We start from the raw sequence: 72,089 nt of genomic DNA on the forward strand, positions 1-72,089 counted from the left end.
GATGGGCTTTTTACTTGGGATCGGGGCGGGGGGTGGGGGGAATAGACTTTTAAAGCACACAGATTTTTATCAAGCCGGACATCGTAACAGAATTCACTGAGATGAGCTAATAGGCACATGCTCCCTTCAGGAAAGGAGTTCACCACAGAACTACCCTGACTCTGCTGCTGCTGCTAAGTCGCTTCAGCCGTGTCCGACTCTGTGACCCCATAGATGGCAGCCCACCAGGCTCCGCTGTCCCTGGGATTCTCCAGGCAAGAACACTGGAGTGGGTTGCCATTTCCTTCTCCAATGCATGAAAGTGAAAAGTGAAAGTGAAGTCGCTCAGTCGTGTCTGACTCTTAGTGACCCCATGGACTGCAGCCTACCAGGCTCCTCTGTCCATGGGATTTTCAGATCTAGACGGAAGAGTGGAAATTTGCTTTCAAATACCTGTTGCTTCTTTTTTTGCAAATCTACATCTTAATACTAACAGTTCTTATCCTTGTCTATTTTGTTTCCTCAGAACCACCCAGGGCTCAGATGTGCTAGTAAAGTTTGAAAAAATTCTAGTCTAAATTTTCTGTTGACCTCTGACCAAAATACTGAAATAAAGTGAATTTGCTTTAGTCATGTTATATATAGAATAAAACAGTTGCTAAGCTCTGTGTCACTGCACAAATAGGATACCTCCTTAAAGAGATGGGAATTTGTTCAAGCCATGCAACTAGTTTAAAAAATTAGAGAACTCAGCCCTGGTGTCCTGCTTGTTGATCTTGTGATCTTCTGACACCACGATGCAAATGTGCCTGCAAGTGTGTGGGAGTAAACACGCCATGCGTTTGTTGTTGGAAGTGGGATGAGGAGGCTGGAGTACTAGTAAAAGGGCCAAGCAAGCACCCAGGAGTCAGAAACAATTATAAAAGCTCTGCAACAGTAAAAAGGCTGGACATGCACAAGAGAGATTATTTAAAACTTTACTTTGAACTCTTAACATAAGTGGTAAGTGAAAATCTTCCCAGGAAGCCCTTCTTGAGTGCTCCACATAAACTGATTTTTGGCACATTTTTTGGCAATATTGACACATATTTTAATATAATAACAGAATTACCATATACAGACAGCTCTGCTGTTGCTCACTTAAGTCCCCAGAATGAAAAGCAGCAGGTAACAGGTCACCAAGGCCACCTTACTCCTGCCTTTCCTTTGTAAGATAACCAAATGCAAGCCATTTCTTTTTAATACTTGGCACCAAAAGGAAAAAGATGTAAGGAGAAGGCTGCCTACCCTTCTGAGTTGAGACTAAGTGGGGCCACAGAATTTCAATGCATGGAGCCTGTGCTGCCTTTCTTTAGATGTTCATTTTTCTAAATAAAGCAAAACATGTTAATAACTTCTAGAATATCAGCATAATGCAGCCTGTATTGTAAAACCATATCCTTAAACCATATCCAGATGTTTTTTCCCAGTCTATTAGAAAATGGGCTATACATCCACATTACAAGTGGTACAACTTGCTCCTCTGGTAGCTAGAGAACACACACCATCAGATGTAGACAAAATCATAGTATCACACTATCTCAATCAATTCCAGTGTTTCCAACTCTGAGACCACTAAAATATCTCCACCATCTCTATAGCATGCTTTAGCCCTCAAGATCACTGCATTTATTATTAAAAAATAGCTCATTGGTTTATGGGCTTCCCAGGGGGCTCAGTGGTAAAGAATCTGCCTGCCAAGCAGGAGATGCAGGTTCGATCCCTGGGTCAGGAAGATCCCTGGAGAAGGAAATGGCTACCCACTCCAATATCTTGCCTGGGAAAGCCCACGGGCAGAGGAGTCTGAGGAGCCTGGCGAGCTGCAGTCCATGGGGTTGCAAAAGAGTTAGACACAACTTAGCAACAAGCAGCACACACATGATTTATGAAATTTAGAATACAGCAGAATCAAAACAAATGACTTCAATTAACTTTTAAACCAGTACCCTCCTAGTGAGATATATTCCAAGAATAGGAGTAACCACAAATTTGGCACTTAAGTTTATTGTTGGTAGTGATTTTGGTGTTGTAATTCTGAAATTATTTTACATGTCATGTAGAATCAAGCAAATAAGTAAATATTAGTGTTGTTCAGAACCAAAGTTCTCACCGTGGGAGAAGGAAAATACAAATATGAAACAGGGAAGGGTGAGGAAGGCTAGTATTAAATATGAAATCAAAGTATCAGAATGAATTCATGATTTATTTTTTAATTAATTTTTTAATTGGAGAATAATTACTTTACAATAATGTGATGGTTTTTGCCATACATCAACATGAATTTATAAAAAATGCAGTTCCTGGCTCTGTTCCCTGAAAGGGCCAAGGAGCAATTAACACCCCAGCAGTACCCAGATCTTGATTTCCAAATACCATTCCTCATGAAGAGAAACCAGGGCTCCTTGGAGAAGTAGCCAGTTCCCAATCTGGGGCGGGAAAAGTATATGACAAACTGAGAACATATAGCGAAAATCAAGAACATGCCCCAAGACTGACAGGCATAGAGCAAAATGACCCATAAATAAGCTTAAAGGTGCTTCCACTGGCCAAGCATGGAACATTTAGAGTGGCCAACACTTCTAGAAACAATCAATAAGCTAATGCTGATACGCAAAAAGAAGTGGGCAGAGTGAGGGGGAGCCTACTTTTTCAAGTCTGTTTCCTAAGAGATCAAAAAATGGTGGAAAAGGGTTGTTCTACAGTTTAAAAAAAAAACCTACAGATGACAACTGAATGCCATGGGTTTGGACTCTGCATTTAAAAAAAGAACACTCTGGAGAAAGCTGACTCAGGTGTGAATGTGTACTATACATTAGACAACTCTGAATATTCAGGTCCTTGGGTGTGACGACTGTACAACGCTCGTGCAGGAAATGGCCTTACGTTTTAAAAGAGATGCTGCAACAGTAGCAGATAAAGTACGATGCCGTTCCTCTCAGAAGGAAACGCTTCTTACATCGAGAGATGAGGCACAGCAACAACTGCTGAACACAGGAAAGGGGATGTGGGTGTTTCACTGCACTATCAACCTTCTGTAAATTCGAAAAATCTTCAAAATTAAAAGCTGGAAGTTAAAAAAAACCGGGGTGGGGGAAGGGAGCAGAAATAGCTTACAGACACAATTCGGGGGCTTCCGCAAAGTGGAACATCCGTCTCTCGAATTTAATCAGACTCAGTGAAAAGCCAGAGCGATGACAGGACAAACTGAGAAGTCAAGCTAAGATGGCAAATTCCTACACATCTTCTTCCGATCAATTTAGACACGAGGGTGACAAGTAACATAAAAGTGTTGGTGAATGTGTTCTAATTCGCCTTTACACATTTTGTCACCAAAAACCATAAACTGAAGATAAAATGCAAACATGTTTCCCTTCTAAATTATCATTAAAAGGGGGCTGAACAACTGGCAGGGGGAAAAAAATATTTTAAAAGTTAATACAAAAAATAAAAAGTTAACACACTGACATTTTTGAGAAATTGGCAGAATGATAAAACTACCCTAGATGTTTTCTCATCTAAATCTAATAAACATTGGTAATTAGACATATACAATTAGACTAGAGTCCCATGCTGTTTTTACATCTCCCAAATCGAGAAAAGCATCATCACCAGTGTGGTGTTTTAACAACAACAAAAAACCATCCCACCAAGACTTTTTTTCCTTGAGCTTGTTTTCTAAAAGTAGAGACTGAATAAGCCCACACTGCTAATTCCATGATCAGTATATAAAATGCTGCACTACCTGTGTGGCAATCTTTGTCTTAAACAACTCTCAGAAACATGGTTACATCTCAACTACTACTGATAGACTGCTGAACTAAACACAGGACTGGATTTTTATACAGTCATTCAACATTAAAAAGTATTTTTACTCAAATCGTCATGAGTTTATTTTAGATGGTGAAATCAGCCACTCCATTCCCATCACTTCTTTCTAAAATCTCAAACAAAATGCAGCAAAGTTAACGACCACATGGCAGAATAATCATTCAAACTTTTTAATCTCCCTTTACACATTATATTAACATTTATATTGCAAGGCATTCCATTCACAAATATTACAGTTTGATAAAAAACTTCACACACATACCCCCAAGGGTCTATACCAGATTCAGCCACATTACTAAATCATCAAAATAATAAAAAGTAATGAAAACATTATCGTGATTCCTTTAAAGCAATAAAGGTCTGAGGCACTCTGGGAAAGATGTTCTCTTACAAGTGTGACATGTCAGTGGAATCCAATTATCTTCACATACAGTTTCCAGATACCCGGTAATCAAGTATTCTCCAATGACAATGACTTTGATCTGTCTTCACTGGATACTCTCCCATTTGGGACTGAACTACTGAAAGGAGCACAGATGCTGGCAGCGGAGGTCATTTCTAATGAGGTTCCCAACTGTGTAAAGGAGAAGTGTGATTTCAGCACACCCAGGACAGTGCATCCCTACTCCTAGGGAACTGTCCAACCTCCAGAGACATCCTTCCGCCCCACCACCAGCTTTACCAGACGTTAGCACTTCCAGACTCTGCTCCCTGCTGGAGAGGCTTCAGAACTGTCTCTTCCCCAACTTCCACAGCCTCCAGCCTTCTCTGGGTATCTCTCCAAGGTAAGCCCTTGAAGTAGGACAGAGAGGGGAAGGGAGCATTTTTCCTCCCATCATGACCAAACAGAGGTCTGAAATAGCAATGTATTACAAAAATGTCATTCTCTGCAACAGCCAGCTTCCGCTTGGAGCACTGCTGTTTCTGCCATAAACTCGACTTTTAAAAACCTGATAATCTTTGTCCAAAGTGGATTTTGCCACATACATTCACTCACACAGAGCCCACACTGGAGGGTCTCACTGACCGAGTGCTTCTTATGCACAATTATAAGCGTAAATAATTAGCAGGGGAAGGAGGGAAGCCAATTTCGAGCTGGGAATTAAATCACTGCAAACGATGGGTCCGTTTATGACAGCACAGAACCCCATCAGGGCAGAATCAGTACAAACCCCAGGTCACATAGTATTCAGTAATTACATACATGGAATTTAAAATGTATACGTATATACTTCCACACATACATAATAATAAAAAAAATTGGGAGCAACGTATGTCGCAAAAGTCTCAAGGATTCTCTTCTCCAGCACTCACCTGGAAAGCAGCTGGCGGTGCTGGCCCAGCGGCGGCAGTGACAGAAGCAACTAGAAGCAGGTTTAAGTAAAAGTGCTCAAAGGGCAAGGAAGAAAAACAGGGGCGCAGAGATTTGTGGGGGGCATGGGGGTGGGCAGAAGGGAGTTGAGAAATGCTTCCTTTCTTCTTGACCTTTTCAGACCCAAGACAAGTTCTTGAGGACACATATCAGATGTTATAGTCCTTCCTTATTGATAGTCAAAACAAAACAAGTAATAAAAAAATTTCCTCTTCCATTCTGTACTCTCAATAAAATGCGGAGTACAGCCAGAAAGTATAACTGAGATGTGCCGTCTTGGGGGAAATTAAAATTGGGACATGAAGTGAGGCTGCGCGCTATCAAGCCGCCGGGTCAGGATCTCACAGCCAGTGTCCGTGACCAGCAGAGTGTGCTCGAACTGGGCAGACCGCTTCCCGTCTCTCGTCACCGCCGTCCAGCCATCCGGCCAGGTTTCATCCTGCCATCCGCCTTAAACGAACAAACAGCATCTCTCAATTCTACCACTCAGTCCATTTTCTAAGTACACTCTAGGGAAGTGTACTTGCCCGTGTCCCTCTATCCTTGGGTAGCCCAGAAAACTAATTTTATGATTCATTATTAAGATTCCTGTGTACATGTCATCTGTTTAAGCTAAAGCCTTTCCAACTTCATTTTGGTCTTTAGTTCAATGAAGTAATAATAATGTTTAAATTTTACAACTTCACGTTTTGTATGCTTCTCAACTACTGAATGAAGATGCCGTTTCCAAAAATAAAGGCACTCAGCTTCCTTTTTGTAAATGTACTGATTACCACTCATCCCAGGACTACATTAAAGAATTTAGCTCTCTCCTGATATAACTTTGGCATCTGACTAAACCATAGCCAGTGTATATTGTGAAGGAAATAAGGTAACTTTTTATACTTTTATTATAACATTTAATTCCTGTGTAACTTTTAAATGGCAGGCACATAGATGGTGAGAACAGATTATACTGTGAAATTTTTGTAGGCCACACCCCTGTAACCAGAAGAGGGCAAAGGGAAAGAAACAGAAGTTTGGCAAGAGAATTTAAAAATTATGAGGAGGCAGACTGGGTTAGAAAGGAAATGACAGTGAAAGAAGCTGGGAGACAATGAAGGAAAATGAGAGAGAAAATGGGCGTGAGATGTAGGGCAGGGAAGACAGCAGCAAATTACAAGGTTCTACAACTCCAGACACTACCAAAACAGCGTACAGAGATGTTCCTGTCTCCAAATTAGATGTTCAAAGATAATAGTAATATTCTTTATTTTGAATACTCTTTACCAAACATTAGATCTTACTGCCTCAGACAAATCCCAGAGTATAAAGTAGTGAGGTAACCTACTTCTGCAACATTAAATCCCAGTCTAAGAAGAAAATATGAGGCGGCTTAAAGAAAGTTAACTCATGCTCTGTCAACCATCTAACGATGAGTGGATAGTTTCCAATGTAATGAATGATCTTTTCACAAATGGATTTAAGACATTAATACTTCTTTAATTTTACTGTTATCTACTGAAACAGATTCTTTACTAAATGTCAAGTCAAATATATTTGACCACTGAGGAAATTCCTCTTCGAATTAGACATTTTCCACTATGGAGCTGGTATTTTAGCCTAGCTTAGTTACACTGAAGTATGTCTGGTATAATTTGATGATTATCTGAACCAGCTCAACATAATGTTATTTGCTTACTCCAGGAAACACCACTTGGAAGTGAAGAAGTGAAGTCACTCAGTCGTGTCCGACTCTTTGTGACCCCATGGACTGTAGCCCACCAGCCTCCTCCATCCATGGGATTTTCCAGGCAAGAGTACTGGAGTGGGTTGCCATTTCCTTCTCCAGGAGACCTTCCTGACCCAGGAACTGAACCTGGGTCTCCCAAATTGTAGGCAGACGATTTACCATCTGAGCCACCAGGCAAGTCAAGTGCCTGTTAATGAAAAAAGGTACATAACCAAAATACACTTTCCTCTTGTCCTTGCCTTTCTCTGCCATCATACTTACTTATCTTGCAACTGCTTATACAGGGTCATTGTTCTTCTGGGGAGTGACAAAAACAGTATCTTACATTTGTAGAGCCCTTTAAAGGTACTTTGTGTTAATACAAATCATCTCACTTGATTCTTACCACAGCCCTGGGCATTCAGATAAAAGATAAAGATTGTAACTTCCATCTTACAGAAAAGGGAACAAAGGATCAGGTTAAGAAGGCAGCCTCTAAAACAACCTCCAAAGCTTTCCTTCAGTGTGGACTGGGTTTAGTGACTCACTTCTAAGAGAGAAAATCTGGTAAAAATGATGGGGTATCACTCTCAAGATCAGGTTATAAAAAAGACTGGAGGGATCCTGAGGGGACCCCATTAACACAGGGGACGGGGCGCAAGAGCCCTACGACCACTGCATCACTCTGCATCCCCTAATCCCAACAGAGAACTGGCGAAGGAGGCCCCGTTATCACTCCGACAGCCTCAGTGAGGGCTCGAGTCGTGACACCGATCACGGCTGTCATGCGCCTGTCACAGCGACCGACAACGGCAGGGACATAAAACTGCCAGTGCGAGGCACGTCTGGGCTGGGCCTTCTCCATGGCAGTTGTCTGTTGACAGTGCCTGACGATCAAAGTGCAGGCCCTGAAGAGGCAGGACAGCTCATGACTTTAGCGTCCCACAAATTCTGCTACATAACTAGCTAAGTGACTCTGGGCAAGTTATTGAACACTTAACCTCTTCAAAAATCAGTTTGTTCTCATGGATAACGGGGACAGCACCTCTACCTCACAGGCTGTGGAGAATTAAACAACTGTGTCTGCCTCAAAAAAAAAAGGCCCTAATTTCCTTTTCACCCCTCTTTCTCACACACACCAAGACACGCAACAACTTCCACACCACCTTGATTGATGGAGGCAACTAATTATTACAATACACCCTTTGACAGAAGCTTTATGAAAAGGGACCAGGATTCAAGTACTTCAGCATCTACTCACAGCAGACGAATTACCATGGAGAAAGTACCGCTTTCTTGCCAACCATTACAATTTTCGGTTCTCTACATGATACTGAACCGAGTTCAAGAGGGCACAGGGAGTGGAAATGAAGCAAAATCAAGCAGACTACTAATCTGATCATGAGTAACCAAACGTAAATAAAAATTCAATTACAGAAGGTTACAGCATCCCTTTTTCCTCACCTTCACAGATCATTGGCTCAATCGTAAATACATGACCAGCCTTCATCACTCCAACTGCTTTATTTTCTGAAATTAAAGAAAAAAGAAATCTCAGAACACAGCAAAAATCCTACAGCATATTGTTAAACACTTCCCTGGAAAAAGTACAAAACTTACATTCCCATGAGTGATTCTTATATTAATGAATTTCTCCTCTCCTGACTCCCCTTTCTTAAAGTAGATCATTCAGCAAACAGGGGTGCTCTGAAAACCACCTACTCTGGGACAGATATTGTCCTAGGCATACTTCATTTTGCTTGTTTTCTCTAGGAAAATACAGAGATGCCCTAGACTGGATTTCAGATGTAGTTAGCACTTCTATGAAAGCAAAAATACCTCCATTTATGTTACAGCAGGGTTAAATAGCAATTATGTAACCAACAAAGTTCCATACTTATCCAAGTATAACAGTATAAAGGAGAACAAGATATTTCAGACTATGCCAGAAGTTGTGAATCTCCTGGCTGGGACAGGAGTGGGTGTGGATGCTGGGGTGGAGGTAGAGGCACAGCCCACAGAAACAACTGTACCATTTTTAGAAAGTTTTGTAAGCTGTCTTATCTTGGGAAGGGAAAAAAAGCCCCTGCACACTAACCTACTTTTTTTTTAATGCTGGCAGGATTATTCCTTTTTTACTGGGAACAAAATTTCCATTTCTCCCTATTTTGTCCAAATTTGCCAATACATATTTTTCAGGATCATCATGAGAAACTCAACTGTTGGTGTCCAGATTTGCCATCTCCCCAAAAAGGCCAAAAATTTGAAAGAGGTATAGGTCTTTTTAGACAATCTCAAAAATGGAGAACAGATTAACTTTCAGAATAAGAATCAAGAGCTGGAAAGAGCATCAGTAAACGGGTGCCTGCACTTTCTCGGCCTGACCACCAGGTGGCGAGAGCATCAGCTTTCAGGCTTTCTTGATTAAGATTGCTGTGCTTCCAGATAGTGACCCATGTGTCCACTGGGTCTATTCAACAGGCTGATTCTATTTAACAGCTCTGCCTAGGTTTGTTCTAACTTCACCCTCACGTTCACATTCCTGCACATCTTTCCTCGTGAACAGCAATCATGCTGCTTTCCACTATCTTAGGTACTGCCAAAATAACCTACAGATTCCAAATCAGGAGTTTCCAAATTATTATAAAAATCTGAGGGGCAAAAATAATTTCGACTTTTTATCTCTAATTTCACGAACTTTCCCTCCAAATGATATGCAATTTACTACATATATAGACTTGGTCATATGCCCTTGGGGATATCAAAACAGTCAGTGCAGTATCACAGAAATAAAAATGGATAAAATAAAGGAATCGAGAACTGTACAGGCGGATACAGCAGCACCTGGGTGCATGAGGCTAAACACTTGGAAAGTGGCAAGTCAGAATGTACATGTAAAACATATGCCGATTTAAAGACAAAAAAAGCATGTACTATATCTCAATGATAGTTTTACACTGATTAAATGTTGAAATGCTAATATTTTAATGTAATAGATTAAATAAAATATAAGATTAACTATCTGTTTCTTACTTTTGAATATGACAACTAGAAGTTTTAGTATTACATGAAAGTGAAAAAGAAAATGAAGTCGCTCAGTTGTGTCCGACTCTTTGTGACCCCATGGACTGTAGGCTACCAGGCTCCTCCATCCACACGGTAGGCAGACGCTTTCCCGTCTGAGCTACCAGAGAAGTCCTTAGTATTATATATGTGCCTCATATATGACTTCACTGGACAGTGCTGATGAAGAGAATCCAAGTTCCAGTCCTGTTTCTGCCACTGATTCACCGTTCAAGAAGTTACAATTCCCAGCTCACTTTGGCTCATGGTTTCAGTTTCTCAATACAGCTCACTCAACAAAAACACACCCTCTGAGTGTCTACACCAGAGCAGATAATACTGCTGAGCCGTGCAACTGCTCTGCTGTCTGCCTCACAGCATGACTGTGATCTATATTCTCAAGGTAGGGCAGTATCACCTTTACTTCCAAACCATAATGGTAAGGAAGCACAGAAGCGCTCATCTTAACAAAGACCTCTTTTATACAGGACGAGGAGGAAGTTAACACAACTTCCTGGCTTCATACTCAGTTGCTTAGGAATACAGAGTTACAAGGTAAAGAAGGGATCATTTACATTCAAAAGCCTCTGCTGTACAAAGACTCCAGTAGCCTCTTTAATGCTTCCCTAAAGAGACCACAACATATTTTATTTTAACCCGATTAACACTTGACTTTTCATAAATACAGCAAAGTGGATGAACTGAAGTATACATGGGTCCTTGTTTCTTTTTTCAGAATTATTTCTAATTAAGCAGCTTAACATGAAACTCAAGAGGCATATCTTGTACATCAGTGGGGCCATACAGTGCTGACACTATCATCACTGACCTGTATCTCCTTCTCCCATAAATTTTACTTCCTTCAAAAAATCTCTCTTCATGACATATACCCACTACTACACATAAAACAGACAACTAGTAAGAATCTACTGCACAGCACAGGGAACTCTACTCAACGCTCTGTAATGACCTACATGGGAAAAGAATCTTAAAAATGAGTGGATATATGTATATGTATAACTGATTCACTTTACTGTTTCCTTGGGGGCTCAATGGTAAAGAATCCGCCTGCCAAGCAGGAGATGCCAGTTTGATCCCTGGGTCAGGAAGATCCTCTGGAGAAGGAGATGGCAACCCACTCCAGTATTCTTGCCTAGGAAATCTCATGGACAGAGGAGCCTGGCAGACTACAGTCCATGGGCTTGCAAGAGAGTCAGACACGACTTAGTGACTAAACAACATTAACTGAGTCCCTTTGCTGTACACCGGCAACTAGCACAATATAACCCTACTATATTCCAATAAAAATTAACATTAGCAAGTAAAGCCTCTCTTCATACAATCCATCCCTAAATCTGAGTGATATCTCTGCAAGTAAGGGTGCTTTTCTCATTCTCTCCCTTGCCCACACTTTTTCCACACGCAAAACACATGCATGCACACGTGTGGCACACAGCACTGTCATCAGAATAGCCACTGCCACTCTGTTAAAGGGAATGCACAACAGGTGACCAGGGGCTGAGCAGGAAGGAACAAAGTCGGCTGCTTATTATCTATTGCTAGCTTTTACTTTGCACACAATTCCAGCTGAAATAAAAAGGACCCTGTGGTCTGCTAATAAATGCTTATTGATTTATGTCAAATGCTGTGCTTAAGTGACTTCTCTAGCTTCTCCTGTTGAGAGGTTTTTCACTCATTTCCCCTTCTCGTCGCAACTACCGATATCTTGGATTTTACCACCTCACACCTGGATTTACGGAAACAACTGCGCATTAGGCTGACAAGCCCGGCTGGCTCACACCTGCAATACATCCCAGACACCACTGGTAAATTTATCTTCTCAAAATAACAATTTCACCTTGCCATTCTCCTGCCAAAAAATCTTCTGCAATTCCTTAAAAATGAAGTCAGATATCTTCCATCTGGCACTGCCCATTTCTAGCTCATATGTAACTATTAGCCTAAGCTTATCTTGTCTCTGTTCAGTCTGTCAACCTGAAGCACCTGTTCATGTTTCCCCACCCTTGTCTGGAAAATCCCATGGACGGAAGAGCCTGGTGGGCTGCAGTCCATGGGGTCACTAGAGTCGGGCACGACTGAGCGACTTCACTTTCACTTTTTACTTTCATGCATTGGAGAAGGAAATGGCAACCCACTCCAGTGTTCTTGCCTGGAGAATCCCAGGGACGGGGGAGCCTGGTGGGCTGCCGTCTATGAGGTCGCACAGAGTTGGACACGACTGAAACGACTTAGAAGCAGCAGCAGCAGCAGCAGCACCATATGGAATGCTCTTTCTCATCTTCTCCAGCAAACCAAAATCTCATTCTTTATTTCTCCCACAAGACTCAGCGCCAAACTGCTTACATCCTTACTAGGCACCAAGGGAAAGACTGACTCTAAAAAGGCAGACAGAACCCAGGTACCAATCCTACCCCTGACATTTATTCACTAGTTTGTGCGGACTTAAGTAAATCAGTTCCCTAAGCACAGACTCTGCTTTTTAAAAATAGAGCTAAGAAATTATTCATCGAGTCGTGATGCACAAATGAGATAACATGAATCATCACCATCATCTTCATTCTAAAAGTTAACTTTAAGTGCTTTCCAAGCAAGATTTCCCTTAATTCCAGGAACAGTTCTAGAGTAGGTACCACTCCCTGATATTGTATGTATGAGCAAACCTAAACCCAAGAAGGAACATGAAAGTCTCTACATAGCAGTGACTCCTCTATTATTTATTAAATTCCTTATGTTACCTAATGTGGATAGCTTTCATTTCCAGCACTAAATAACAAACTTACTCCAGTGTGTCTTATCTCTTCAAGAGAAAAGGTTCTGTAAGACTAACCATCCAACAATTCCTTGTTAATCTATCAGACAGCACTCAATTTGAGGAAAGGATACTTTGTCTATTCTCCTCTATTTATAACAACAAAGAACACAGTATCTGACATGTATTAAGAACTCAAATCAAACTCAGTGGAATCAATTTCATCTAAGGAGTCAGAATATATGTGGCAGGGAGTGTTGGCTGTTCACCCAAATTACTATTTCCCTTTTCTTCCAGAGTACTCAGCTAGATCACATTTCCCTACCTGCCTCGCAGTTAGTGTAGCCATATGACTGAATTCCTGCCAATGAAAAGTAAATGTGAGTGATCTGGGCCAAGTCCATGTTGGCCCACTAAAACCTCCCAAGCATACCCCTCCATACTTTTCTCCTCCTCCCCAATGTCTTTAAGATCAGAAAAGGAACCCCCAAAGTGACCCGGAAAGCTATGTGTTGAAAGTGACAAGTGCCTGCATCAAAGAATAACTGTTCCACCTACCCCCAACTGTGACCAAACACACAGGCTCTGGACTATTGTGAGCAAGATATGTGCAGAGTATACACATTTTGGGGAGCTATTTAAAACAGCTAATAGATTATTTTAGTAGATACAAAACAGTGGGTCCTGTTAAATGTTTGGGGAAAAAATATCTGCTAAATAAACAGTCAGCCAATACAAACTCTTTGGACAGTACTTACTGGCATAGTGGGGTACATTGGGGGCTGTATGGAAAAGCTTGTGGATTCCATGCCCACAGTAACTTCGAACAACTGAAAATCCATTTGCTTGTGCGTGCTTCTGGATAATGTTTCCCAATTCTCTGTATCGAACACCAGGCTTTACTGAAAGGAAAAGAGAAGACTCATGGCAAAGAGAAAGAATAACTGATAATTACTAAGCAATCACTATTTATGCCAGGAACCATTCTGAAGGTTTTACACGCCTACACATAAGACTTTCAAGATGAGGAAACCAAAGCTCAGAGAGGTTAGACTGCCGGGAAACAATGAAGCTGAGAGTCAAGCCAGCAGCACCTGGTTCCTCCTTTGCTGCAGAAGAGGAGGGTCTGGGCAGCAGTCAAGGGCTGGGAGCGGCACCACTTGCTCTCTGAACAAACAAAGAGATTGGAAAACGCACTTCTCTTCCTCACCTTCTCTAAGGTCAGTGGGCTTTCCATTAAAGCGAGCAGGAGAGATAAGAAAATAAAGAGCATCAGGAGAAAAAGGAACACTCATAAAGGAAACTGACTTGTCTTTAGTTTCAGTCTGGTCAACTTTTCAAAGAATTGCTTCCCCTGGGCATCTTTATCCCCATATAAGTGGTTCTGAAATTGTTCATTTGTCTCTCAAGAAAATCTTGGGAGTAGGATGTAGAAAGGTACTTCTCACTATATACTTCCTGCCCTGTTTACTTTTTATGACTTTTACCATTGTTTAAATAAAAAACAGAAGTAGTGGTTCTTATTGCTGCTATGGCTCTCCTAGCACTGAGACCCCAGGATTTGGGTTCTGCCGAATTCGTGGGGGGTCCAGCCACGGTACTGGGAGTCCCCCCTCCCTACAGTCTCTTTCTCTGCTGGCTGAGAAAGAGGTTTCAACCTGGGTTCAGACACACCATATCCTCTCCAGCCAATCACATTTCTGAGCAAATGGCTTAAGGAATCATTTTTGTAACATTTACTTGCTCTTAACCATATGGACCAGCTTGGTTGTTTTTTTACTGGGAGGTGGGAGGGGGAGATTAATGATTTCTGAGGAACATGCTGACTTGCATAATGATTTTCTTGCATTCCCACCCAAGCCTTCTTACCAGCCCCAGTCAGCACTGAGGAAAGCAAAATTTTAACCCATGCTGAACATACAATAAAGGAATTACCTGTTCAACGAGAATGATGCAGTGTGAGAATGGAGACTTCTCCCTAATTCTCAAGCCAGAAGCAATTCTGGTCCCAGGGGTACACTTCATAGAATCTGGAGACATTTTTTTGGCTGTCACAACCTGGAGAGGTGGTGCAACCGGCCTCCAATGAATAGCAACCAGGCATGCTACTAAGCATCCCACGGCACATAGGACAGGCCCCCACGACAGAGTATCATCAGACTCAAAATGCCACAAATGTGCAGGCTGAGGAGCCCTATTCTGGAAAGCTAATTTCACAGTTGGTCCAACTCTCCACAGCTCTGAACCAGGGTGGGCAAATTATCAGAAAACAATAGGCAGGAATGATCCATACATTGGAGTTAATAGCACTTTCCAGAGATTAGGCAACTTCTACTCTTGGTTGTCTACTGTTCTAAAGATTTTAGTTCCTTAGCAAGTTTCATTCCTGTGACTTTGTAAAACAACATTCCAGCTATCTGGTTATTTTGACCAACTCATAGAGAAGCAAAAGGGATATAAATATTGAACACAGAAACTCTAAAAATTATTTAAACCTAAAGCTTCCAAAATAAGATACTAAGTATTAAAGTTCTCATCTCACAATACCACCGTGAATATCAAAGTTTTCAAGTATAATCAACAGTGAAATAAAAGGAAAGGAAAATCTCACATACTGATACATAAAAATAATCACATGCTTTCATTTTTCATTCCTCTGATTTTATTAAATTAGTAACAATTACACCATCTCCTCTATTTGCCTAAGAACGCTGTCCTGTATACAGTGATGTATATACAGTGTAGATGATACATCAGATCTATTTAATGGTGGGGCAGGGCTGGATAATACACTGACCAGTGCTGCTGAAATGCTGTGGGTTCCACCTGAAGAGTTGTTGGCCCTCAAACTGTCCTTCTAATAGTCTGTTTACATTTGCAACAAGCCTTTCTTTCTCTTTCCTCACAAGGTATTGCATAAATTTTTAAATACCATGGATGAACTATTTGTATGAACAAAGACAGACACAGTCTGAGAAAAATCCCACAGAAATACACCTCACCAAAGACATTATTCACGATAATAGCAAGACATCTGGAAAACACCAAAATCCAGTAGGGGAATAGTTGTAGGCATTTTTATACTGTGGAATAAAATATAAAGCAATGAAAAGGATGGGTAGATCTATGCATGCAGGTATGTACATACTCTAATATGGAAACATCTCGAAGATATTATTAGTTGAAAAAGTACTAAATTACAGAATACTACAAATATTATGATTCCATTTAACCTAACTAAACACATACATACAGTTATGTGTAATAATGTACTATGGAGAAAAAAAAAACCTAAATGTTAAAAATGGACACCTCTAGAAAAGAGAGATTTAAAAAAAAAAGGAAAGGCAAGTATAAAGGAAAATCACTCATGTTTTCCTCTCATAATCTGATGCAGTCCTATAGTTTTTTTTATAATAAGAGAACAGAACACTTATGAAAGAATTAAAAAGTAGAAGAAAAATTACAGTCCAGAACTATCCACACATTCTTCCCCATTTATCAGCGAATGAAAAGGAAGATAAATCATAGAAGAGACAAAGGAATAAGCCATAATCCAGTCCATCTTCATCAAGGGATTCTCAAGTCATCTTTAAACCTACTGCTGCCAAACCCAAAGCTAACTCGGGAAGGGCAGCAGCACAGCTGGGAGGGACAAGGCATGCACGGAGCAATGGCAGGTCCCTCGAGGCCCACACCACTCAGCGGCTTCAGCGGGCGCCCAGCCCTGAGCCTCACCTGCATCAATGGCTTGCATCAGGCACTCATACGTGGTCTGAACCAGTTTCCGAGCTCCCTCATCCACATCGCCAACAAAAAATGTTTCATTCAGGTCCCCATGATAACCATTCCGATAAAGAGTGATGTCCACTGCAAAAGAATATGCAAGTAGAAAGACCACATTCGTTTTTATCTCAAAATTCAAATTTTGCCGACACGACAGAATCAAGCAGGTTCATGTTAGATAACTTCTAAGCAACACCAATGAACAAGTAACACCCAACAGATATTTCTTGTCTATAACTCACGTAAACTCACTGTAGAGGACAGGTCCATGGTCACGTAGCACAAGCCAGACGGTGGGCTTCAATGCTCTTAGAGCAGCGATTAGGTCGTTTATGGCAAAAGAATAATGCATCCCCCAGGATACATTCCAGCAAGATCAATAACCCAAGTTAATAACATTAAACAAAGGACTCTGCCACACTGTGACATCAAACAGAAAGTACTGCTTTCTCTCATTATCTTTAACAAGTTTTTCCTCATCCTAGTCAATCAATAAACAGAAACATTTACACTGTTTTACAATTATTTTTCAAAAACTCATTTGCCTTTCACTTATTTGCAACTATTCATACTTGTCTTTGTCTTCATGTTTAAAAATACAGATTACTACTACACCACTAAGCTACACTAAGCTAAATGTATCCTCGAGAGCACATTGAATTAGTATTTTTAAACCATAAATCTTCAATCAAGTTATAATATCACAGCATAGGTGTACTGGCTCTAGCACAACACACACATTCCTGTAAAACCTCATATAATATGCATGCAAAAAAAAAATAGAGCTTATATGTAAATTAGCATTGGGCAGACCCCTCAAAATCTAGGGAGTTTTATAAACTGATACTCCAACTGCAGCAAAAACAATTCATATAAAAACAGTCAGTCAAGTCTCCACTACCATTCACAGCCAGCATCACAGTTGGTCCACTCTCTAAAGCCTTTAACACTTGAGCTCATGCTTCCTTGTTTAATATGTAGATTCTTAAAAGTTTCTGATTATTAAAGAAACCAAGTTCATCAATATTAAAAATATCATCGAGGGGAGCCTAACTCATCAATTTATTTTTTAATTACAGAGGGAACCCACTTGGCAGCTTCTTTCTCTGCACTCAGTTTCCCAAAACAGCTGAACACAGTGGTCCCTAAAGCCACTTTCGAAACTTCTTAACATCAAGGACAGTACTTCTGCAGAATTTTGAGGCTTTTTTCTTAAGGTCTTCACATATTACTATTCTCTTCACATATTACATATTCTCTTTATCTGTAATAGTGGACTAACAGGAGTAAGAAAACAATCCCACTTGAATCAGTTATTAGTTCCACATTTCATTGACATCTTCCACTTACCAGTCACATATTAAAGTTCTGCATTAAAGAACCTGTAACAAACACATTATACTAGAAGTATCTTGAAAGCAGTTAATGGAAAACCACAAAATAGGTTTCCAGAGATTTTAAATTTAAGTTTTAAATATGAAAAAAAATAAGGTAAAGACAAGTGAAGAAGATGCAAGTCACTATCAGACTCCCAAAACCTTGTTTCTTAGCTCACAGCAACAAAAGCCACACATTTCTTACCATTAACAATATCACCTTCTTGCAAGGGCCGTCTGTCTGGAATTCCATGGCAAATCACTTCATTCACTGAAGTACAACAAGACTTCGGGAAATTATAATAATTCAGGGGTGAAGGATAGCAATTTCTTGCAATGCATGCCTATAATAAATTAAAAATAGAGTAATTTGGAATGTGCCAAAGAAAAAGCTAGTATGCATGCAATTAATCAGATTTTTAAATCTGAAAAATGTGGAAAAATTTGTACAGATGTTCCTAATGAAAAACCCATTTAATATTTTATTTTAGAAATAATAATAGATACTACATTTAATATCAAACAGTAGGGTTTCTAACAGTCCACAAACCAGTTTACTGATAATTGCAAAAGAAAAGCAAATTCATGCATTAAAATATTTACAAACATACAAATGTCACTATATGAAGATATTAGAATTACCAACTCCTTATGAAAAATATATTAAAATAAATATTAATGTGCACAGTTAATTTTAATTGCTTATATAAATGCCTCTATCCCTATGACCAAAAAAATGAATACTAGTAAGAACCTGCCAATCTGCCTGCAACATGAGAGACCAGTGTTCAATTCCTGATTCAGGAAGATCCCATGGAGAGGGGATTGGCTACCCACTCCAGGATTCTTGCCTGGAAAATTCCATGGATAGGGAATTCCATGTGTACTGGAATTCCTGGTGTACTACAGTCCATGGGGTCTCAAAGAGTCAGACATGACAGAGCAACTAATGCTTTCACTTTCAAAGTATTTCCAGAGACATTCATATAGAACATTCATACGGGAACAACAAAGCAATCACTAAGAAAATGATCTAGTTCTCCATAGATGAGTCTTACGTTACTTGGATGTTTTTATACAGTGGTAGTCACAGCATACATGATTTCTCTTTCCATACTGCCGCAGTCCTCAGACTAGTAATTTTTAAACGGCTACCTAAAATACAGTTTGTGAAATGTACTATAATTTTATTGGTAATTCTACTATTACTGAAAATTTAGTTTTCTCAGCTACAAATATGATAACCAGTAACTACATGCCTATTCTCTTTCCTTTAGCAATCTGCTTCTATAGTTCTCACAGCAGTGCACATAGTAGTTAAGAACACACAGAAGCAGACTGCATTGACTGAAAATGCCAGCTCCATTACTTTTAAGTTGAATAGCCCTGGGCAACTTAACCTCTCACTGCCTCAGTTTCCTAATCTATAAAACAGAGATGAGAGTAGTGCCTACCTCAGAGCTGTTAGGAGATGAGATGAGTTGGTAAAAGAACCACGTAAGAGTGCCTGGCCTATAGGAAGCATTCAAACTGCTACTGGTGCGTAACCATACACAGCCCTGGGCCATGGTGGGGGCGGGGGCGGGGGCAGCGAGTGGGTACAATGACCCCCTCCCTGCCTAGTCCAAACTCCACATAAAACTTGACTGCCCCCCAAAGTTTACTAATGCACTACGGCTGATCTTACCAAAAACAGAGATTAACACGTACTTTGTATGTTATACGTATTATATACTGCATTCTCACAATAAAGTAAGCTAGAGAAAATATTATTTTAAAAATCATAAGAGAAAATATATTTATAGTACATATATATATATTTAGTGAAAAAAAATTCACATATAAGACCCATGCAGCTCAAATCCATGTTGTTCATGGAATTTATAATATACTGAATACCCCCAAATTGGGATTTATAATTTCAAATAAAAAAAATGTTACATACATTTTTATAGCTCAAGACACATTGTCAAATATCTTTCCAAAAGGATAGTCCCGATTTAAATATCATCACCATGAAAAACAGTACCAGTTTCACCATCTTCACAGAGGTAATGGACATAAATATCTTTAAAATACTTCCTTATTTAGAAGGTTTTATGACTTGCATTTATTTGGTTATGAGAGCAACTTTAATTAGCCTTCCATGTGATTTAGTAACTAGTTACTGCTCTTCTGTGCACTCATCTACTAACTACAGGGTTTTTAAGGTCTCTCCTTGGTGGATAAGCAATCTTTCTTTCAAAGTATACCTGGACTTCCCTGGTGGTTTAGCGGTTAGGAATCTACCTGCCAATGCAGGGGACATGAGTTTGATCACTGGTCCGGGAGGATCCCACATGCCATGAGACAACTGAACCCACGTGCCACAACTACTGAGCCTGCATGCCTAGAGTCTGAGCTCCACAACAAGAGAAGCCACCGCAGCAGGAAGCCCGTGCGCTGCACAGAGTAGCCTCCTGCTCGCCAGAACTCAAGAAGGCCTGTGCTCAGCACCAAAGACACAGCACAGTCAAAAGAACTATATTAAAAAAAAATTTTTAATATCCCTATACTATATTTCCAGTGGTCATGTATGCATGTGAGAGTTGGACTGTGAAGAAAACTGAGGGCTGAAGAATTGATGCTTTTGAACTGTGGTGTTGAAGAAGACTCTTGAGAGTCCCTTGGATTGCAAGGAGGCCCAACCAGTCCATCCTAAAGGAGATCAGTCCTGGGTGTTCACTGGAAGGACTGATGCTAAAGCTGAAAAACTCCACTACTTTGGCCACCTCATGCAGAGTTGGAAAAGACCCTGATGCTGGGAGGGATTGGGGTCAGGAGGAGAAGGGGACAACAGAGGATGAGATGGCTGGATGGCATCGCTGACTCGATAGGCATGAGCCTGAGTGAACTCCAGGAGTTGGTGATGGACAGGGAGGCCTGGCGTGCTGCGATTCATGGGGTCGCAAAGAGTCAGACACCACTGAGCGACTAAACTGAACTGATACTATATTTACTACAAACATGTATCTGGTCTCTTTGTAGCCTTGTTATTATAAGTAGATTAAAAAAGGGAACACTTTTTACCACTAGTTTCAGAAGTTATATTCTTTTTGACTTCAGAATATTTGACACACGCGGTAGCATGATTTACCTAAAGCAGTAATAAAATTAATCATCTTGTAAAAGCTAAACCAAAATGTTATGAAATGTGAGGTTTCAGAAACAAGGTACTTCGGGCTTACCTCAGACCCTAATATCGGATACTTACAGATGGGATTATGTCTGTTGAATACTTTTTATGAAAAAGTGAAAAGTGAAAAATTTGCTTTCAATTAGCTTTTAGCCAAGTGTAGATATTCAGAACTTAGGTTTACTTTATTTATAAGTCTAAGACATCTAACAGTATAAAAAAATTTCTCAAAGCATAAAAGTAAAATTCTTACTAAGTGTACAGCATGATCTATTTCTTCAGTAGTTACACCTGGTTTAATCATCCCAGCGGCAATGTCCAATACTTCTCTAGCAAGCTGTAAAAGAGAAACACTTCATACATTAGAGAAGAAATGAAGTAGCATTAGAAACCTGTACCTTCTGTACTAACTTAGATTTTCGAGATACTGATAAAATGAATCTCACCTTGAATATTATAATCCTGAATTTTTATAACTATTTACATGTATTTCTAACATATTTTTAATACTCATTAATAAATGTGTATGTATGTCTGTGTAAACATAAAATAAATTGGGCTAGCTAGCAAATAGTTTAATTCGTACACTTGACTGATTTCTATGTGAAAATGTACATCTTAAGTAATCTAAACAATAATCAAGTGATGAAGTTTGAGGCTTCTCACAGTTCTACAATGGAGAAGGAAAGGGAGGGAAATAAAAGAATAGATAAATGATTTTCATCAAAGAACCATAGCAAGTAACTATTACATAAAGAATGGATGGAGAACAGGGTCCTACTGCATAGTACAGGAAACTATATTCAATATCCTGGAACAAACATAATGGAAAAGAATATAAAAAAGAACGTATACATAACTGAATCACTTAGATGTACAGCAGAAATTAATACAACATTGTAAATCAACTATACCTTAATAAAAACTTTCTTTCCAAAAAAAATAAAATAAAATGGCCAGTCAGTCTTAACATTTGCCACCTTTGTACAAGCGCAAATCATTGACTTCATGTGTTGTAACTACTTAAACAAGTCCTATCCTAGGAGGAGGGGAAACTCTTACCCTACATACGAGCCGCATCCCTTCTATATCTTCAGATGAGAGTAACTTAATTTGAGAAGTACCTTTAAGAGCTTGCTCAGATTCGGACATTCCTGGAAAAGAAAATCACTAAGTAAAACCAGAATGAACAAAAAGATGTCGTATATAAAAGCATAATTACTCCTCAATGATAAAATAATAGCCAAGTCTATTTCACACAATGGTATCTCATAATATGGGAGGGTCCAGGTCAGGGTTTCTGAAAAAATACTTTCAACATGAAATTTGCTAAGCAAACTGAAGGAAGAATTCTAAAGAACAAATTTTCAGATTTATTAGAAATCAGTCAAGATGGCCTATTTATTATCTGACAGGCAGTGTGTTAATAAGGTCAATAAATGATTTACATTTGAATAGCACCATATAATTAATTTATATCTGTTTTCATGATCATCTCCTATGTAGCAAGCATATACAACAACTGATGAATTAATTATACTCATTTATTTTTTAAAACTGGAACCTAAGTCAGTGTTTTTCAAACTGCAACTTGTGATCATTTAGTGGCTATTAGAGGGCTATGACTTAACATTTTTTTAAAAGTAAATAAACTGAATAGAAAATAGACTATATACAGGCTGTTGTGAAATGTTTGGCTATTAATTTATATACACACATATATACAGATTATGTTATAAAATACAGTTCTCACTCTGGTTCACAATCAAAAAAAGTTTGAAAAGTACTGCCCTAAGAATTTTCACTAATAAAATCAGTGTATTCATATACTGAAAAGCATTAAAGCTAGTATAATAATAATTTCAAAATCTGACAAAAAGACTATAACCATAAACTACTTTTTATAAATGCTGATATAAAAATCCCAAATAAAATATTATTTAGCAAAATCCAAAAAACACATAGTACACCATGAATTGAGTGAAATTCATACTGGAAAGACAGGTATGATTCAATATTAACTATCAATATAACTTGTCAGAGTCATAGATTAAAGAATGGGAAATAAATGATCATCTACAAAGACAGCTCTGATAACACAGCCAGCTACCACCTTTACATGATAAATACAAATCTCAAGCCAAGAACCAACATCACGGAAGGCCCACTATCAGCACTGTTCTGACAATACTGCAGATGTACTAAACTAGAGAAAGAAATAAGACATATAAACTTAGAAAGAAAACGACAAAATCTTTATGAACTTCAGATATGATTATATATTCCTAGAACAAGGGAATACCTGGAAAATAACCAGAAATAAGAATTCAGCAAGTTGGCAGATTATAATATATAAAAATCAATAACTCTGCCATACACAAAGTGAAAGTGACAGTTGCTCAGTCGTGTCTAACTCTTTGCGATCCCATGCACTATACAGCCCATGGAATTCTCCAGGCCAGAATACTGGACTGGGTAGCCGTTCCCTTCTCCAGATCTTCCCAACTCAGGGATCAAACCCAGGTATCCCCCACCGCAGGCAGATTCTTTACCAGCTGAGCCACAAGGGAAGCCCAAGAATACTGGACTGGGTAGCCTATCCCTTCTGCAGGGGATCTTCCCAACCCAGGAATCGAACCAGGGTCTCCTGCATTGCAGGCAGATTCTTTACCAACTGGGCTATGTAAACAACAAATCAAAAAATACAGAAGATACTATAGTCACAAGAATAACTTAAAAAGATAAAATATCCAGGAATAACTTAATGTTAAAAGACCTAATGAAGAAAATTTTAAAATACCATTGAAAGACATAAAGGAGACAAATAAAATAGAAAAACATCCCCTGTTCTTGGATAGGAAGATTCAATATTGTAAAAGTGTCAATTCTTCCAAAGTTAGTCTATAAATTTAATACTACCCCCATAAAAAATGGTAAATAGGACATTTTTAGAAACCAGACAAGCTGATCCTAAATTTCACATGGAAAAACAAACATGCAAGAAGAGTCAGGAAAATTCTGAAGAAGAGGAAAGATGGGCGCAACAAGGCCTGCTGCTGCTAAGTCACTTCAGTCGTGCCCGACTCTTAGCGACCCCATGGACTGCAGCCTACGAGGCTCCTCCATCCATGGGATTTGCCAGGCAAGAGTACTGGAATGGGGTGCCATTGCCTTCTCCACAACAAGGCCTACCAAATATTAAAACACTCTATGCTGCTGCTGCTGCTACTGCTAAGTCGCTTCAGTCGTGCCCAACTCTGTGCGACCCCAGAGATGGCAGCCCACCAGGCTCCCCCGTCCGTGGGATTCTCCAGGTAAGAACACTGGAGTGGGCTGCCATTTCCTTCTCCAATGGATGAAAGTGAAAAGTGAAAGTGAAGTCACTCAGTCATGTCTGACTCTTAGCAACCCCATGGACTGCAGCCTACCAGGCTCCTCCATCCATGGGATTTGCCAGGCAAGAGTACTGGAGTGGGGTGCCATTGCCTTCTCCGCAACAAGGCCTACCAAATAGTAAAACACTCTATGCTGCTGCTGCTGCTGCTGCTACTGCTAAGTCACTTCAGTCGTGCCCAATTCTGTGCGACCCCATAGACGGCAGCCCATAGGCTCCCCCATCCCTGGGATTCTCCAGGCAAGAACACTGGAACGAGTAAAACACTCTATAGCTATAATAATTAAGAGTTTGGTGATGGCATATGATTAGACAAATGAGTTAGTGAAACAGAACAGAATCCAGAAATAGACCCAAAGATATATGAAAATATAATACAGTGATATAGGTTACATCTTAAATCAGTAAGAAAAAGACTGATTTTTAAAAACAATCAGTGATGTGACAAACAGATATTCTTCTGGGAAAAAATTAAGTTGCAGCCCTACTTCACTCCTAATAATAAATAAGCTTCACATGGGCCCAAAATTTTATCACACACACAAAAAGAGTAAAATCACAGAAACAGTAGAAGAAATCATAGGAAAATATTTTTATTATATCTGAACCAAAAAGGTGTTTCTAGGTTATAAAGCCATAAATACCTTAAAAGAAAACAGACAAATTTTACTACAAAATAATGTTGAAAGTTTGTCATAAATGTAATGTTATAAACAAAGACAAAAATGTAACTATCTGCTTGGGAGAAAACATTTTATAGTACATCAAGAGATTATTTTCCTCAATATAGAAAGAACGTTTATAAGTCAGTATGGAAAAAACTAAGTAATCTGAGAGGGGGGGGGAAAGGCTAAGGATATGAATAGACAGTTCAAAAGGAAAAACACAAATGATTTTTAAAAGTAAAGAGATGGACACTTCCCTGCTGGTCCAGTGGTTAAGACTTTGAGTTCCCAATACAGGGGGCCAAGGTTCAATTCCTGGTCGGGGAACTAGATCCTACATGCTGCAACTAAGACCTGGCACAGCCCAATAAATAAATTAAATAAATAAATAATAATAAAAGTAAAGAGATGCTCAAATTTACTCATAACTTAAAAATGCAAATTAAAATAAATGCAAAGTATCATTTTTCATCTTTCAGATCAGCACAGATCATAAAACTTGATAACATACTAAGCTGAGGAAGACAGAAGAAAATAGAGTCTCACATGTTTTTAACTGAAGAATCACTGAGATTTGTAATTATCTCTCAAAATTTTTTAAATGCATGAATCCTGTGATGTAGCTGTTTTACTTTAGACAATTCGCTTATAGAAATACTCTCGACACGTGCACAAAGATGCACATGAACAGGGTGCACAAGAACAGTTCCTGTGGTCAAACTGGCAGAAATAAAACCTAGAAATAATCTAGAAATAAATTGGAAAAAAAACCTTGAAATAAATTAGTAGGAGTCTGGTTTAATAAATTATAACACGTAGACACAGTGGAATATTTCACTCATTAAAAACAAATGGTTTTATGTGAACTTATATGGAATATTTACAACATAAAATACAGTAACACAAGGTGAAAAGCTGTATGTGCGTGTTCGTTTTTTGTATAATTGGATGGAGAGGGTGCCAACATGTGTATGTGCAACAAAGACTGCTGAAAAGTTCTGCAAGAAATCATTAACAGTGATTACTTCTGGGGAAACGTACTCACTTTTCCCCTCATAACATTTTATCCCACCAGAATTTACCTTATCTATGTCCTTTTTTGTTGCTGTATTGTGGGGGGTCGGGGAGGGGAACGCAGGCTCTTTAGTTGCAGCATGTGGGATCTAGTTCCCTGACCAGGGATTGAACCCTGTCACTCTACACTGGGGGCATAGAGTCTTAGCCACTGGACCACCAGAGAAGTCCTTATCTGCATACTTTTTAAAGATATGATTTAAAACTATACTCTAGAATATGAAATACACTGTAATAAAATTATACATCCTCAACAGTATTCTATCATTCAGACTCTTTCCCTTCAATTATCTAAAACAATGGAGTTTAACTACATTTTCAAATTAGATTCATAAGAATTTAATACAGTTCCTTTTTGTCTTAGAGAAGAAAAGCAACAGTAGCTTAGTTTGGTAGATTAAACCACATGAAAATGATGACATTCAATCATTTTTGACATGCAAACTCAGTAATTTCACAGAACCTATGCTGCAAATTGGGCACCCCTGGTGGCTCAGTGTTAAGAATCTGCCTACAATGCAGGAGACTGAGGTTCAGTCCCTGGGGAGGGAAGCTCCCCTGGAGCAGGAAATGGCAACCCATTCCAGTATTCTCACCTGGGGAAGTTCCATGGACAGAGGAGCCTGGTAGGCTACAGTCCATGGGGTTGCAAGAGATGGACACGACATGCTGCAAATTACCTATCTTCTCTATGTCTCACTATAATTAACTATAAAATGGAGAAGACAATAGAACCCACCAGAGGAGTTCTCAAAGTATAAAATGGAGTAATACACGTGAAGAAGTTGACACAATGCTTGACACACAGTTATGACAAAATAAGTATCAATTATAGAATCATCAGCATCACTATTACTATCATCCCAGTACTGCTATTTCTATTACTGCTACAGTACAGAATCTTTAGGTAGGCATGCACTCAGAGCCTCCACCATCTGCTTTTATCTAAACAGGTATTATTTAATTAATGCACGAGAACATGTTAAAATAACTTTTTTTTAAAAGCTAGACTTTGATATAATAACACAAAATACAGTATTATGTTGGATGTAGCCTTTAACAGCTATATAAACAATGTCTTCAGAATTGATTAGATTTCTAGTGTGAGGAAAGAATTTTTAATTCAAATATTCTAGTTTATCTTGAAAAAAAAAAATCAGAAATGCAGCAATGAAAATTTTCCACTAAAAAAGGACTCTTTTTTTTTGTAGCAGTCATCAAGCTCATAAACTGAAAATACGAAGAAACAGCACAGCAGAATTTACCTAAAGGGTGATCAGCATAATCTGGTCTTTGAATATAACTTGGCACCGGCCTTGTTGGCATCTGAAAACAACAAAGAGGTTAGCTGGATCCAATTCAAATGTGAAAGTAACTTTCATTATTAAAATCTACTAACAACACAAATAAAAGTGGGGTGATAAATACCAAATAAAAAAATTCATTCATCTCATTTAAATGAAAAAAAAAAAAAAAGTTTTACAGGACATCTTAAATATCACAACATATCTATTTCGTGAGGATTGAGCTTTACTTTCCTGGTGCTACTGTCATGCCCCTTCCCAGAATATGTAAGCGACAGAGAGTGCCAGAGGGCACTGAAGGTCTGCGACTACACACAGACAAGGGAGGCGCCTGTGTTGTTCCAAACAAATCGGTGAACCAAAGCAATAACGAAATGTTGTCTCGAAGTAAATGTACACCGTTATGTTCCTGGTTATTATCTCTGGAAACTACAATTAAAGAGACTTTCTTATATTTTTCCAAATTTTAAAAATTAAGGATGTACTTCTTTAATAAAAAGATAACAGTAAGAAGAATTTAAACATTTCAGAATGACAAATTTCAACTTAAATCAATTCCGAGGTTAAGACTCTGAAGTCAGTCTGCCAAAAACACAGGAAGGAGCAAGGGGAGCAGAAAAGTCTTATCTAAATTAAAGTAGAACTATATCACAATAAAAAATTTTTAGAAAAGTAGTAATATATACTCCCATTATGCTGGCCTAAAAATATCTACTCTACCTCATTTTTTAAAAAAAATTAAGGAAGTCTTGATCCTTAATCTAAAATTTCTTCTGCTTCATCCATGACTGGCAATTATCCCTACTAACTTGTAAACAACATACCATGAAAGCTAAAAAGCTAGAATGTAACCTTAATCCTGATCACATGATTCATAATCGGAATACAAATTATAAGAATTAGTTTTAGGAAACTGAAAATTATGAAGACTGGTTTAAAAAAATATTAAATTTTTATTACCTTATTTACTCACCAGTGGATAATGGGGTCTGAGTTTTCCAGTATATCGATAACCTGCCCAAGGATCAGTGTTGATATCACCTTCTACAGTCCAGGAAGACACTTCTCGCTTGGCCTTTTCATCTTCTGGGAGATGGATGGATGAATGAGAGAAAGAAATGCCTCAACACTCAAGCTACTAAGCATCATCATACTTTTATAACAATCACATACTTGAAAGCCAAGCCAAAGAGCCCAGGCAAAAAATCAAGCAAACTTCCACCTTAACCTGAATCCCCAAAATACTATGTTCTTGCTCTATCCACAACCCTCTGACTCCTGAAAAATCTAAGTGTCTTGGGAGAAAAAGCCCAAACTAAACATATCATTAGTTTTTACACAACGTTGAATAGGAACAGCACGTGGTCAAACTCCTTTTCTCAAATAAATGCTAAATGCATTCTCTCCACAATGTCAATTTATAGGAAGCCTGTTTTTTGAAATATAAAATGTGAGCCTAGTCAAAACTTCCCAGCTGAGGGCAGACATTATCAATGGGTTCCATGTTTTTACTAAAAGAACAGATTCTAAATAATCCCCAAGCAAATTTAAAGTTTAAAAAATAAAAAACTTCTCATTCAGCTGCTGACAGACTGTCAAGTAAACATTTTAAGTTGCTTTGAAAACTTTATGAGTATCATCTGCTTTTTTTTTTCAGGAAGGAGGTAACAGAAAGAAGTAGGTAATAGAAGGGAGGAGGAAAAGGCAAAGATAAGGGGAGGGAATAATCAATCAAAAGTTACTGAAAATTCATTATAAACATAAGAACCAAAGACCCCACTACCAGGTTAGCTAATAATATATAATGCTGCATTAACTGAAATGCACCTAAAATCTTTTTCACACAGAACATACCCTCAATGGTATCTGAGCACACTGCTCTATCTACAAACTAAAACAGAACTACTAACCCGAGACTTTAAACAGCAGGAATTCAAATCCCTCCCACACCAAGTAAGAGCCTATATACTTCTCAATGCATACCGATCTTTTCCTGATTACTGTGATGCTATCACAGGTTTTAAAAGTCAGGCTTCAAATAATTTTAGAAAAAAAAACAAACAAAACAAAACTTCAAGTGATCTATTTAAAATACAAAATGGGAGAATAGACATTTTAAGCCAAAGAGGAATGGTGAAATGAGTGAAGGTGGTCAAAAGGTACGAAAATCCAGTCATGTGATAAGTCCTGGGGATATAATGTACAGCATAGTGACTAAAGTTATCAACAACAACAGAGAAAGATAATCTAGTCTCATTTTCTCATTTTCTCGATGAGGGAACGGGGGAAGTTTGGTTCACATGGGCAGAGAAATGTGGAAATGCTGCTTACTACTAGAGTATTCTCTCCACAAAGCACGTGGTCAACTTAGGAGTGAAAGACCCTTGACGTGCAATTGACAAGAATGCAAAAACACAACCAATCCATTCACATTATTTTGGAAGAAAATGTATTTATAATAGTACATATGAAGTAGAATAATAGAAAAGAATAAGAAGAGAAAAGAGAAAGAAAAGCTCTACTATGCTACTGAATTTTAGGTATTTTTCTCCCCTATGAAGCTCAAGAAAACCTCTGTGAATGCCAATGTCAATAGGAAAGCTGTTTTTCATTCCAGGACAAAAATGGACTCTATTCATTGCCACTGGGGTTAAACATTATAGTGAAGTGAAAGTGAAGTTGTTCAGTTGCATCTGACTCTGCGACCCCATAGACTGTAGTCCACCAGGCTCCTCCAACCATGGAATTTTCTAGACAAGAGTACTGCAGTGGGTTGCCATTTCCTTCTCCAGAGGATCTTCCTGACCCAGGGATTGAACCCAGGTCTCCTGCACTGCAGACAGACACTTTACTGTCTGAGCCACCAGGGACGCCCCCAAACATTATAGAAACTACTTTTAAATGCAGGCCTGAGAACCTGCTTTGGCTGTGATAGCACCAAGTGCTTCTGTCTGAATTATGAAACTCAAGAATAATTTTCACCAGAAATATAGCACAGAATAGCAATGAAGATGCGGGCTTTTTGCTTTAACATACTCCAAGGGAGAATGCAGGGAAAAGGAAAGATGTAAAACCTTTCAAAGCTTCCTACTGATCTGGATTCTGAACTGTCCACAATCAATTTTCAAGAGAATTCAAAGCAGACCTCAAACAAGCATTATAACCCCAAAGCTAGCTAGACAAGAATGAAATATAGCAAGTTCTTTTCTAATCTCTAGGTATAATATACTCAGGGAAAGTCATTCTTCCAAAATAAATTAAACTATTTAAGGATAAATTTGATCTAAGCCCCTAAGTCCTAAACACATAACAGAAATCCAATAAACAGGAATTGGACAGGGGGTTGGTAACAAAACTGCACACTAACTGCTCTTTTTACAAAGACTGTGAAAGCATAGGCCAGCAGAAAAAAACACCTGTAAGTTATCTTTCAAACATCACCATGCAACAGGGCCAGGCAGGCTGCAGGTGGTGTCAGAGAGTACCCGATACGTACAAGATCAGATCTCAAGTATTACACGTCGTATTCTTCTCTAAAACACGTGGCCTCCTCCAGTCAGCTCTCACAAAGAACTGCACGTATCTAAGCTCTGCCCAGGACAGAATTTTCTGACCACAATCCTGACTCAGTTCTCCCAATAAATGGCTGCTGAGCAGTTACTAATTACTGCCCATTTAACCCTGACAACAAACCCATGACTTCGGTTAGTTTGGAGGTGAGGCTTAGAGTAATCCGCACTCACAAAGCTTGCTGCAACCAGTTCTGAAATATTACCTAACCTCTTCCCTGTACAATCCAAAACTCAAACACACTAGCTTGGAAGGGCAGAAGAGTAGAAGAAAAAGTGTTATTTAGAGGTGGTTGGTTTGTTCTGGCTGCACCACGTGGCTTGTGGGGATCTTAGTTCCCCAGCCAGGGACTGAACCCCAGCTACAGCAGCAAAAGCACTGTGTCCGGTTGGACCGCCAGAGAATTCCCATAGAGATTCTCTTTTTTTAAGTGAGTTTTTATATCACATTTTTGGCTATCCAAAAGACACTTGTCAAACACATCCACCTTTTTACTTTAGGAAAATCGGCGACAAAGAAACTGAGTGTGTCAGTGCTAAGGGTAAAAGTGTACACTAATACAGTACTGAGATGTGAAGTGCTGCAACTTACACAGATCAGACCAAAGGCAAATGCTAATGCTACGTAAACTCTGGCAGTAGGTATGCATAGGAAAAATGCACCCAAGCATCAGCATTACAGGCTTTTCAAGATGTGCAACCAAGTGGTCTTCTTCCCTAGGACACATGAAAAATAAACGTTGCTCTTTAACTCACACTTGGAACTTTCCTAAGGCCTCATTAACTTCTGCAACCAAGAAAACTCCTGCAAGTGCAAACTATTTCATTAGCAAACTCTAGCAAACATTTTCTGGAGAAGGCAATGGCACCCCACTCCAGTACTCTTGCCTGGAAAATCCCATGGACGGAGGAGCCTGGTAGGCTGCAGTCCATGGGGTCCCTAGGAGTCGGACACGACTGAGTGACTTCCCTTTCACTTTCATGCACTGGAGAAGGAAACGGCAACCCACTCCAGTGTTCTTGCCTGGAAAATCCCAGGGACAGGGGAGCCTGGTAGGCTACCGTCTATGGGGTCGCACAGAGTCAGACACGACTGAAGTGACTTAGCAGCAGCAGCAAACATTTTCAGAAGAAATAATATCAATACTACACAACCTCTTCCAGGAAAAAGAAGGGGAGGAGACATTTCCCATTTTATGAGTCCAGGATTACTCTAATGCCAGATCCAGTCAAAGATATAAAAGCAAATTACAAACCAATACACCACATGAACGTAAATACGAATCAGTCATCTTTAATTAGAGATCAGTACGCATAACTATTTGCTACGTTATCTTACTATAATTTCTTGGACTAAGGAGCTATCTTTTAAGCCACCCTGGTTGCTTCCCAGCCCAACCCTATCTCTGATTTCTTCCTTCTCCTATTCCCTTTCTCAATACTCTTCTTAGCTCTGGAGATCATCTTTCCCCACACCATCCCCTCCTCTTAGACTGTCACCCACTATGGTTATTAGGGTGTGAAAAGCACAGGACTGGCCAGCTGAGGGCTGACTCTACACAACACCACCCAAAGGGATTAAGAATATTAGGCTCACCCAGTGAACCTAATCCCATCAGATCCAAGAGGGCACAATCTGAAACATGGCATCATACTAAACTCCAGAGATATATACGTAAAATACAAGTAGTTTCAGTCCAATACAGTAAAAATCACTTAGGGAACACCAGCTGTTTAACTGTCCTGTAGTATAAGTCATAATAAAATAGTTCTATCTTCAGAAACCCAATACTGAAGAAACAAGCACACTTCAGTGAGCTGGCAAACCCCTGGAGAAGAGACTCATTTCAAGTTCTTTTAGTAGCATACTCTTTCACCTCGATCCTTCAGTTCCCTATGCTTTACGCTCCCGGGTGCCTGTGTGCAGGCTAAGTTGCTCACTCATGTCCGACTCTCTGTGAGCCCAGGGACTGTAGCCCGCCAGGCTTCTCCTTCCATGGGATTCTTAAGGCAAGAATACTGGAGTGGGTTGCCATGCCTTCCTCCAGAAGTTCCTGGGTAATAAAATGTTAATAATTGGCTCAAAGAGCTCTAAAATTACCTAACACATCTGATGCACAGTATTTAAAGAATGAGTAAATAAAATAAAGTGGCATATTTAAACCTATCTCTATCCTTTGAGGTAACAAATCCTGTCATTTATGTTTTTTTAAACTCATTTACTCACAATCACTTTTCCTCATCTTTAACCATATTTCCTCCCACAATAGTCTTAGCACTTCCACTAAATGCAGACTTCACTTTATATAACCACAGAATGTCTTTTTAAATTTTTATTTCCTTTTCCTTCAAATGGTGGTTAAATTGATCTCAATGAGATTTTGAAGGTATATAAATATAAAACAATCTACCGAACTTTACTAAATCAGCAAATTCCTTAAAAATATAAAGTAGATGAACTAAAAATACTGCAAAATCAGTTAAGTTGAAAAAGAAACCTTATACCAAGAACCATGTACTGTCTGCCAGTCCTTCATCCATGAGGATGGCAATGCTATAAGAACAAAAAGCCCTTGTCAATTTTCAAGTAATTGTGATGAGTTGTCTTGAGCTAGCCACCCTAAAGGCTTAAATTTATAGGATGAGTCGCCAAAGCAGCAAAGATGACTTGAATCAGCGATAGATCAGTGTGGCTGACAGCAATAGCTAAAAAAGCAGCCAATAGTTTCAATTTGTGGTGTTTCACAAAGGAACTTCAAAAAAGAAAATTAAACATCAGGCTACAAGTAACAACATTAAAACATAAAAAAAACAGTGATACAATTCTGAGTTAGACAAAGCTATTGAAATTGACACTGCTGCTGCTGCTGCTAAGTCGCTTCAGTCGTGTCCGACTCTGTGTGACCCCATAGATGGCAGCCCACCAGGCTCCTCTGTCCCTGGGATTCTCCAGGCAAGAATACTGGAGTGGGTTGCCATTTCCTTCTCCAATGCATGAAAGTGAAGTCACTCAGTCGTGTCCGACTCCTAGGGACCCCATGGACTGCAGCCTACCAGGCTCCTCCGTCCATGGGATTTTCCAGGCAAGAGTACTAGAGTGACACTAGGCAAAAACAAAAGCAATCTGATTAAATGGAGCTCCTGTGCCCCTGCCTGCAACACGCAAATGCTTTAAGCACAGGAGAGAGAGGGCGCCAGACGCCAAATCAGGACATTCTCTGGTACTGCTCAAGCCAATCCAACTATCATAGCAACCATCTCTTGTTGTCATGGTACATATGCAATACAAGATTAACAAAGGTATTACTCAATTACATTTTACTTACAGGATTGAATAATGCAAAGCACAAAATTGTCCTAATTCTAGCCTCTGGGATTATATACTGTCAGAACATTCAAATACACACTTACAGAGCTGGAAGAATTCTTGTCTTCTGCAAGAAGTCACTTCTATGAAAAATAGTATAGAGATGCGTAACTTTACTTACTTGCTTTCTTATGCAGTAACTTGTGAGTTGCCCAACTTCCTTTAAAACATTCCTAAAAAGAACAAACATGAAAATCTGTGTCACTTTCCTTAATTGGAAACATTTTAGTCATAGTTATATTTCAATTTTATGTTATCAAATTATTTTGAAGTATTTGAAAAGAATCCTGAACCAGTGGAGCAATCACACACTAGGAGGAAAAAAAAAATAAGGAAAAATTTGCAGATTCCTCCATGATTTATAGTAGTTTGATTCCCAGTTCATCATATATCACTACTATGTTAGTATATCCCAACACAGATAACCATTTTTAAAATGAATTTTATGTTCTACAGACAATGCAGTAATTTTAAATGTTTGTTCAGGGCTATATATAGTATCTTATATGTCCAAATATTCAAATGCAGTTTGAGACTGGAAAGTGAACATCTTTAATGTTTAATGATATCATCTAGGCTGAGTATTCATTTCACCGTATCAATTCCTATAGTGCAATATTTTACTTTTTCAGACCACTGAATTCTTTGAGAGTCTTGGGAAAGTAACCATTCTTCTCCACAGGAAAAAACAGATCTATGCACATATAATGTACAGAGTGCCCTGTGGGTATAACACGCACTGTATGTTGATATGAATGAATGGACACGTATGCATATGTTTATATGTACCCAGGTGCTGGGCATTCGGTAGTAAACAATATAGGTCCATTGGAGACAAATATTATATGGCTAATTACACAATTAAATACATAGTTTAATCCTAAGGAAGCCTTCCTTGGTGGCACGGATGGTAAAGAATCTGTCTGCAACACAGGAAACCCAGGTTCAATCCCTGGGTCCGGAAGATCTCCTGGAGGAGGAAATGGCAACCCACTCCAGTATTCTATTCCGGACACTTCCGTGGACAGAGGAGCCTGGTGGGCTACAGTCCATGGGGTCACAGAGAGTCAGACACAACTGAGCAACTAACACTTTCACTTTCTTAAGTCCTAAGGGCTAAAAAGGAAAATACACAGTGCTATGAGACGAGGTAGCACACAAGAACTAAAGACAGAGGCAGGGGTCAGATCACGTTGAAGAGTCTGCTCTATTCTAATGATAACGAAAGCCATTAAAGGGTTTTAAACAAAGGAACAACCTGATGACAACTTGGTTATGCATCCCTGATCTCCATCAACAAAACCAAAATTAAAACTCCTGTTAGTACACAGAATGGTTCTGAAAAACTCCAAAACACTGGCTTTTAATACAGGCAATCCTTGCTATGCACAGTAGTGTAGAACCATTAAAAACCATTGTACAATCTGTAAACATAAAAACCAATCTTCAAAATCAACAGGAAAATTTTAAATTGTTCCATGACCTTTAAAACTTTTTGCCAAAATATTAAACACTCTCTTACTCTAGGTTATAAATATACAGGAAACTGAAAATTTTGTTTAGTATACTATAATTTAAAACATTAGATATGTTGATAATTAGAGTATTTTACTTTTTTATTCAAAAACTTATCAGATGTACGGCAGAAACCAACACAATACTGTAAAACATTATCTTTCAATTAAAAATAAATAAGATGTTGAAAAGAAAACTGATCAGGACTAATCTGAATCTGTGTGCCTTCTTCTCACTGAATAACTCAGCAGATGGAGTGAGCGTCTTTTTCATGCCTGGTATACTTTCTAGGTTTGCAATAGCTTCCAAATTTTATCCTTTGCACTTTCAATACCTCTGCGAGTTCCTTTAATGTAAAGTTCTTATTGATGTTCCTTCCCCGAAGACATTATTGATTCTTTTCATCACAACCATTTTCCTCATTTATAATAACCAGCCTGTTTTTGAGTTCCTCTGACTGCATGTCTAGAGTCTCTAGAATGGTGGGCATTCATTGGTGGGCATTCATTCAGTGTCAACATCCCCACAGCCAGCTATTTCTTCTACAATTCCATTTATATTCCACCTAGGTTTCACATCCAGCACTAATACCTAGCGTTTCTTTGTTGCATTTTCTTCTTAGCCAATTTCTTCTTTCAATGATTCATTTTTGTAAAGTGTCATGTAAGTTTATCACTGGAGAACAAGAAAGCTAGGCAACTACAGGCTCTGCTGTCTACAAGAGAACCAAGTGACAGATGCCCAGGGACCAATCACTGACAGGCTTGAAAAAAGTAGAAGGGCTGGTCACTCACTAATCAAGATGCAGGGCTGTGATTTCCGAGGTCATCTGAGGAATGAATCAGTTTAGTTCAGTTCAGTCGCTGAGTCGTGTCCGACTCTTTGCGACCCCATGAATTGCAGCACGCCAGGCCTCCCTGTCATCACCAACTCCCGGAGTTCACTCAGACTCATGTCCATCGAGTCCATGATGCCATCCAGCCATCTTATCCTCTGTCGTCCCCTTCTTCTCCTGCCCCCAATCCCTCCCAGCATCAGACTCTTTTCCAATGAGTCAACTCTTCACATGAGGTGGCCAAAGTATTGGAGTTTCAGCTTTAGCATCATTCCTTCCAAAGAAATCCCAGGGTTGATCGCCTTCAGAATGGACTGGTTGGATCTCCTTGCAGTCCAAGGGACTCTCAAGTCTTCTCCAACACCACAGTTCAAAAGCATCAATTCTTCGGTGCTCAGCTTTCTTCACAGTCCAACTCTCACACCCATACATGACCACAGGAAAAACCATAGCCTTGATTAGACAGACCTTAGTCAGCAAAGTAATGTCTCTGCTTTTGAATATGCTATCTAGGTTGGTCATAACTTTTCTTCCAAGGAATAAGCATCTTTTAATTTCATGGCTGCAATCACCATCTGCAGTGATTTTGGGGCACCAAAAAATAAAGCCTGACACTGTTTCTACTGTTTCCCCATCTATTTCCCATGAAGTGATAGGACCAGATGCCATGATCTTTGTTTTCTGAATGTTGAGCTTTAAGCCAACTTTTTCACTCGCCTCTTTCACTTTCATCAAGAGGCTTTTTAGCTCCTCTTCACTTTCTGCCATTAACGGTGGTGTCATCTGCATATCTGAGGTTATTGATATGTCTCCCGGCAATCTTGATTCCAGCTTGTGTTTCTTCCAGTCCAGCGTTTCTCATGATGTACTCTGCATAGAAGTTAAATAAGCAGGGTGACAACATACAGCCTTGATGGACTCCTTTTCCTATTTGGAACCAGTCTGTTGTTCCATGTCCAGTTCTAACTGTTGCTTCCTGACCTGCATACAGATTTCTCAAGAGGGAGGTCAGGTGGAATGAATAGCTAGTGGTAAAATCTCATTTACTTCACGTCATTACCCATGTGGTTGGGAGACTAGTTTTAACTAATCTGTGGTAACTAAATTTATGCATATCAAAATTACAAAATAAGATCTTCCTTTATATAATTGGCAACCTGATACAACCTATTTATAAAGCTTTTCTAAATAGGTTATGTGAACAAAATACTTTTGCCTCACCCGGCATCTTTTTTTACCCTCACAGAAGCTGACGCATATTTCCTTAAATAAAATAACATCTCTATCCCAACTGATTCAATTTAGAGAACACAGAAGTTTACATACCAATTTAAATCAAGAAAGGGAGGGGGAAAGAACATCAGAGAGGAGAGGTAAAAGAAGCATTTAAAATGTTACAAAAATCCACCGCCTACTTACTACTAAGGATATTACATACTTCATAAAGGGCTTATAAGTAGGAACAACTTAAAACACATGATTTTCTAAACTAAGTTTCAGGCAATGGCAAAAATCATGCACTTTGAGGTCAGAACTGTACCCTGGCTTGATCACTTATAAGATGTACAACATAGAGGAAAAAAAAATCTTAATATCTCTAAGTCCCACTTTCCTCAACTATATTGTAGGGAAAACTGTGTAAAAATGTATGGTCAATAACAAGTGCTCAATTCTAATTATTATCCATTTTATTATTTTTAAAAGCAATTTAAATTTGCAATTTGAAAAGAGGGTACACCTAAATACTTTCACTGTGTGCATCAACGCTGCCCTGAATTCTTAGCTGATGAAAACTTACGGCCATTAAGCAGCTAGAGATGACCGTGGGCTTTGTAGATAATGAACATCACCGTTCCGGCTTCCTTCATGGCTCAGTCGGTAAAGAATCCGCTCACAGTGCAGGAGACCTGGGTTTGACCCTGGGTTGGGAAGATTCCCTGGAGGAGGGCATGGCAACCCACTCCAGTCTTCTTGCCTGGAGAATCCCAGGAGGAGGCTGGTGGGCTACAATCCAAGGGGTCGCAGAGTCGGAAACAACTAAGCGACTAGGCAGAGCCCAGCATCACTGTTCAGGGAACCTGCGCATCATGGAAGGGGATCCAAGAGTGGGAACAACCTCAAGTTTGAACAGACTTTCTGGCCAAAACAGCAAAGAACACCAAGAACAACAAGCAGCCTGCCAGTTCAAGGGGTGTGAGCCAACCTGTGACTAACCTTCGGCGGAGTTATAGGCTGTGCAGACACAAAAGCAAATAGGAAGGCAGGTTTGGGGTTTTCTTTTTAATTTAAAAAACAATGAGCTTGGGAACTCCCTGGTGGTCCAGTGGTTGGGACTCAGAGCTCTCACGGCCGTGGGTCAGGTTCCATTCCTGGCCAGGGGTCTAAGATCCCGCCAGCTAGGCACATGGCCACAGAATAGCACTGAGCAGAGACAGCAGAGCTACTCTGCAAAGGAGACAAAAGTCAGACTCACGGACTTCGTGGCGCTCCAGAGCCCAGACAGAGCGGGCGGCACGGCCATCTGAGGAGCCGCTGAGCTGGCGACAAGTTTACCACCATCCCCCACCAAAGTCACCAGGAGCAACGCGGAGGCAACCACCAGGGCACACAGAATGGTCCAGACGCCCTCCAATTCTGGCTCAAGGAACAGAAAAGGGAACCCCTAGTGCTCGGAGTACAGCCCACCTTCTCTTCTCGTCCCTGTCCTCTCACACCCCAAACCCCAAGGGATCCTGGGGCAACCCACAACATGAGCGTGTAGGAGCCAGAGCGCTGAGCAGGAGGCATCTCTCCTCTAATCAGTAAAGCTGCAGTCCAGACAGGGTGGGGCCAAACCCTTTACTTTCTTCTGTCTGTGCCCTCTTCTGCCATTCGGCCCAGACAAAGGCACAGTCGTGACGGACAGCAAAGGTAGGTCCCTACAACCACAGCTTTCTGGCCAGGGGACCAAAAACGAGAATTCCCAAGGAAGGAGCTCCCTGAAGTGACCCCATCATGTTGTTCATAATACAAACTACTGATGTGTGTGAGAACAGAACAGAGACCATCATTCAGGTCTCAGGGACAGACGTGAACGGCGCTGCAAGGGCTTTGAAAACTGAACTGACACTGGAACCAAAGAAGGCAGGTTAGGATGTGCAGGCTGAACCTAACCAGATTAGTTAGTAGCCAGCTAAAACTTAAAATATCAACATTCTCCACAAGATTTAAACAAGACTCAAGATTTCATAACATGCAAAACTTTCCACAGGATACAACCTAAAATTATCCAGCATATAAAGAACCAAGACAATCTCAATTTATAAGGGAAGTGAGTCAACAGACACCAGTGCTAAGCTGACACCAATGTTGGCATTAACTGACAGAATTTAAAGCAGCTATTATTAAAACGCTCCAACAATCAACCAGAAACACTCATATCAATGGGAAAAAAGAAAATATTCGTAAAGATATACAGAAAAACCAAATGAAAATTTTAAAACCAAAAAAATACAATAGCTAAAATAAAAAATTAACTGGATATATTTAGTAGCATGGACTTCCCTGGTGGCTCAGCTGATGAAGAATCTGCCTGCAATGCAGGAGACCTGGGTTCTGTCCCTGGGTTGGGAAGATACCCTCGAGGAGGGAAAGGCTACCCACTCCAGTATTCTTGCCTGAAGAATTCCATGGATAGAGGAGCCTGGCAGGTTTCAGCCCAAGGGGTTACAAAGAAAGAGTCAGACCCGACTGACGGACTAAGCACAGCAGTAGCATCCAGCAGCATGATGGAGATGACAGAGGAAAAATTCAGTGAGCTTCAAAGACCAAAGAAACGATCTCATCTGAACACAGAAAAGGTTGAAAAAGTAAATAAATAAAAAACAGAGCCTCAGGACCAGTATGACAACAACAAAGACAATTACTAAGGATAAAGAGGAAAATTACATAATGATTTTTTTAAAAGGTCAAATAACTAAGATGATATAACAGTTTAAATTGTACATATCGACAGAGCTTCAAAATACATAAAGCAGAAGGTAACATAAGTGCAAGATGAAACAAAAATCCACAATATAGTTGGAAACAAAAATCAACCACCACTCATAATAAAAACTCTCAGTAAACTAGAAGAGAATTTCCTCAGCTTGATAAAGATTATCTACAAAACGTCTACAGATTACAGCAAGTCCCCTATATACAAACAAGTTCCGTTCCAAGAGCATGTTTGTGAGTCCAATAGTTAACCCAAGCACCCAACTAACACAATCAGCTATGCAGTACCGTACTGTAATAGGATTATAATACTTTTCACACAAATAATACATAAAAAACAAACACAAAAAATAAAAAAAAATCATTTTTAATCTTATAGCACAGTACCTTGAAAAGTACAGTAGTACAGTACAACAGCTGGCACACAGGGGCGGGCACTGAGTAAACGGGCAGCAAGAGTTACTGACTGGAGGAGGGAGAGGCGGTGAGAGACTGCAGAGGGGAATGGTCGCGAGCATAGCACGGAGGGAAGCTGCAATTTCACTCTTCTTGACATGGATGGCATAGGTGCTGGCTCCTTGATGTTTTCAGTTCTATCTACTCTCTTAAAACTACAATCCAGCGATGTCTAGGCAGTAGCTCTTTCTGTTTCTCATCACAGATAATCCGAAGCACTGGACGGCATTCTGCAACCTTCATGTACCCTTCTTCATTTGGCTCCTATGCCTCAAAAACTAACAGCGCCTCCTCAAATAAAGAAAATCCCCTTGCCATTTCCCATGTTGTGAATCTCTTTGGTTCTTCGGTTTCTTCTTCCTCTTCTCTCTCTTGGTCCTTTCTCTGGGCCTCCGATTCCATCAGGTCTTCATTAGTAATCTGCCCATGTTGCATGGCAACAGTACTTTACAGTAAAGTAAACAAAAGCACAGCCTCCTGTATAGGATGCATGTGACAGTGCACACCAGACACATGAATTTAAACACAACTGGACATGCAAACACACGTTCCCATCTTTGAAAGTTTGCAGCTTTCCAAGGTTCATACGTAGGGGGACTTACGACATAGAAAGCTAAGTGAATGGGGTTGTACAAGGAAGGAAAAGCAATTATACTGTATTAATAATTCATAATACTTATGCAGAGCCTACTATGTGCTAGTCACTATTCCAACTACTCTACATATGTTAAGTCCTAATCCTATGAAGTAGATACTATTTATACAGTACTCATTTTACTGATGAGAAAAGTTGAGCCACACTAAATGACCTGCCCAAGGTCATGCAGCTATGAAGTGGCAGGTAGACTACATGAGCTTCCCTGGTGGCTCAGAGGTTAAAGCTCTGCCTGGAATGCAGGAGACCCGGGTTTGATCCCTGGGTCAGGAAGATCCCCCTGGAGAAGACCACATGACTCAAAACCACTTTACAAGTCAGAAGAGAGCCACGTGGCAGGTGAGGAGCGTACTGCCAAACTCTCTTCTTCCATCGCAGGACACCTAGTGACAAGGCCCAAAACCAAATAATCAAGACAGAGGGAGATAACCATGTGTTTCAGAGATATGGAACTGAATGCCCAAATAATCAGTTTAAAGTGGTGGAAAGAAAACCAAATTCTGGGGATATAATGTACAACATGATGAGTGTAGTTAACAATATTGTATATTTGAAAGTTGTTTAAAAAGTTCTCATCACAAGGGAAAACACCTGAAACTGGGAGGTGATGACTGATCACTGAACTTACTGCGGTAACTGTTTCACAAAGTAGACAATGTCTAATTATGATGTTGTATACCTTAGTGGGCTCCCCCAGTGGCTCCGTAGTAAAAAGAATCCGCCTGCCAACGCAGAGGACCTGGGTTCAATCCCTGGGTTGGGAGGATCCCCTGGAGAAGGATATGGCAACCCACACAGTAAGAATCCCATGGACAGAGGAGCCTGGCGGGTTACAGTCCATGGGGTCACAAAGAGTCGGACACGACGAAGTGACTGTACAACAATACCTTAAACTTACTCAATGTCCTGTCGATTATTTCTCAGTAAGACTGGAAAAATAAAAATGGAAAAACTAACCCTAGGTTAAGAGATACCTGGAATTAGAATATTTGTTTCTAAGCCATATGCATGTTTTCAAGAATCAAAGCCATATTGAATACATAGTAACTGGCATAATCTCTAAAATGTCCAGTGCACATATATTTAGGTTCCTTTTCTACAGCCAGTATTTTAAGTTGAATGAATGCCATTTTCCAGCTGCAGGAAAAGTCTATCTAAAAGACAAATTGTTTTCTGAGTTAAGGCATCTTGTCACTTAAAGTAGATTTAAACCAATTAATACAGCATTAAGGCAATGTGTTTATACTTTCTGCTCACAGTGTGACCAACTGAACAGCCTACTCTTTGCTCCACAACTGGGTATCCCCCCCAGTGGCCAAGATACACAGCTCGCCTCTTCAACCTCTTCCTGGGGGATGTCACCTTATGGTGAACAAGGCTTCTCAGGCAGGCATCAGCAAAGACAATCACGTTATTCTTTCTTTTCACATCAATCTCACATCCTTCCTAACGTTGTCGTTCTGTGATTCACCTCTTACAGTGGGCACATCTACACACTCACCATTATTTGTTGACTGTTCCAAGTTTCTCCACTCAGAAGGTAATGTTATTTACAACATGACAACACCCAAAAATTCAATCATCAAATCTTCTTGAATTTTAAATAAACAAAGAATTTTTTATTCTAACTGCAAATGCATGCCATCTGGAGTGTATCGGAGTAGGTGCCAAGTGTTTCTTTTTACCCCTACTGATCACAGAACTCTTGTAAAAAGAAATCTAGAACTCTTTAGTGTTTTCTTTAAACAGAAAAAGAGGGGCTCTGACTGGGACAGGAGCAGGGAGGCGGTACCACTCTGACCGATGCCCAATTTCATACATATCTTTCGGAGCAATTAAGCTTCAATAACCAGATGCCCTCCTCCCCTCCATTCAAACCATACTTTCCTTCAAGAGCTCAGAAGATAACAACAGATGATTTTAAATACAACTTTTTCTGTAAAACTCCTCCTGTCCCCCAGTGAGAAACCTCTAAACCCTTTGGCATTTACTGCCTCTACAATTCAATTAATAATCTATTTCATGGTGATCTCTCTTAATTTGATTCTCTAGTAAACTGTGAACAAACTAAAAGCAATGTAAGTTTTTTAAAGGAACCATATTTCAAAATGCTTCTCCTTGATTGTCACTTCATACTGGGGAAAGTAAAAAGCCCAAGACGACGTGCAAAGAACAACAGTTAAGTTTTGGTTCCCACCTTAAGTATTCATGGTAAACTATTTTCTTTTCACATCTACTCTAAAAAGTCATAGCTATGGAAAAACCACCAAGATTTAGAAATAACCCTCCTTGATTCTATTTCAGGGAAAACAAAAACCTAACAAGATTATCAACTTACTCCTAAAAAAGCACAACAGGTTTTACATTTTTCAGACTACCTGGTGTTCTAAAGAAGCTTACAGTGCACTGGATCAATGCCAAACCATGTCAATTTCTCTCCCAATTAAAATTTCAATGTTGCTATCATCAACTATTAATAAACATGCTGAAATCCATCACATTCACTGAAAAGCAACTATTCAAATAAATAGCCCTGTATTTTCCTCAGAGGATTTCAGAGTGTTTTGTACTTGGTTTGTGAGACCTACATCAAATCTCACCTTTTAAATAAGAGGACTAAAAGGATTATTCTCATTAAATAAACTAGGAACTGTCTCACAAAAGAGCTTACCTAGCTAAAGACTTGTATTTCAAAATATATGAATATTTGAGGAAATGAAGGAACCAAAGTATTCATAATAAATACCTCTCAAGACAGCCGCCGTCCTCTTCCTTGCTGAGGCCATGAAGTAACAAGGGCACAGTCTTCAAAACCCCTGACAGCATCAAGTACATTTTGTACCTCCTAATAACTCTTGAAGACTGAATAGTGTTCCTTCCTTAGACCACAATCTCATTCTTCTCCCGTTTCTTTACCTGACTGCTACTGCTAAGTCACTTCAGTTGTGCCCGACTCTGTGCGAGCCCACAGACGGCAGCCCACCAGGCTCCCCCGTCCCTGGGATTCTCCAGGCAAGAACACTGGAGTGGGGTTGCCATTTCCTTCTCCAGTGGATGAAAGAGAAAAGTGAAAGTGAAGTCGCTCAGTCGTGTCCGACTCTTAGCGATCCCATGGACCACAGCCCACCAGGCTCCTCTGTCCATGGGATTTTCCAGGCAAGAGTACTGGAGTGGGCTGCCATTTCCTTCTCCAATGCATCAAAGTAAAAAGTGAAAGTGAAGTCGCTCAGTTGTATCCAACTCTTAGCGACCCCATGGACTGCAGCCTACCAGGCTCCTCCGGCCATGGGATTTTCCAGGCAAGAGTACTGGAGTGGGCTGCCATTGCCTTCTCCGTCTTTACCTGACTAGGACCACTCAAAACCCTTGAGTGAGTTATTCTCCACACCTGAGCACCTTTCCTTCCGTATCTCTGAAAACTGTACCAACAACCTAACTAAACTAGGGTGAGAGTTCCCCCAGAGAATACCACACTGTCCTTTCCCTTGCCTGACCTCGTCTATCTGTTCCTGACACTCACCTTCACACCTTGTCCTCACCAGTTTTAACCTATCCCTTCAGTGTGTTACAAACGCTGCCTTCATAAAGCAGCCACACCACACCCATCCCAGCCAATGCCTAACAGGGCGTATGCATTTATCCAGCACTCCTCTGACAGCGCTTTGTCTCACTACCCTGCTTTCCACCCATTTCACTGCACCAAAGCCCTGGCTACAGAGTACCTACTGAAACTAGAATGGCAAAGTTTTTATCCCACTTTTTCTTTAACACCAAGAGATATCTACCAAGTTTTAGGAGCTGATATGGGGTAGTACGGTCTTCAGTACTGAATAGGTCCTCGAATCACCTGGAAAATGTTTCTTTTAAAATACTCATGCTGTTCTCCACCAGTAAAGCAGAACGGTGGTTATCAGGGCTGGGTGGAGCAAGCAAAAGAGAGCTGTTCAATGAGCTGTTTCAGTTCTGCAAGATTAAAGAAGTTCTTGAGATATGTTCTACAGCAATGCAAATATAATAAATACCACTGAAAAGTACCCATAAAAATGGTTAGGATGGTAATGTCTCTATGTGTTCTTTACCTGTAGAAAAAAATTCATTTTTAAATAAGTTAAGTTACAAAGCTGTATGTCATACAGAACAATGATTCTGGTTTTGTTTCAAAAACATAAAAACAACAAGTAACACATGAATGCTGACCGTATGCCAAACACTGATTTAGGCAGTACTATATGCACCAACCGTTAATCCTCACAACTCTGCAGGGTACATTCTATTATTTCCTATTTAACAGATGAGAAAACTGCAGCACAGAAAAATTAACACGTTTAAAAAAACCCACACAGCTAATTAATAGCAAAGCCCGGTTTTAAATGCATGTTTTCTTGAGACAGTTTCCATGCTCTTAACCTCTATGTAATAAATATATAAAAGTCTGAAAAGATAATAAACCAAACTGTAACATACTCTTAGGATACGATCATGACACAGCTTTCACTTTAAACACTTCTGTTTTAAGTTTATGCAAAGATCATGCACTGCTTTTTATAACAAAAAAACAAATGGAGGTATTTACATTAAAAAAAATATATACTCAGTGGAACACAAAGTCTCTGGCCCTGCTAACAGTCATTTTATTTCCTTATATTTCTGTACTCAGACTTTTCACCACTGCAAGGCTGTGGTTACTTGCTGTAACACACATGCCTCAGCTTGCTCCTACTTCCATAAACATCCTTGCCCTGGAGAGAATGTCCTCTCCTCCTCACTAACAGGCACCTTTTTACTTAGCTCTTTATTTATTTTCTTCAGTGTACCCAAATCCATTTCTTAACCCCTCCTTCAGGAGGCCTTCTAGGACCTTAACTATACTATTTTGCACCTTTTTACTATGCTGCTTTGAAAAACTGCCCATTAGCAGTTTTATTTGTGTCCTCCGGAGCCATCAGCAAACTTCCTTGAAGATGTCAGTACCTTTCTTCTCGAGGCAGGGACTCCAGCCAGTGGCTCAGTATGGAGCATACTGAGCAGGCAGAACTAGATTTCTAAAGACCTTCCTACCAGAAACAAGGGCTCCTTGGAGACAGGCTGGACTCCAGATTTGGGACAGGGAAGCTACAAGGTAAACTTTGTTTGTCTTGGGCCAGAGAGCTAGGGAACAATCAGAGACTACTGGAGGAAGGTCAAAAGGACACAGAACCCACTGTCCTTCAAAGGCGCTACAGTAGGTAGTTAATTACAAAGTGAGACACGTACAGTGAGCAAGCAGCACCTCCTAAGCAAGTGATCACATTTAGGAGCGCCTCCTGATGTGATACAATATGAAGTACACAGCATCTCTCACGAGTTCTGTCAAGTGAATCCTGACAGAACAGACAAGGGGATAAAAGAACGACTTAAAGACACTACGAGGAAATAATCAGATCACCAAGAACGTGTGCACTCAGCAAGACAAGTGACTAGTCTCCTCAAAAAGCCAGCATCATGAACGTAAAGATGAAAGGACTGTTCTACACTAAGACTAAGAAATGTAACAACCACACGCTACTTGTGAGCTTTGAAAGGATCCTGGTTCCAAAAATTAACCAAAAACACAACTACTGAAGATGTTTAGGAGATAATTGATAAATTCAAATGGGATTGACTATTAGAAGATATTAGGGAATTCTTACATGTAATCATGATACTGTATTAATAAGTAAGAAAGAATATCCCTGTCATTAGAAAATACATGCTGAAGATGATTACATGTAACCATGTAATGAATGGGTAACGTGTCACGTTGTCTGTGACTCAAAAATTTTCAACTAATACATATATAAATGCAATACACATAAGAACTTATAAATAAAGCAATTAGAGCAAAGTATGTAGATGACTGCTAAGTTGCTGCTAAGTCACGTCAGTCGTGTCTGACTCTGTGAGACCCCATAGACGGCACCCAACAGGCTCCTCTGTCCCTGGGCTTCTCCAGGCAAGAATACTGGAGTGGGTTGCCATTTCCTTCTGCAGTGTAAGTGATGGTATACTGCAATTAGTTATAAGACTTTTCTTTAAACTTTTCTATGTTTGAAAATCATCACAATAAAAAGCTAAGGAGATTCAATCAAGTTATAAAATAATTAAAAGAAAAAAATTCCTTGTCTATAACTTTCACTTAGCATCTCAAGGTCATTTAACTTTTTTTTTTAAGAGGAAAACAATAGAATGGGAAAGACTAGAGATCTCTTCAAGAAAATCAGAGATACCAAGGGAACATTTCATGCAAAGATGGGCTCAATAAAGGACAGAAATGGTATGGACCTAACAGAAGCAGAAGATATTACTAATGAGAGGTGGCAAGAACACACAGAACTGTACAAAAAAGATCTTCACGACCAAGATAAATCATGATGGTGTGATCACTCACCTAGAGCCAGACATCCTCGAATGTGAAGTCAAGTGGGCCTTAGAAAGCATCATTACGAACAAAGCTAGTGGAGGTGATGGAATTCCAGCTGAGCTATTTCAAGTCCTGAAAGATGATGCTGTGAAAGTGCTGCACTCAATATGCCAGCAAATTTGGAAAACTCAGCAGTGGCCACAGGACTGGAAAAGGTCAGTTTTCATTCCAGTCCCAAAGAAAAGGCAATGCAAAAGAATGCTCAAACTACCGCACAACTGCACTCATCTCACACGCTAGTAAAGTAATGCTCAAAATTCTCCAATCCAGGCTTCAGCAATACGTGAACCGTGAACTTCCAGATGTTCAAGCTGGTTTTTGAAAAGGCAGAGGAACCAGAGATCAAACTGCCAACAACTGCTGGATCATGGAAAAAGCAAGAGAGTTCCAGAAAAACATCTATTTCTGCTTTATTGCCTGTGCCAAAGCTTTTGACTATGTGGATCACAATAAACTGTGGAAAATTCTGAAAGAGATGGGAATACCAGACCACCTCACCTGCCTCTTGAGAAACCTGTATGTAGGTCAGGAAGCAACAGTTAGAACTGGATATGGAACAACAGACTGGTTCCAAATAGGAAAAGGAGTATGTCAAGGCTGTATACTGTCACCTTGCTTATTTAACTTCTATGCAGACCACCTCATGAGAAACGCTGGGCTGGAAGAAGCACAAGCTAGAATCAAGATTGCTCGGAGAAATATCAATAACCTCAGATATGCAGATGACACCACCCTTATGGCAGAAAGTGAAGAGGAACTAAAAAGCCTCTTCATGAAAGTGAAAGAGGAGAGTGAAAAAGTTGGTTTAAAGCTCAACATTCAGAAAACGAAGATCATGGCATCTGGTCCCATCACTTCATGGGAAATAGATGGGGAAACAGTGGAAACAGTGTCAGACTTTATTTTTTGCAGCTCCAAAATCACTGCAGATGGTGACTGCAGCCATGAAATTAAAAGACGCTTACTCCTTGGAAGAAGAGTTACGACCAACCTAGACAGCATATTGAAAAGCAGAGACATTACTTTGCCAACAAAGGTCCATCTAGTCAAGGCTATGGTTTTTCCAGTAGTCATGTATGGATGTGAGAGTTGGACTGTGAAGAAAGCTGAGCACCAAAGAATTGATGCTTTTGAACTGTGGTGTTGGAGAAGACTCTTGAGAGTCTCTTGGACTGCAAGGAGATCCAACCAGTCCATTCTAAAGGAGATCAGTCCTGGGTGTTCTTTGGAAGGAATGATGCTAAAGCTGAAACTCCAATACTCTGGCCACCTCATGAGAAGAGTTGATTCATCTGAAAAGACTCTGATGCTGGGAAAGATTGAAAGCAGGAGATGGAGATGACAGAGGATGAGATGGCTGGATGGCATCTCCAACTTGATGGACATGAGTTTGAGTGAACTCCGGGAGTTGGTGATGGACAGGGAGGCCTGGCGTGCTGCGATTCATGGGGTTGCAAAGAGTCAGACACGACTGAGCGACTGAACTGAACTGTCCATACAAGTTACTATAAGCCTCTTGAGAACAGTAAATTTTAGCAGGTTTGCACATGTAAAAATAGCCCAACAAACATTATTATTCATAAGTAACAAAACAGGCAAAAACCAAAATGTCTATTAAGGTCAAGTCCTAGCTAGGATATGGAACAATATAAAGTTTCTCATGAAGGGAGAAAAAACAATCACACTGGAAAAAAATCTGGCTCAGTCAAAACAGACCTGAACACATACATATCCCATGACCCAAGAACTTTTCTCCTGGTGGTATACCCAAGAGAAACTCTTGCATGTAAGCATCAGGAGCCAGGTACAAGAATGTTTAGAGCAGTACTGTTTATAATAGTAAAAACCTAGAACCCAAATTCCCATCAACAAAGGACTGAATAAACTGATAATAATTCACAAATACTATACAGCAATGAAAACGAAAGAACTAGAGTGACACGCAACAAGGGTGAATCTCAAGAACAGAATATAAAGAAAGCAAGTTGCAGAAGAATACGTGCAGTGATTTATAAAACCTTCAAAAACACCAAAACGAAACAATGCGTTATCTAAGGAATCAAATCCATGGAAAAGCAAACGAATGATAAAGGCAGCTCAGAACAGGGAGCACCTCTAGGGTGAGGGACACAGAAGTGCTTTCTGGTTTTACTTGCTTCATTAATATATTCTTTTTAATAATTCAGGTGGTTAACTACAGAGGCATTTACTGTACCATGTTTCTTTAGATACTATGGTTGACTTACTGTTAGTTTTCTAGTCTATTCAACATCTAATAAAAACAAATGAGTTTTCTAAAAAAAGTACAGATCCTGACTTTAAGGTACTTAAAAAACTCAATTCAAAAGCAGTACTAAATCACATAATACCTCCATTTATATTTTCCTCTACATTTTAGTAGTGAACTATTCAAGGTTATCAGTATTCAAATAGTTAAAGCCCATCACTAGTACCAGTTAGTGAAATAATCAGTAAGAAAATAAATGCCCAGTCAGAGAGGGGGAAAAAAAAATTATGTCACATCTAAAACCTAATGGCACTTACAATTTACCTATTTTACTGAATGATTTGAGCTCGTGGCTCGATTGATAAGGCAGGGCAACCTTCAGAATCTGATGCAAAGGGTTGCCCTTTTGCACCTTTTATCAAGGCAGGACCAATTAGTACAAGTTCTCAACAGAGATGGAGACATCTCTGTTGCCTGCCACTTTGTGATAAGAAAATTGCTAAAGTCACAAAATCTCACTTATACCCTACCCACTCTTTAGAGGCCTAAGCCTACGACCTAGAAAATGGCCACAATAGCAGACCCCATGACAGGGATTTTAGGAATGCCTTCCAACAGACACCACAGAGCTCTGGTATATCCGGAAGAAGTCCCCACTGAACCTGGCTATAAAACAGACAGGTTACTGAAAAAAAAAAAAAAAAAAAAAAACACAAAACTTAAAAAAAAAAAAAAAATAGCCAGAACACCTTAACGTGAGACCTATCCTCTTAATAATTTTAAGTGTCAATATAGGTACGATGGTAAAGAACAGATCCCTAGAGCTTCTCCATCTGCAGGACTGAACTTAAATACCTGTTGATTACTAACTCCCTATTTCCCTCTTCACCCCTTCCACTCTTTGAGCCTATGAATTTAACAATTTCAGGTACCTCGTGTTAAGTGGAATCACTTTTGATGATTGGCTAATTTCTCTCAGCACAAAGTCCTCCAGATTCATTCATGTTGTGGCACACTGCAAAATTCCCTTCTTTGTTAAAACCGCCTAGTATTCCATTATACGTTTATGCCACATTTTATTTATCCATTTATCTATCCATGTTGTTTCCACAACTTAGCTACTGTGAACAGTGCACAAAAAGAAAAATCATTTGCAATGAATAGTTGAGAGCACGTTTCGGAAATCCCTGTCCCACGTTCAACTACTGCAGCTAAATACACACACTGAGAAAGGCGGACCTAGTTTACAGAGTGTGTTAAACTGTTCTTTATTCAAAGACCCAAGGCTGATACCAATCAAAAGAAAAAAAAAAAAAGATTTATAATTATTGAGCTGCCAAAGCATGAAGAAGCACATGCTTCATGTTAAAACTGAGTCAAGAAAGGTTCAGGATCCAGCAGAGAGGATGGCTATATCTATATTTTGTTTCATTAGAACTTTAACATGGAGAGAATCTCAACGGTTGCTCTATAGCATATTCCTGCCATGTTACATCTACTAAATGGACTTCCTATTAATACCAGAGACAACTACCCATTTATATAGGAGGAGCCACCACGCTACTGCTTCTCCCTCCTGTCTAGAGCTGAATATGTGTTTAGCCACGGGCTTATATGGCTGTCATCCCCACCAAATTAACTAAGACCAAACTAAAAATTGTGCAAGTATGCCAAACCTGAAAAAGACTCACCAAAAAAAAGGAAGAAAAAAATAAGTGACTAACACTTCTGTCACAAACTATATGAACAGCATAAGCTCATATCTACTTCCAATAGCCCTTCAATCTCTAAAACAGTAACTAGGAGTTAAAGATTGGTTAAACTTTTGATTATCTACCAACCAAATGATGTTTGCTTTTTACAAGTTCTACAATAAAAATATAATTCATGCCAAAACTCCTACGTAAGCATTTATAATACAAGCATGTCAGTAAAAGGAGATCTCCATCCACCACCAGGTTCTCAAACTAGTTCTCAAACTAGTAATAATCCATTAACTACATTGTGAGAACTACCAGCACCTCAAGGTGGGTTCAGTCCTTGGTTTATATACCAGCCCCACCATTACTCTATACTGTCAAGTAATCAAAATGATTTAAAATTTCACAAGAACGTTTACTGAAAAGCAGTTAAACAGCAGCTAAAAAATTAAAAAGAAAGTAAATTCAACCTTACAAGAGTAAATACAGGACAGTACATCTATCACATTAAATATTATTCAGCCATTACAAAGGATAATGTAAATGGAGTCATTACACACATTCCAAATGTATTACTTAAGACATAAAAGAGAGCAAATTCCCTAAGACTATGTATATGATTGAGCCATTTTGATAAAAATGCATACAAGTATATGCACATGAGTATATGTAGGAATACATAAATATTTGTAAGGCTACCCACCAAAAGACTTACAGAAATTATCACCAAGCAACCTTTCATCTGTATTTTCTAATTTTTCTGCAATAAAAGTTATTTTTAAGAAAAAAAAAATTACAACTAGATATTGCTATCTTACAGCAATATCTAGAAATAGCGTGAGGTAATGTAAGGAATTTTAAGAAAATCCCTAGAAATGTCAGGAACTTTGTTATCAAAGGAGAAAGTGTTTTAGAGGACAGGGCTACATTTCAAAGACCTACATACTGGACGTGCAAATCCTTCCTCACTTTTCGACTCCAACATACGAGATGCTCACCCACGCATTTTCTTACTGAAGACCCAAGCAGTCACTTTACATGGCCACTACTTCTTTGAAAGAACCTATTCCAAGAATTTGTTCAAAATGTTCATAACAAATAAGGCTCCTCCTCAAACATTTTAAACCTTCCTTAAGGCTAGCTGCAATGGTAGTAGACATAGGGCATGACCTACCCAAGGACACGGTCGCAAAAAACCCAGGTAAGACTCCAAACCCAGGCTTCCTCCCTTTAAGTGCTTATGCCTTATGAAGGGCTGCAAATCACTCAGGTCCTTCTCTGCAGATCCTTTAAACTACAGTCAAGATAGTATCTGCCCTGGGGTGTTCACTAAGGGCTTGACTGCTCTTTGCCTTTCCTTCTCAGGCCTAAAGATCTTTTTTCTTTCGTTTAATGAACTGAGTGCTTACTGTGTACAAGGTACTTACGAGAAATACAAAAATGAGTACAGCACAGCCTCCTTCCTCAAAAAACTCTTACAAACTCTTTGGGACTATGAGTAAACCACCAAGCTACTATTAAACCTCGTCAACTACTACTGAATAAGACGGATAGAGCTACAAAGAAATACCATGAAACATCACAAACTCCTGTAAAGCTCAATTTCAAGTGAAATAGGTTTTACTCATTAAAAGACCAAAATTTGTCTTAAGCATCTTAAGTAAAAACATTTCTATCTTCTTAAGCATAAATACAGTATAACGACGATAAAAAGAGCTAACATTGATTAAATGTATTGCTATGCTAAGTGTTTTATTAATACATACAAACCCTGAGGTTGGTACTATTCAAAGCCCCATTTTAAAAGGCTGTAACAGGACCTCCCTGGTGGTGCAGTGGATGAGAATCCAACGGCCAATGCATGAGAAATGGGTTCGATCCCTGGTCCAGGAAGATTCCAAAAGCCACAGAGCAGCTAAGCCCAGTGCACAACTACTGAGTCTGTGCTCTAGAGCCCAGGAGCCGCAACTCCTGAGCCTGCATGCTGCAACTACCAAAGCCTGGGTGCCCTAAACCCAGTGCTCTGCAACTAGAGAAGCCACTGCAATGAGATGCCCACTTGCCCTAACTACAGAAAGCTGCTGTGCAGCAACAGAGACTCAGCAAACAAAAATGATATAATTAATGTTAAAAAACAAAAGGCTATAACAAAAAACAAAGGTTGCCTGCCTAAAGCACACAGCTAGTAAGTAACAGAATTGTGATTCAGTTGTGGCAGTTTACCTCTTTATTCTGGCTTCCCCAGTGGCTCAGCGGTAAAGAATCTACCTGCCAATACATGAGATGAGGGTTCCATCTCTGGGTTGGGAAGATCCCCTGGAGGAGGAAATGGCAACCTACTCCAGTTTTCTTGCCTGGAAAATTCCATGGACAGAGGAGCCTGGCGGCTTGCTCCTCTATGGGGTCCCAGAGTCGGACACAACTGCGCATGCATGAATGCACCTCTTTATTCTGCCTTTTGACTCAAGCATTTATTGACCACCTATTTCATGCAGAGCATTGTGTTGAGAAATGAGGAGAGGGCAGTTAGTTTATTCATGATGCTCACCTTCTGACTGAAAGACAGATAAACAAAAATCAAATGATCAGACTGTATAAAATGTTATAAAGGAAATAAGGTGGTGTGACAGGATAACCGGAAATCCTTATTTCTGTTCTCTTGTGGTTTTGTTCACAGTTTATTCCCAAAGACAAGCTGGTCAGTCAGTCAGCCTGGGGACCACAAAAGGAAGGAGAAGAGAAAAGACTGGCCACTGCTAGTGAAGACAATCAGAGAAGCGGCAAGGAGAAGCCCCAGGTTCATCATGAATGTGGAAACTGGCTTAGTGATTGAACAAGGTCTCAAGCTGGGACTGAAAGAACATCTGTGACTTTAGAAGACAGGTGATATTCTGTGTAAAGGAACAAGTATAAATACAGACTCTGGTTAAAGCAAGAGAAGCTGGACTCAGAAGAGATGCCCTGACTATGAGGCTAGAATCCTACAAGCAATGGCAATTCTATTCATTATAGGTAGGGGAGAAGCACAGTCAGACCGCTATCAGTTCAGTTCAGTCGCTCGACCTAGTCCGATTCTTTGTGACCCCATGATTCGCAGCAAGCCAGGCCTCTGTCAGACTGCTACGCTAGGGGAAAAATAACTTTTGCATGAAAGGTTTTGTTCCTTTGATTTGTGTGTGAGTGTGAGTGTGTGTGTGAGTGTTTACTTGCAAGGTGGGAAACTACAGTAGAGAAATGAACTAAGAGAAACTGGTGAGAAATTTTAAAAACTGACTAAAGGAGGAAGCAACAGGAACGGAGAGAGAGAGCTTGAAGCATCAGTCAGGATATATTCGACTACAGGCATAACAATGGAACAAGAAATATACCTGCAGAAGCTAACATGAAATACCTACTGTACTAAATACACCCTGCGTGTTTTCACAAATGTGTTGGCATGTTCCCAAAAACCCCAATGAGCCAATGTCCTTTCTACTAAATAATACATGCCTAGGAGAATATCACCTATCCTTGATGACTATAGTTTCACAGCATCTTTTCAGAATTTCAACAAGTGTCTATACATATTATATCATTTAACATTACAAAACGACAACTAAATTTAAGCAAAACGTAAAACACCACATTATTCTACTCAGAGTACATGATTTTCAAAAACAAACTACTGGATTTTTTTTTAAGTCCCACACAGGCCTCAACAAATCACAGAATCTGAAATTTATTTTAAAGAAACAAAAGGACTCAGACCAGGTTCAGCATGTTGAGAAGTCCCAGTGCTATTTTTAGAAATAGCAACACTTCTCCAAGTGTAACTTTTTCCAAATGATACTAACAAGGTCAAGGATCATATCCTATCTGAAAACAAGACCTATACAACATTGCTAGGATCTTTCACAATGGCTTATCTTACAAGTGCTGGATCTCCGGGATTTTATTTACATCTTCATTTCACATACAGCTTTATGTTTACACATTTTATATCTGAAAGTTATATTTGTGTTTATTGCTCATATATGTTTTCCTTCTATTCATTTGTGTATATATACACATATATATGTGCTACGCCCTACTGCCAGCCTTTAAAAATACTACCTTTGTTTTATTAAGATTTCACATTCATTGGATAATTTGGGTCTCAGAACAACCTTGGGAAATACATTAGTAAAAACTTCATCTTCCCATCTGTACAGTGGTGGGACTGGAGCTCAGAAAGATAAATTTGACTAGTTCAAGATCTCAGTCAATGGCAAGGACAGGGCCCTGTCGGTGCCTTTAGACTCTCTGTGCACGCTCTCCTCCCCTCAGGACACTACCAGTTTCGTACCTGAATATTCCGCTACCTCTCTTCAACAAAACTGGATTGTAACTAAAAGCCGTACAAATGCCGCCAGGCCAAAACTCTGAGCGTCTAAATGCAGCCGGAACACTAGGGCTCTTCAGTAAACAAACACCAGCACACGTTTCAGTCCGGACACCATTCAATGCTGGCTTTGCTCCACTGCACAAAACTTGTTAAAATACGGCCTTAAAGCATAATCCTTAATAGAACTGTCTTTTTCGTTCAGTGGGAAGTTCAGTTAATCTGAGGTGACTCATACTGTTACCTTACGGTTTTGTAAATCAATAATTCTGAGTGCCAAAGGAAAAGAATGATTTACACAGCTCCCTCTCCATCCGCAACTCCAAAGTTGCTTAAGTGTCAATGTGCGGTAGTAAAACCTAGGGACAGAGGTGGGTGGGGCTGGAGCTAGCATTGCCCCTCTCGGAGCCCCCACCGTCCCAGGTAACCCTTCTCCAAGCCCAGCGGGTCTCTTCCGACCCCCAATCCCGTAGGACCAGAGTGACTACAGCCCCCACCGACCAAGACCAGAGCCCCGCCAGGAGCTGCAGCTGTGGCGACTCGCACAGCCAGGGCTGGCCCTTTCCCCGGCGATCCCACCTGTCCCGCGTAGCCAGCACACCTGGCAGCCCCCGCCCGGCCAGCAGATGCGCGTGGAGAACCGGCTAAACGCGGCGCCCTAGGGCGGCCGGGGAGACCCGGGGCAAGTCCGCTTCCGCCCCCAGCCCACAGGGCAGCGCGCCCGCGCCCCCACCCGCCGCGGGCGCCCCAAGGGGCCGGGGTCCGGAGGGGCCCCAGATCCCCGCGAGGGGAGAGGGGGCGGCGGCGCGGCAGACTAGGCGGAGGAGGAAGAGCGGCCGGCGAGCCCGCCCGGGGAAGAGGAGGAGCGTGTCCCGACCGGCCGCGAGGGCAAAGCGGAGAGGGGAGGGAGGCGGCGGCGGGGCCGCGGGGGAAGCGGGAGTCTACCTGCGAGCAGAAGTACGAGCCCTGGATGCCCAGCTTGATGCAGGTGGGGCACTGGAGCTTGGCCTCGCTGCTGCAACCGTCCGTCTCGCACACACGCGTCTCCACCGCCGCCATGCTGCCTGGCTACTGGAGGAGCGCCTCGCAGAGGAAGAAGGGGAGGAGGGAGGGAGGAACGGTTGGGCAGAGGGAGGGCCGGGGAGGGGAGAGAGGCCGAGCCGGGGGAGGAGCTCGGACCGCCGGGCCTGGGCGCGGGAGAAGGAGGAGCGCGGGGCCTGCCCAGAACACGCTGCGCGCCCCGCCCCCGCCCCGCGCGAGCAGCTGGCCCCGCCCCGTGGCCTTCTCCCCGCCCCTCATCCGAGGCCCCCAGCCTCTCGGCCGCCAGTGGGCACGTGGTAGCCGCAAGGGTACCTGGCCTAGTCCTCGGCCTCTCCGCGCGGTCGCGCTGCTACGTGCCGCGAGCCAGCGCCCGGAGGAGGAGGCCATGCTCGGCCGACTAGGAAAGGCCCTCTCGGTGCCTAACGAGAAATCCCCAGTTGTCGCCTACTGACTGGATCCCAGGGTCTTGAACGTCTGCTATACTCTCAGGCCGTTGGAAAGGACGCTCCACTCTTCTGTGTTGGTCCACCCGGCAGCTCCTTGGAAAAGGAAAGTAACTCCATTTTTAAGTTCTGTTTCTCGCGGATGGTGTCTGCTTTGAGGCCTAAGGACCGCCGCTCATTCACAAAGAAGGGAAGCCCGGAATCTGTTAATGAAGAAGTGTTCTGGGTTTTGTGTCAGCTTTCCCTCGCGCCCTCTTATTTTTCGCACCACTCCCCCTCCACTAGCAAAGTACGTGCTAGTGATAGTAACACAACTCCTGAATATTCAGTACAGTTTTTTGTATTATACCAGTTGATTGTTTAAGAGGTAAATAGGGGAAGATTGTGTTGATCATGAAATGTCACAATTGAAAGAAGCTTTAGAGGTCGTCCGTTAAGACTTACCTGGTGGCTCAGACGGTAAAGCGTCTGTCTACAATGCGGGAGACCCTGGTTCGAGTCCTGGCTTGGGAAGATGCCCTGGAGAAGGAAATGGCAGTCCACTCCAGTACTATTGCCTTGGAAAATCCCGTGAACAGCGGAGCCTGGTAGACTACAGTCTATGGGGTCGCAAAGAGTCGGACACGACTGAGCGACTTCACTCTCACTTAGAGGTCATCTAATGCAAACCTAAGTCTCTTCGGCTACATCCCAGGTACTGGTACTTGAGTATGGTTCTGTCAGGAGAGAGAAGAGAGGGACTAGTATTTACTGATCATCAACTTGGTAGTGCAAGTTCATGTAACCCAACTGCACAGTTGAGAGCAAAGAAACATTGTAGACAGACGCTTGACCGTCTGAGCCACCAGGGAAGTCTTGGAGTTTGGAGCAGAGAAAGGATTATTCTAGGACTGTGTAAGGAGATGGATGACTCCTTGCTCTAAACTGCAACCCCCCCAAACCACCCCCGCCTCCATCCCCTGCCCCCAACCCTGGCTCCGTGAAGGGTTTTGGCAACACATTTTTTTAAAGCCTGGTGCAAGATGGAGGGAGTTGCAAGGTGTGCAATCAGCTGGTTTACAATTTTCTGATTGACTGAAAGTGAGGTATCTCAGGTAAACTGCAGCCCTAGGTGACAGAAGGCCTGGGGCTCTGTGCTCAGAGTTATCAAGTAACATCTTCCATTCTGTGAAGGGTTTTCGCATCTGTAAAACAATTCAGGCAGTGTGCATTAAATACTATTATCTGGGTATTTCAGAGAGGAGCTAAAGCAGAGGGTTTAGGGAAAGGCCACATGGAAGGCCCCTTGGATGCTGCTCCATTGCAAACGAAGTGCTGAGAACTTTGTGTTACCTAATAAATATTTTTTTAACTCTTTCCAAATTTGATAGATGAGAAAGCACATACTTATTTTTAATAGTTTTGTTATGTAAGTACACATAAATAATAAAATCAAATAAGTTGTAAAATATATACATAAAAAGAAATCAAGCACCAAATATATGTATATACATAGATGTACATGTATATGCACATATAGGCTTTCTTGGTGGCTCAGAGGTAAAGAATCCACCTGCCAATATAGTAGATGTGGGTTCAATCCCTGGGTCAGAAAGATCCACTGGAGAAGGAAATGGCAACCCACTCCAGTATTCTTGCCTGGGAAATCCCATGGACAGAGGAGCGTGGTGGGCTACAGTCCATGGGGTCGAAAAGAGGCAGACACGACTTAGTGACTAAACAACAGTAAAAACAATATGCACATATAGCACATGTATATAGAATACTTTCAAACAAAAACTGGATCATACTATGCAGAGTATTTAGTTACCTGTTTTGTTCAAGTTGTGAACTATATTGCCATCAAATATACTTTTTCCAGGAAATTCCTGTGTGGTCCAGTGGTTAGGACTCTGCACTTCCACCGCAGGGGGCACAAGTTTGATCTCTACTTGGTGAGCTAAGATCCCATGTGCTGTGTGGTGCAGTAAAAAAATATATCATATATATGATGCATAGTGCGCCAGCCTGCCACTGCCGCCTGCACTTAGTGTGCCAACTGTGGTGTTGGAGAAGACTCTTGAGGGTCCCTTGGACTGCAAGGAGATCCAGCCAGTCCATTCTGAAGGAGATCAACCCTGGGATTTCTTTGGAAGGAATGATGCTAAAGCTGAAGCTCCAGTACTTTGGCCACCTCATGCGAAGAGCTTACTCAAAGCTCTGATGCTAGGACAGATTGGGGGCAGGAGGAGAAGGGGACGACCGAGGATGAGATGGCTGGATGGCATCATGGACTTGATGGAAGTGAGTCTGAGTGAACTCCAGGAGATGGTGATGGGCAGGGAGGCCTGGCGTGCTGCGATTCATGGGGTTGCAGAGTCGGACACGACTGAGCGACTGAACTGAACTGAACTGATATAATGCATATTGAGCTTCCCTTGTGGCTCAGCTGGTAAAGAATCAGCCTGCATTGTGGGAGACCTGGGTTGGATCCCTGGATTGGGAAGATCCCCTGGAGAAGGGAAAGACTACCCACTCCAGTATTCTGGCCTGGAGGATTCCATGGACTGTATAGTCCGTGGGATCACAGAGAGTCAGTCATGACTAAGCAACTTTCACATCATGCATCTATATGTATATTTTATAAATATGTATATGTACTTTTCCAGATAATTTTGATGTCTGTATAATATTCTGTTATATAATTTACTGAGCCAAATTCACTAATAATAGACATTTAGATTATTGTTAAAGATTATAAACAATGCTTCTGTATCTTTTTAGTTCTAACTTCACATAAATCCTTATTTATTTAGGATATATTCTTAAAAGTAGGATTGCTGCATCAGAGGATTGTCACTGCTGTTTATTCTTTTTTATATAGTTTGCTAGTTTTTTCCTCAGAAAGTGTATAAAATTTACACTCTGGTCAGAACTGTATTAGAGATCTTATTTCCTGAGACCTTACTAGTGCTAGATTTTATCTATTTTTAATGTTTTTCATTGGGATAGATAAATCTATTTGTTATCAGAATATAGTAAGGCTGAACATTTTTGTCTGCTTATACCTTTTTTATTTCTATTTTTATATGTTTGCTTTTATTTGTTAAAATTTCTTTCTTCAAGAACAATGCTAAAAAAAAGTCAAGACACAAATTGGCCATGGTACCATCACCTAAACTCACCAGTGTTTCAATCTATCCTCAGTTCAGTTCAGTTGCTCAGTCGTGTCCGACTTTTTGCAACCCCATGAACCGCAGCACGCCAGGCCTCCCTGTCTGTCCATCACCAACTCCCAGAGTTCACTCAGACTCGCATCCATCGAGTCGGTGATGCCGTCCAGCCATCTCATCCTCGGTCATCCCCTTCTCCTCCTGCCCCCAATCCCTCCCAGCATCAGAGTCTTTTCCAATGAGTCAGCTCTTCGCATGAGGTGGCCACAGTACTAGAGTTTCATCTATCCTAGTTACCTTCAATACCTTTTTCACATGTGTATTAAATGTTTACGTATTTGCTGTTATTGGTGGAATATTTTTTTCTGCGTTTTCACGTAGCACTATGCCATGGATTTATAGGAAACTGGAAGTCCCATTCCCTTTCTATACGATAACTCTTGGTATATTTGTACTATCGTGTTTTATGCTTTGTAAGTTCTTACCGTATTCCCTTGTATTTTATTGTATGTTTATATCCCTTGTCATCTTTGTCCATCTACTCTGGAGGAATTCCAGTTTGCTGGCTTCTGACAGGTTGTGTGCAAGATTGAGCTAATCAGATAGAGGAACAGGAATTTCTGAAAATTCTAGTTAAAAAGACCCTCAGGGTTCTTCTCAGGCACAGGGAGACTGGAAACTCCTGTTGGCCATCTCATCTGGAGGCTGCTGTTTCCTTGGTCTTTACTAAAGCATACTGTAGGCCAATTAAGAGCACAGATGTTGCATTAAGATAGGCACTGTTCAGTTCAGTCACTTAGTCATGTCCAACTCTTTGCAACCCCATGGAGTGCAGCATGCCAGGCTTTCCCGTCCATCACCGATTCCCGGAGCTTTCTCAAACTCATGTCCATAAGGTCTGTGATGCCATCCAACCATCTCATCCTCTGTCGTCCCCTTCTCCTCCCACCTTCAATTTTTCCCAACATCATGGTCTTTTCAAATGAGTCAGTTCTTCGCATCAGGTGGCCAAAGTATTGGAGTTTTAGCTTCAGCAGAAGTCCTTCCAGTGAATATTCAGGACTGATTTCCTTTTGGATCTCCTTGCAGTCCAAGAGACTCTCAAGAGTCTTCTTCAGCACCACAGTTCAAAAGCATCAATTCTTCAGTGCTCAGCTTTCTTTATAGTCCAACTCTCACATCCGTACATGATTACTGGAAAAACCACGGCTTTGAATAGATGGGCCATTGTCGGCAAAGTAACGTCTCTGCTTTTTAATATGCTGTCTAGGTTGGTCATAGCTTTTCATCCAAGGACCAAGTGTCTTTTAATTTCATGGCTGCAGTCACCATCTGCAGTGATTTTGGTGCCCCAAAAATAAAGTCTCTCCCTGTTTCCATTTTTTCCCCATCTATTTGCCATGAAATGATGGGACCTGATGCCATGATCTTAGTTTTCCAAATGTTGAGTTTTAAGCCAAGTTTTAAACTCTCCTCTTTCACTTTCATCAAGAGGCTCTTTAGTTCTTCTTCACTTTCTGCAATAAGGGTGGTGTCATCTGCTTATCTGAAGTTATTGATATTTCTCCCAGCAATCTTGATTCCAGCTTGTGCTTTATCCAGCCCAGCGTTTCGCATGATATACTCTGCATATAAGTTAAATAAGCAGGGTGATAATATACAGCCTTGACGGACTCCTTTCCTGATTTGGAACCAGTCTGTTGTTCCATGTCTACCTCCAGCAGTTGTTTCTTGCCCTACATACAGATTTCTCTGGAGGCAGGTAAGGTGGTCTGGTATTCCCATCTCTTTAAGAATTTTCCACAATTTGCTGTGATCCACACAGTCAAAGGCTTTGGCGTAGTCAACAAAGCAGAAGTGGATGTTTTTTCTGGAATTCTCTTGGTTTTTCAATGATCCAACAGATATTAGCTGTTTGATCGCTGGTTCCTCTGCCTTTTCTAAATCCAACTTGAGTTGAAACCTCTACCTGCAAACTGCTTTCCTTAGTCATATTTCCATATCAGAAAAATACAAATTAGAATACCTACTTTATAGAGTTCTATCATATTTAATTTGGATCGACTTAAAGTGCTTAAGAGACAGATAAGTTATAGTTATCATCAATATTAGTTAGCCTGCTGTAAGTTTCTCTTTGGTCCCCGTCACCCCCACGAGACAAGCTATTGAGTGACATAAACTTCCTTGACCACCATTCTGGCTGTTCTTAAGATAGTCGATTTTATACTTTTGTTTAATTGTGAAAAATTAACAAAACAGATTTTTATGAAATTATGCCAGACATAGTCCTTACTTTATTCTTTTCTTCCTTATTTTTAATTCAAAATCCCTATTGGACATCAATTTCTGTTTTAATTCCTATGGGCAAAGTTCAGGTAGCCCACTTATAGCCAAAAGAGTGGACTTCAGAGTCTCAGATAAGAATTTGGTGTTTCTCAGAGTCCTTTGGCCCTAGAGGCACTTGTTTCTCTGAACTTTTACACGCAGAAAAGCATTTTTCAGGTAATGTCTAAGCACATTCCCAAAGCTATCTCCAACTAGCTACTCTGCTTCAAGTGTCCACAGACAGTTTATTTTCAATATGATCAAAAGGAAACAACTGTCCTCTGTTGAGCACTTTTGTCACCCCCTTTAAATCTGCTTTTCTTCATGAATTCACATTTTGTTTAGTGACATCCTTTCTACTGTTATCTCCCCAGTTAAAAATTAGGCTCTCTCAGGACTTCCCTGGTGGTCCAATGGTTAGGATTCAGCACTCTGACTGCCATGGCCCGAGTTCAGTCCCTGGTCAGGGAACTGAGATGTTGTAAGCCATGTGGCACAGCCAAAAACGAAATTAGTGTCTCTCTTCTTCCCCATGCTCCAGCATCAAATTAATTACTCAATCCTATAGGTTTTATCTTCTAAATATTTGTTTTCTGTATTCTCTCTATTCTTTGACTACATTTTTAGTTTAGGCCATTTTAAGCCTAAGCTTTACAGTAGCCTCTTAACGACTTCTAATTCCATTGAATCTAATCCCTGCCATCAAACTGATTGTTCTAAGAGACAAATCTGATCATACCTTTCCCATGCTTAACATCCTTTGCTAATATGGGGACTGTGGAGTTGGAGCCAAGATCCAAGAGGTAACCAGAGCTCGCAGAATTGGGGCCAGTGAAACAGTCAGAGCTAAGGGGATCTGTGGGAACACCAGGCCAAAGCAAAGGAGATAATCAAGGATCAGGAGCTTGGTACATAAAAGGAAAATGAGAAAATAAGTAGCTAAGGATATTGAAAGCCAAGTTTTCACTGTCTAAGCAGAAAATTTTAAATATAGGAAGGCTGAAGGCTAGAAAGAATTGTGTAGGATTATACTGGAAATAGAAGTATCAGTGTGAACTCAAACTTTAGATAGATAATACAGTTGTATGTGTATATGTTTGGGTAACACTTCGCCCACTAAGAGAACCTAGTAGCAATGAACACATCTAATTTCCAGATCTTGGTTTCTAAAAACCATTCCCCACTGAAAGGAATCAGAGCTTCTTGGAGAATTAGCACATTACAGGAGCAGGGGAAGTACAAGGTAAGTCTGTAAAGTCCCACTGAACCAAAACATAAAGTAAAGCACAAAGATGATGCAGAGTATAAAAAGGACATTGGAGCCAGTTTGAAGGAGCTCCCACTGGCCAAACTGGACATAATCTGAGCATTAGAATAAATAATGATAGTATCAGGTTATAGGCCATTTTTAAAAAATGGTCATCCATGAACCCATACTGATAAAAACACACAAATAAACACACAAATGAGAAACAAAATAAGCACTTCTTTATAACAGAATGTCAGATAATAAAGGTGGAAGAAATGAAGTTGTTAAAAAATTACCTTTTGGTGACCATTATAGTAATACTTGGGCTTCCCTTGTGGCTCAGCTGGTAAAGAATTTGCCTGCAATGAAGGAGACGTGGATTTGACCCCTGGGTTGGGAAGATCCCTTGGAGAAGGGAAAGGCTCCCCACTCCAGTATTCTGGCCTGGAGTCGCAAAGAGTTGGACACGACTGAGCAAGTGACACTTTCACTTTCACTTCATGAAACTCTGGGGCTTCCCAGATGGCGCTAGTGGTAAAGAACCTGCCTGCCAATGCAGGTAGATGTAAGAGACACAGGTTCAATCCCTGGCTCTGGAAGATCCCCACGAGGAGAGCATGGCAACCCACTCCAGTATTCTATCGGCTTTCCTGGCGGCTCGGATGGTAAAGAATCTGCCTGTAATACAGGAGACCCAGGTTTGATTCCTGGGTCGGGAAGATCCCCTGGAGAAGGGAATGGCAATCCCCCCTAGTCTTCTTACCTGGGGAATCCCATGGACAGAGGAACCTGGCGGGCTAGAGTCGATGGGGTAGCAAAGAGCAGGACACGGCTGAGCGACTAACACATGCAGCTCTCCTCCGTCAGTGCCTTCCATTGTGCTGCCTCTAAACCAGCTGCAAGGTGTTACTATTGCAATTAACAGTAATTTTAAGTAACATTTATTAAGAACTTATCATATGATAAGATATGGTCATGTGTATAAGTACGTACTACCACGTAAGTATAAGTAAGATGCTAATATAGTTACTTTTAATCCTCACAAGGACTCTGTGAGGTAGGTCCTAGTTGTTGTTCAGCTGCTCGGTCATGCCCCACTCTGCCACCCCATGGACTGTAGCACACCAGGCTTCTCTGTCCTTCACTATCTCCCAGAGTTTGCTCAAACTCATGTCCATTGTGTTGGTGTGCCATCCAACCATTTTATTCTCTGTCGCCCCCTTCTCCTCTTGCCCTCAATCTTTCTCAGCATCAGGGTCTTTTCCAATGAGTCGGCTCTCCACATCAGGTGGCCAGAATATTGGAGCTTTAGCTTCAGCATCAGTCCTTCCAAAAATAGGGCTGATTTCCTTTAGGATTAACTGGTTTGATCTTGCAGTCCAAGGGACTCTCAAGAGTCTTCTCCAGCACCACAGTTCAAAAGCATCAATTATTTGGCACTCAGCCTTCTTTATGGTCCAACACTTACATGACTACTGGAAAAACCATAGCTTTTGACTATACAGACCTTTGTCGACAAAGTGATGTCTCTGTTTTTTAATACACTAAGTTTGTCATAGCTTTTCTTCCAAGGAGCAAGTGTCTTTTAGTTTCATGGCTGCAGTTACCATCTGCAGTAATTTTGGAGCCCAAGAAAATAAAGTCTGTCACGGTTTCCATTTTTTCCCCATCTATGTGGCATGAAGTGATGGGACCGGATGCCATGATATTAGTTTTTGGAATGTTGAGTTTTAAGCCAGCTGTTTCATTCTCCTCTTTCTCCTTCATTAAGAGGCTCTTTAGTCCCTCTTTACTTTCTGCCATTGGGATGGTGTCATCTGGATATCTGAAGTTATTAATGTTTCTCCCACCAATCTGATTCTAGCTTGTGCTTCATCCAGCTCGGCATTTCGCATGATGTACTCTACATATAAGTTAAATCAGCAGGGTGACAATATACAGCCTTGACATACTCCTTTCCCATTTTTGAACCAGTCTGTTGTTCCATGTCTGGTTCTAACTGTTTCTTCTTGACCTACATGCAGGTTTCTCAGGATGCAGGCCTGGTATTCCCATCTCTTTAAGAATTTCCCACAGTTTGTTGTGATCCACACAGGCAAAGGCTTTAGCTTAGTCAATGAAGCAGAAATAGATGTTTTTCTGGAGTTCCCTTGCTTTTTCTATGATCCAATAAATGTTGGCAATTTGATCTCTGGTTCCTTTGCCTTTTCTAAATCCAGTTTGTACATCTGAAAATTCTTAGTTCATGTACTGTTGAAGCCTAGCTTGAAGGATTTTGAGCATTACCCTTCTAGCATGTGAAATGAGCTCAATTGTGTAGTAATTTGAACATTCTTTGGCATTGCCCTTCTTTGGGATTTGAAAGCCCAAGTCCTAGTACTAATCCCATTTTTTGCCCAAGTTGACATAAACAGGAGGTGGCTGAGCCTGGGCTTGTGTTCAAGTCTGTCTGACTACAAATCCCATGTTCTTAACCACTGTATCCATTACCTTTAATCTTTCACCTGTCTCTCCTACTAGTCTGTAACTTCCTTGTGACAGGAGGGTTTATATCTTATTTTTTTTCTATTCCCAACCCTTAACCTTATCACAATTCTTGATATATAATAAGAGCTCAGTCAATATTTTTTCTCCTTAAGTTTTATGTAATGTAACTATGAATTATCTCAAATGTTCAAAAGAGATAAAAGGTATGTGTTTGTGGTGATTGAAAGAGAGTCAGGAGTGGAAGGGAGAACACTGGTTTTATCAGAACCCTAAAAGAAGCAGATGATACTCTCAAGCTGGGTGATTTGAGAAAAGTAAAGAATTTGACAAAAGAACTAGGGACTTCCTGGTGGTGCAGTGGTTAGGTCTCCATGCTTCCACTGCCGGGGGCACAGGTTCTATCCCTGTTCAAGGAAGTTCTACAAGTCTCACACTGTGGCAAAAAAAAAAAAAAAAGGACTATATACTAAGGATTGGACAGGCCTTGGAAAACCAAAAGAAATGATACAATAACTGAGAGTTAACAATGGGAAAATATTTACATTTCTCAATCTGAAGGAGTAAGAGGACAGGGCAGTAAGTTGCAACTGTCTTGGAAAATCAAAGCCAGACAGTTTGGTATTCAGATGTAGTGGAAAATGGATCAATTTAGTTTTCTCTTTCCAGAGTAACATTTTTATTGATGGATGCTAAAGAATGTTTTGTGTCTGCCAAAGAAATATTTGTAGCCAAAACTGAGAAGTTTATTAACATTCACCAAAATTTAGTTTTTTGTTTCTGTCTGCTCCCCTTCATGGGCCCACAGTATGGAAAATGATGTTCAGGATTCAGCAGATTCATGCATAGTGACTTACTGGATATTTCCAGTACTCGATGCAATAAATGCAAATGCCAAAATCCAGAGTGAGGTGGGAGGAGAAGGCCTCATAGCACGAGTTACGACTTTTGGTGAAGACACATAGCCAGCCCAAAGCCACCCCAAAGTCAGTAATTTAGGACCTCATTCTCTTCCTTCCCTTCTGCTGCTGCTGCTGCTAAGTCGCTTCAGTCGTGTCTGACTCTGTGCGACCCCACAGACGGCAGCCCACCAGGCTCCGCCATCCCTTGGAGTCTCCAGGCAAGAACACTGGAGTGGGTTGCCATTTCCTTCTCCAATGCATGAAAGTGAAAAGTGAAAGCAAAGTCACTCAGTCATGTCGTACTCTTCACTACCCCATGGACTGCAGCCTACAGGCTCCTCTGTCCATGGGATTTTCCAGGCGAGAGTACTGGAGTGGGGTGCCATTGCCTTCTCTTCAGTCCTCTAAAACTACAAGGATAAGGAGCCTGTCGTCTACAGTGGACCATACAAGTCAACCTCAAAGGGTAGAGGACCAGATTGAGAAGGAATTGCAAAACAGTCAGACATGACTTAGCAACTAGACAACAGCAACCACCAAGCCTCTTAAGAAATGAAATACTGGCCAATACAGTTGAGGTCCTCCCCAGTCACATCTCTCCACTACCTCTCCTGCAGTGCTGCCACAAAGACTCTTATACTTCTCCATAATATATCTTTTAGTTGAAATTGAGTAACAGAAGTTTATGACAAGGACTAACACTTTCCCTGCTCTGTCATGTTTTTATAGCTGAGAAGCATCATGGTGTAAACAATGGCTTGGGAGTCAGAAAACTGATCCATGTGGCTAGTTCCAAACCCTTTGTCTTGTGCAACGCACTTCAGATCTTTTAGCTTTTTTCTCCTCATCTGTAGAATGTTGTTAAGAAAATCAAATGAATCTGTACCTATGAAATCATTTTGTAAACCATAAAGTGCCATATGAACGTAACTGATCACTGCTTATGCTTGCCTCCCTTCTCTATATGACATATTCTGTGAGAGCAGGAGCCTTGTCTCTCTTGTTTTTTTGCTGTTATATCCCTAGTACCCAGAATAGGGGCTGGCATTAGTGTTAGTCAGGGAAGGCTAACTGCTGTAATAGACAATCCCAAAACACTTAGTGACTTAAGAAAATCAAGAGTTTATATCTCCGTATGTCAGAGTCAGTCGGGGAAGCCCTGCTTTCTCAGTCAGTCTGATCTCAGATACCAGATCAGTCTTTTATGTATACCACATCTTGGGTCCTTGGAATCCTTACCTGAGAATAGGCTGCCTATTCTCCTATTCATGAGAACTCTCCTATGCATGAGATTTCACAGGTCACCGCTGGAGTGGTGTAGTTCACTCTAGCGCATTCCACTGTCCAGAAGTCAGTCCCCAGCCACATACAAGGGATGCTAGAAAACATAGTTTATCTGTAGCCTCAATATAAGAGAAAATGAGTTTGATCAGCATCCTTCCAATCATTACTATGACTTTCACAATATCTGTAGAATAAACACATGAAGAAATGGAAGTATACACATATGAACGCAGCCTAGGATGCACTTTTGTTTATCAGCTTCTCAGTAATGACATTTTTTTTTAACTTGAAGTATAGTTGATTTGGGGGCTTCCCTGGTGGCTCAGTGGTAAAGAATTCACCTGCTGATGCAGGAGATAAGGGTTCGATCCCTGGGTCAGGAAGATCCCCTGAAGAAGGAAATGGCAACCCACTCCAGTGTTCTTGCCTGGGAAATCCCATGGACAGAGGAGGCTAGTTTACTCAGGAGTTGTAAAAGAGTTGGACATGGCTTAGTGACTAAACAACAACAACAACAAAAACAACAATAGGTAATTTACAATGTTGTATTAATCCAGGTACACAGCAAATTGATTCAAATGTACATATATTCTTTTTCATTATAAGTTATTACAAGGTATTGAATATAGTTCCATGTGCTATACAGTAGGTCCTTTCTTAAAATCTATTTTACAGGTAGTAGTGTATATCCCAAGCTTCTAGTTTACCTCTCTCCCCCCCACTTTCATAACCATAAGTTTGGTTTCTATGTCTATGAGTCTGTTTCTGTTTGGTAAATAAGTTCATTTGTATCACTTTTTTAGATTCCACATACAAGTGATATCATTTGTTTGTCTTTCTCTGACTGACTTCACTTAGCATGACAATCTCTAGGTCCATCCATGTTGCAGCAAATGGTATTATTTCATTATTTTTATAGATGCGTAGTATTCCATTATGTGTGTGTGTGTGTGGAGGGGGGTGTTTGCCATATCTTCTTTATCCATTCATCTGTAGATGGACGAATGGGTTGCTTCCATGTCTTGGCAATTGTAAATAGTGCCACTATTGAACACTGGGGTGCATGTATCTTTTCAAATTAGAGTTTTCATCCTTTTTTGATCTATGCCAGGAATGGGACTGCTGGTTCATATCGTAAATCTGCTTATAGTTTTTTAAAGAAACCTCCATACTTTCTCCCTAGTGGCTGTACCAATTTACAATCCCATTAATTACACAGAATGGTTCCCTTTTGTCCAAACCCTCTCCAGCATGTTATTTGTAGATTTTTTGATGATGGATGGCCATTCTGACAGATGTGATGTGATATTGCTTTGTGGGGTATTTTTAATTTTTTAAATTTATTTATTTTCAACTGCACTGGGTCTTCATTGCTGCATGCAGGCTTTCTCTGGTTGTGGTGAATGGGGGCTACTCTTCGTTATGATGCATGGGCTTCTTATTGTGGCGGATTCTTTTGTTGGGGAGCATGGCTCTAGAGCTCAGCCTTAGTAGTTGTGACACACAGGCTTAGTTGCTCTGCAGAATATGGAATCTTCCCAGGCTAGGGATCAAACCAGTGTTCCCTGCGTTGGCAGACAAATTCTTAACCACTTAACCACCAGGGAAGCCCCTCATTGTGATTTTGACTTCCATTTCCCTAATGTTTAGAGATGTTGAACATTTTTTCATGTGATTGTTGGCCATCTGAATTTCTTCTTTGGAAAAATATCTATTTAGGTATTCTGCCCATTTTTTTATTGGGTTATTTGTTTGTTTTTGAAACTGAGCTCTATGAGCTGTTTGTATATTTTGGAAATTACTCCTTTGTCAGTTTCATTGTTTGCAAATAATTTCTCCCAGTACGTAAGTTGTCTTTTGCTTTGTTTATGGTTTCTTTTGCTGTGCAAAAGCTTTTACATTTAATTAGCTCTCATTTGTGTCTTTTTGCTTTTATTTCCATTACTCTAGTAGACAAATCAAAAGAAATATTGCTGTAATTTATGTCAAAGAGTGTTCTGCCTATGTTTTTCTCTAGGAGTTTTCTAATATCCTGTCTTATATTTAGGTCTTTAATCCATTTTAACTTTATTTTTGTATATGATGTTAGAGAATGTTCTAATCTCATTCTTTTCCATGTAGCTGTCCAGTTTTCCCAGCACCACATATTGAAGAAACTGGGTTTTTTATATTCTTATCCCCTTTGCTGTTCGTTATCCATGAGTTTATGGGGTTTCTAAGTGAGCTTTCTGTCCTATTCTGTTGCTCTGTGTGTCTGTTTTTGTCCCTGTGCCACACTGTTTTGATTACTATAGCTTTGCTAGTTAACTTTTCTAACGCATAGTATGATAAACTTTTTTCTTTTTTTAATTGTAATCAGGGCCAGTGCTTGACCTACAGGTATTGGAAAATTTGCCTTACCTTTGAGGAGTTCAGTTCGGTTCAGTCATTCATTTGTGTCCGACTCTTTGCAACCCCATGAATCGCAGCACGCCAGGCCTCCCTGTCCATCACTAACTCCCGGAGTTTACTCAGACTCACGTCCATCGAGTCAGTGATGCCATCCAGCCATCTCATCCTCGGTCGTCCCCTTCTC

At 40.5% G+C, this 72,089-nt stretch overlaps 1 protein-coding gene across 2 annotated transcripts; it reads right to left on the minus strand.

The window, feature by feature from the left end:
• Positions 1-3,866: 3,866 nt before the first annotated feature.
• Positions 3,867-57,796, minus strand: METAP1 (methionyl aminopeptidase 1). Of its 2 annotated transcripts, none has more exons than XM_040237809.1 (11): positions 57,580-57,796; positions 34,594-34,645; positions 28,510-28,622; positions 27,498-27,558; positions 22,162-22,253; positions 21,353-21,436; positions 18,130-18,268; positions 16,501-16,632; positions 13,521-13,664; positions 8,394-8,459; positions 3,867-5,668 (listed from the first exon to the last, which is right to left on the minus strand). In XM_040237809.1, the coding sequence occupies exons 1-11, from the start codon at positions 57,691-57,693 to the stop codon at positions 5,505-5,507; spliced, it is 1,161 nt and encodes a 386-aa protein (XP_040093743.1). In that variant the 5' UTR covers positions 57,694-57,796; the 3' UTR covers positions 3,867-5,504. The 2 variants fall into 2 exon arrangements, with proteins under 2 accessions (XP_040093743.1, XP_040093744.1); XM_040237810.1 differs by lacking the exon at positions 57,580-57,796 and adding an exon at positions 46,685-47,133.
• Positions 57,797-72,089: the final 14,293 nt, after the last annotated feature.

This window comes from Oryx dammah, unplaced genomic scaffold (genome assembly GCF_014754425.2).
Source record: "Oryx dammah isolate SB20612 unplaced genomic scaffold, SCBI_Odam_1.1 HiC_scaffold_3, whole genome shotgun sequence".
Classification (NCBI taxonomy): Eukaryota; Metazoa; Chordata; class Mammalia; order Artiodactyla; family Bovidae; genus Oryx; species Oryx dammah.

Excerpts from the sequence above, each read along its gene's own strand:
- METAP1 (XM_040237809.1), bottom strand. The coding sequence starts at position 57,693 with ATGGCGGCGGTGGAGACGCGTGTGTGCGAGACGGACGGTTGCAGCAGC. Across the intron at positions 16,633-18,129 it reads AGAAGGTGATATTGTTAATG|TGGACATCACTCTTTATCGG; the intron begins GTAAGAAATGTG and ends ATTCTTTTGCAG. Across the intron at positions 8,460-13,520 it reads CAATGTACCCCACTATGCCA|AAAATAAAGCAGTTGGAGTG; the intron begins GTAAGTACTGTC and ends CTTTAATTTCAG.